The 72,089-nt window shown below is 38.3% G+C and overlaps 4 pseudogenes; all 4 read right to left on the bottom strand.

Moving 5' to 3' along the window:
• Positions 1-29,705: 29,705 nt before the first annotated feature.
• On the bottom strand, positions 29,706-30,385 carry LOC149150141 (BTB/POZ domain-containing protein At1g21780 pseudogene; annotated as a pseudogene).
• LOC149150140 (protein DETOXIFICATION 36 pseudogene) lies at positions 30,321-31,116 on the bottom strand (annotated as a pseudogene).
• Positions 31,117-33,619: 2,503 nt separating this feature from the next.
• Positions 33,620-34,608, bottom strand: LOC149150139 (BTB/POZ domain-containing protein At1g21780 pseudogene; annotated as a pseudogene).
• Positions 34,553-46,710, bottom strand: LOC149150138 (protein DETOXIFICATION 36-like; annotated as a pseudogene).
• Between the last annotated feature and the right edge of the window lie 25,379 nt (positions 46,711-72,089).

Genomic DNA, 72,089 nt, shown 5'->3' with positions numbered 1-72,089 from the left:
TTTTAAAGGGTTTGATTCTAATAAAAACTTGGCTTCCCTCTTCAAAGTTTCTATCAATTCTCTTTGCATCAGCATAACTTTTCTAGCGATCCCTGGCTTCTTTTAGTCTCTGTTTAATTGTGGCCATTTGTTCTTCCATTTCTTGGAGCATTTTAGGTCCCAACATGACTCGATCCTCTAATCGATCCCAACTTAATGGAGTACGACATGGTATTCCATACAAGATTTTGAAGGGAGTTGCCTGTATTGAACTGTGGTAACCATTGTTGTATGCAAACTCCACTAAGGGAAGGTATTTCTCCCATTGGTTTTGTTGATCCATGACATACATTCTTAGCATGTCCTCCAACACTTGGTTTACTCTTTCTATTTGACCATCTGTCTCTAGGTGATATGTTGTATTGAAATTTAATTGTGTTCCCATAGATTGTAATAGAATTTTCCAAAATATGGAAGTAAAACGTGCGTCTCTGTCAGATATTATCTTTCGTGGTACTCCATGAAGGCGAATTATTTCTTTTAGGAAAATTTGAGTGATAGCTAATGCTTCAAAGGTGGTCTTGACTGGAATGAAGTGAGAACTCTTAGTTAATTTGTCAACCACAACCATAATACAGTCATGTATTTGGGATGTCATAGGTAAGCCTCCAATAAAATCCATCGAAACAACTTCCCACTTAGTTTCTGGTATATCATGGGGTTGCAAAAGCCCTGCCGGGTGACGATGTTCAGCTTTAACCTGTTGACATTCTAGACATTGGGCCACAAACTTTGCTATATCATTTTTCATTCCTACCCAGAAAAATAGTTTTTTAAGTCTACAAACATTTTCTAGACTCCTGGATGTGCAGCATATGGAGCTTGATGATCTTCCTTCATTATTAAATTCTGAAGATCATCATCTTCTGGGATGTAAACCCTACCCTTATATCATAGCAATCCATCATTTTCTAAGGTGTATTCCTCCCACTTGGTCGCCACAGGTACCTCTTCTTGTAAGGCAAATTTTATTTGTTGGTAATGTGGGTCCCCTACTAGATGATTTAGAATCTGGCTCCTCAAGTCTATCTTTAATGAGGATATTGAATGAAGTCTAGGTCTCCTGCTTAGAGCTTCTGCAACTTTATTCTCTTTTCCCTTTATATAGGATATCTTGAAATCATAATCGCTAAATAGCTCACTCCAGCGTCGTTGTCGAGCATTAAGGTCCTTTTGTGTGAAGATGTACTCAAGACTTTTATGATCTGTTCTTAATTCAAATTGACGCCCCATTAGATAATGTCTCCACAATTTCAAGGCCATTACAACCGCTGCTAATTCCAGATCATGAGTTGCGTAATTGATTTCATAGTTCTTGACTTTTCATGAAGCATAAGCGATAACCCCTTCATCTTGCATCAAGACTGCACCTAATCCTTCTTCTGATGCATCCGTGTATACAAGAAAGTTCTTGTCCATGTCAGGTACTTTTAATAGTGGAGCCGTTGTTAGTCTATGTTTTAGCTCATTAAATGATTTCTCACAATCACTTGTCCATTCAAACTTAACCCCTTTCTTTTGGAGGTGGGTGATGGGATTAGATATCTGCAAGAACCTTTCTACAAACCTTCTATAGTAGCCTGCCAATCCCATAAAGCTGCATACTTCTTTGACATTCCGAGGAGTGGGCCAAGTCATTATAGTTTCAATCTTACTGTAATCAACTGCAATGCCTTTCCCACTAATGGTATGGCCTAGATATTGAATTTCTTTCTCAAAGAAGGAACATTTAGAAAGTTTTCCATATAGCTTATGTTCTCTAAGGCATTGTAGTACCAATCTCAAGTGTTCTAGATGCTCTTTCTCATTACGGGAATAAATGAGGATGTCATCCAAGAACACTTGGACAAAGCGGTCCAGATATTTTCGGAAGACACTGTTCATCAAGTTCATGAAGGCTGTTGGGACATTAGTCAAACCAAATTTCATAACCATAAACTCATAGTGTCCATATCGCGTTCTGAATGTCGTCTTAGGTATGTCTTCCTCCTTGATTCTTAGTTGATGATAACCTGACCATAAGTCTATCTTGGAGAATATTGAAGCTCCTTTTAGTTGGTCAAAGAGGTCATCTATTCAAGGCATGGGGTACCTATTCCGAATGGTGGCCTTGTTTAGATCTCGGTAATCAATACATAACCTAAGAGTTCCATCCTTCTTCTTAACAAAGATCACTAGTGCACCCCAAGGTGACACATTGGGTCATATAAAACCTTGATCAAGAAGTTCTTTGAGCTATATACTTAATTCATTAAGCTCTGGAACAGTCATTCGATAAGTTGTTTTGGATATGGGTTCTACTTCTGGTTTCAAAGTTATGGAGAAATCAATTTCTCGAACCGGAGGCAAACCTAGTATCTCTAGAGGGAATACATCTGAAAATTCAGAAAGTAATGGGTGCAACTTATCCGGGACTTCTTGTTGGTAAGAACCATTTCTACCGCATAAATCTTGCACCCTTTCCTCATACACTTATTAACTTTCTTGGCTGATATGAGGCACAACGTAACATCACATATAATCCCTTTTATTACCTTGGTTTCTCCTTGGTCATTTTTTATGAGAACTGTCTTATTATAGCAATCCAGTATAGTTTGATGGGATTCAAGCCAATCCATTCCCACAATTAAGTCATACATCCCTCTTCAAAGTTTCTATCAATTCTCTTTGCATTAGCATACTTTTCTGGCGATCCCTGGCTTCTTTTAGTCTCTGTTTAATTGTGGCCATTTATTCTTCCATTTCTTGGAGCATTTCAGGTCCCAACATGACTCGATCCTCTAATTGATCCCAACTTAATGGAGTACGACATGGTCTTCCATACAATATTTCGAAGGGAGCTGCCTGTATTGAACTGTGGTAACTGTTGTTGTATGCAAACTCCACAAAGGGAAGGTATTTCTCCCATTGGTTTTGTTGATCCATGACATACATTCTTAGCATGTCCTCCAACACTTGGTTTACTCTTTCTATTTGACCATCTGTCTCTGGTTGATATGTTGTACTGAAATTTAGTTGTGTTCCCATAGATTGTAATACACTTTTCCAAAATCTAGAAGTAAAATGTGCGTCTTTGTCAGATATTATCTTTCGTGGTACTCTATGAAGGCGAATTATTTCTTTTAGGAAAATTTGGGCGATAGCTGATGCTTCAAAGGTGGTATTGACTGGAATGAAGTGAGAACTCTTAGTTAATTTGTCAACCACAACCATAATACAATCATGTCTTTGGGATGTCATAGGTAAGCCTGCAACAAAATCCATCGAAACAACTTCCCACTTAGTTTCCGGTATATCATGGGGTTGCAAAAGCCCTGTCGGGTGACGATGTTCAGCTTTAACCTGTTGACATTCTAGGCATCGAGCCACAAACTTTGCTATATCCTTTTTCATTCCTGCCCAGAAAGATAGTTGTTTTAAGTCTGCAAACATTTTCTGGACTCCTGGATGTGCAGCATATGGAGCTTGATGAGCTTCCTTCATTATTAAATTTCGAAGATCATCATCTTCTGGGATGTAAACCCTACCCTTATATCGTAGGAATCCACCATTTTCAAAGGTGTATTCCTCCCACTTGGTCACCACAAGTACCTCTTCTTGTAAGGAAAATTTTATTTGCCAGTAATGTGGGTCCCCTACTAGATGATTTAGAATCTGGCTCCTCAAGTCTATCTTTAATGAGGATATTGAATGAAGTCTAGGTCTCCTGCTTAAAGCATCTGCAACTTTATTCTATTTTCCCTTTATATAGGATATCTTGAAATCATAATCGCTAAATAGCTCACTTCAGCGTCGTTGTCAAGCATTAAGGTCCTTTTGTGTGAAGATGTACTCAAGACTTTTATGATCTGTTCTTAAATCAAATTGACTTAATAAATAGAATGATTGGAAAAGATAAGTTGTGTGTATAACAACATCTATAACAAAGGGAGAGCCACATTGTAAAGCAATCAAATGGTATTGAGATAGCAACTTGACGAAATAAGAAATATTTTTGGTGGATAAAAATGATAATTGTTAAGTGATATAAGTATAAGTCAACATGAATCAACAAACCCTCATACCAGTAAATTAAGCATGATAAAACAATGGAATCATGATGACCTAGTGTCTGCATATAGCGATATTGGAATTGGTAAGCCAAAGGGTAAATTGATGCAAAACCAAGGGATTTTAATTTTGAGATAATGATGGTATAAGTAGTAATATCTTAAACAATGAATTTCACCAGAATGTCCTTGAGAGATTAAGACTCAAGATGATGAGGCTCATGCGAAATTTAACGATGTACTTAGATAATTATACGATGGTGTAAATGATCAACTTCCTAGTTGAAAGAAGTGATTATTGAAAAGTAATTGACAACTTGATGAAACCATATTGACGATGTTTCATGATATGATGATTCTTATAGTGATAATGTATCCACATGATGATAGCAATATGAATAGGTATTATGACATTATGTCAAGGTATATCGACATATTCATTTACTATGTGATGATAGGTATTTAATGTTCAATACTCATGATGGATATGATATGCATAACATGGCATAGGAATTATGATGCTATAATATGAGGTTTATTGACATGTGGTTCATTTATTATGTGAAGTCATGATATATCTTGATGCAATATGTTCATGTTATAACCTATGATGGTATTTCATGAGGTGAAGCATGTAATAGTTGCATACAAATTTATGACATGCATGAGCATGTAGTTCACAATGATGAATGTTCTCATAATGACATGACAGCCTTTTCTATGTGACTCAGTCGTCTTTCATTTTGATTCTCCAGATCTTGGTTTTGGTTTATTTCTCTGATCTAGGCAGGAGGCCTCTGATCTTGTCTAATCTTCGTTGCTTTTTTTACATGAATAATTATCACAACAATAGTGATGGAATGAAGATGATCACATCATATGTGTGTGTTAGATTGTCATATGAATATATGTTTCAAATTTAAGATATATTTCAAATTCCTTATGAAAAATGAATATTACTTTAAAATTTTAGTTGTACGAGATGTTTTTATTTTTTTTTGTACCAAATCATATTAGCGTTCATATCCATACTCAAAAACTTACTATGGGGGAGCTGGAATTTCCAGTAAGCTACTTGGAATCCATCGAATTTGGGTCGAATGGGCCTAGTTTTAAATTGGGTTTGCGACTTTTATAAAGGGGCAAGGCCTGGATTCTTAAATTGGTTTCTTGTTGAATTTGGGTCGTCCAGGCTTTGGTTTTAAATTGGGTTCTTGTGTTCTGTTACACAGCGTCGAGACCTGAATTCGTAAAAATGGTTTCTCGGTATGTTGCAGAAATCATTAGTAGGGCGTTGAATTGACGGATTTGATTCACTGTATGCGTTTGCTTATAATAAGTTTGGTGTTTGGGAGTCATTCCATTGCTGAGATTGAGGTTCCATTGCTGAGAGTTTGAATCATTCTTTGCTTATTGTTAACACAACAGAGTTTGATTCATTCTTTACACTGTTTGACTTTTCGATGTTAATAGAGTTGTAGCGTGCAGTATGTATTTGGCATTGTAGCTTTTGGTGCACAAAATTGTCAAGACCATCAATACCTCTCTTCCAAAATATTTTAACCACTCTTTTGTCCGATGTTCCTATCCAGAATATTTAGAGAACCAATGCAATTGCAATTCCAGGAGCTTTAACATTACTACCTATTTCATTTTTTTTTTTCGTTGTTTTGTCTTAGCTCCTGCAAATTAGTGCCTCTGCAGCTTTCAGTACCGAAAAAAACAACCAGCGTGTTTCATTGACCTCTAGTCACTTTTTTCCCTCTGGAAGCAATCTGATCTTGACTAAACGAGTATAAACAAATATCAGTTCTTTATAATTTGCTGAAGGAACAATTACCTACCTTGGATGAGGAAATGGCACAATTGATTGTGTAAATGGTACTTGTTGGCATTATGATACATATGTTGTACTTGATGGCAACCCACTCATCTTAGATAATAAATTATAGTGTAGAGAAAAGTTCACGCACTTATATGCAGAGAAAAGTTTATTTCATGTAGAGAAAAGTTCACGCACTTTTATGCAGAGAAAAGTTTATTTCATGTAGAGAAAAAGTTCACGCACTTTTATGCAGAGAAAAGTTTATTTCATGTAGAGAAAAAGTTCACGCACTTTCATGCAAGGAAAAGCGCGTATATGTTGGAGAACTTACCTTTGGTCCATGGTATTTAGTCCTTGGTATTTGAACCTATGAGGAAAAGCGCGTATATGTTGGAGAACTTACCTTTGGTCCATGGTAGTTAGTCCTTGGTATTTGAACCTATGGTTTTGGACCTTGGTACGTACTTTCATGCAAGGAAAAGCGCGTATATGTTGGAGAACTTACCTTTGGTCCATGGTAGTTAGTCCTTGGTATTTGAACCTATGGTTTTGAACCTATGGTTTTGGACCATGGTACCTCGTCAAAAGTGTTGATCTCACGCAATTTCATGGTTGGTTCATGGTATTAGTCCAACAGTTTTTTGATCCTATGGTTTTGGCCCGTGGTATTGTGAAAGGCCTAAGACTATAAAAGAGGAAGGAGATCATTTGGCAAAGCATCTTCTGAATTATCGAATATCTGATAAAGTGCTAGATCTGGAATATTGTGATTGGGTTTTGGTGCAGATCTGGATCTGAATGAAGAAGGAACCTGAGCGTAAGGAGAAGGATAAGTTCTATTGATGGGTCAAAATCTTAAGGCTAGAATAGTGGTATCTCTATATGATTTTGATCTGTGATATGTGGCATACGCTTGATCTATAAATCTAATAATCTGGGTCTGAATTATTGATGCATGTTTTATTTTACACATGTTATGGTCTGGGTATGTCTGATGTAACAACTGCAAAGTTATAAGGAAATATTTGCAGATCTGTATGCGGGTTGGCTTTGGTGAAATCAGAGATTGATGATGCAAGTGTAGTTGATGGGTTTTTGATGTTCTTGGATCCAGTTTGAAAATTTATGAAAAGTGGTCCTTGAAAGAAAAGAAGTAGGGGGTTGTAGCTCCCCTCCAGGAGAGACTGGAAAATGAGAGAGAGTTGTAGCTCTCTGCAGGTTGCAGCCTGCGTACTGGTAAAGGACTGCACCAGTACAAAACCATTGTAAAAGGAATTTCTAATTTGAAAGAAGATAGAGACATATTGCAGCAGGTGGTTTTCACCCACATTGGGTTTCCACCTTACATCTTGTGTTCTTTGGTGTGACTATCTATTTTCTTTGTTCATGCTCATTATTTTATGGTACTGACATGCAAAAATAATTCAAAGAATAAATAAGGAAGATTTATTAAAAGAACTTGATAATATTGATTCACCCCCCCTCTCAGTATTATTTCCAACAATTGGTATCAGAGCCAGGTTCTTTAGAGAAGCTTGATCGCTTGAATGAAGATCATTCATCATGAGCAACTACGAGAGGGAAGCATCAATCAGGCCACCAATTTTTGATGGGACAAACTTCAATTATTGGAAGGTAAGAGTTACTGCCTATCTTCAATCTCTTGGTACAGAAGTTTGGGATATCATAGATACAGGCTACACTTTTCCTTCAGCTACTCCTACAGATACGGCCGAAAAGAAGAAATATGAAACAAATGCTAAAGCAGTCAATACTCTGCTGGGATGCTTATCTCAAACAGAATTCGTGAAGGTTATGCAATATAAATCCGCAAAAGAAATATGGGACAAGATTGTCTTGAGCTACGAAGGAGATGAACAGGTAAAGCGTGCTAAACTTCAAACCCTCGGGATTCAGTATGAGAATCTCAGAATGTATAATGATGAAAGTGTGGCTAACTATTTCCTTCGGGTAGATGAGATTGTTAATTGCATGAAAAACTTGGGTGAAGAAATAAAAGAGGCTATTGTGGTTGAAAAAATTCTAAGATCATTGTCCCCCAAGTTTGAATCTAAAGTGTCTGCAATAGAAGAAAAGGAAAATATACGAATTCTTACTATGTCTCAGCTACACGGAATTCTAACTGCTTATGAAATGAGAAAGGGAGGTCCATCAGACAGAAGAGAAGCTGCTTTCAAGGCTTCAGGCAAAGGAGACTATTATGAAGCAAGTCACGTGCCAGAAGAAGAAGAAGAAGAATCAAATTTTGTCAGAAATCTTCAAAGGGGAACTGGAAGGTTCAGAGGTAAGTTACCTTTTAAATGCTTTGCTTGTGGAAGAGTAGGTCATTATGCTGCAAAATGTCCTCATAAGGATAAAGGAAAGGAACCTGCTAGATGGAACAAGAAACAGATTGCAAATAAGAAAAGCTACTACACTCATGAAGATAGTGATGGCCTATCAAATAGTGACGAAGATGAACAAGGTAATGACTATAAACTCTTAATGGCATTTGAAGATGATGATTACATGGATGCTATAGATGTGGATAGCTTTTGTGAAGAAATTTCTAGACTCAAGACATGTATAGAAGAAAAGAATAGGATCATTGATACTCTACAACTTCAAATTGATGAAAAAGAAAAATATCTTGAAAAGTTAGAAGGCGAAATTGTTGGTCTTAGAAAAGAGATTGAGAAAACAAAGGCTATTAATCTTAAGTTTGTCAAAGGATCTGAAACTCTAGATGAGATCATCAATGTACAGCGCTCTCCTCTAAACAAGACAGGTCTGGGCTATAATGGAGAAACTTCTCAAGCATCCACCTCAAAGAGTTATCTTGATGCAGCAAGAAGGAATGAGCAAAAGCACAATGGAGATCACCAAGTAAAGCAGGGACCAATTACAAACAAAGACTATCAGGCAAATCAGGGGCAATCTATCTTAAGGATGAACAAAAGTTACAACCAGCCACAGGTAAAATCCTCTCAATTTGCTTCAAGAATGAATGACAATAGAAATTACAATCTTTTGGCTAGAAGATTTGATAACCGCAGAAATTTCTTCAATGGACAATGCTTTTCTTGCCATAACTTTGGTCACAAAGCAGCTCAATGTGTTGCATATAAAACGATCATGACTAGAGAAGCTCAAAAACAAAGAAGTATGACCGGGATTACAAAAAGGACCTATAACAACTTTTCGGTTCTTGAAAATGAAGTTGAATGTTCTATTTGCAATAACTTTGGTCATGAAGATTCTGAATGCAGGAGCAGGTTTCAGCAGACAAAGGAACAAGCCTCAAGCACCAAAACATGGAGAATAAAGGAACCACAAACAGAAAGATGTGGGATAGCATTTTATGCAGAGGGATAGGAAAATCTATGGTACATTGACAGTGGATGTTCGAAGCATATGACAGGTGATAAAGAAAAACTTGAATCATATTCTGCTCTAGAAAAAGGAAAGAAAGTTTCTTTTGGAAATGATACTCCTGCAACTATAAAAGGAAAAGGCACTGCTCAGTTAAAAGAAAAGGTCAAAGCTGGAAATGTTTTGTATGTTGATGGATTGAAACATAATCTTCTAAGTGTCAGCCAGATGTGTGATCAAAGAACCGAGGTGATATTCAGATCAAATGGATGTCTTGTTCGTGATCTTGATACAGGTAAAACAGTGATCAAAGGTAAAAGAACTCCAAATAATCTATACATATTTGAAGAAGGACAACAACAATGCTATCTGAGCAAGGATGATGAGCACTGGTTATGGCACCGGAGGTTGGGGCATCTAAGCTTTTCACAAATAAGGAAAGCATGCAAATATCAGGCAGTTCGTGGTCTTCCAGATATCAAAGTTCCAGACAACACCATATGCAAATCATGTCAGTTTGGAAAGCAAACCAGAACTACCTTTCCGGAAAAGGAAGGATCAGCTAGCATGCCTCTTGAGCTAGTACATACAGATACATGTGGTCCATTCAGGAAAAGGACACCTCGAGGAGAAGAATACTTGATATTATTCATTGACGATTTCTCCAGGTTTGTCTGGTTAGGACTTATGAAGCACAAAGATGAAGCATTCGAAAAATTCAAATCCTTTAAAGCCTTGGTTGAAAATGAATCATGATACAAAATTAAGTGTCTTAGATCCGACAGAGGTGGGGAGTTTACCTCAAATGAATTTTTCGATTTCTGTGAGGAACATGGGATAAGAAGAGAATTCTCTACAGCTAGAACTCCTCAGCAAAATGGAGTGGTGGAAAGAATGAACAGAACTGTCCAAAAAATGGCTCGTGCTATGCTTGATGAATCTAGAACTCCCGCAACTTTCTGGGGTGAAGCAGCACATGCTGCGGTTATTATTCTCAACAAAACAAATGTCCGAGTGAACAGCACTCAAACCCCTCATGAGCTCTGGTATGGTGAGACTCCTTCGGTAAAGCACTTCAAAATCTTTGGGAGCAAATGATATATTAAAAATACTGATGAGCAACTTCGCAAACTTGAACCTAGAGCAGATGAAGGCATCCTTCTTGGTTATTCTCCACACAGCAAAGCATACAAGTGCTATAATAAAATACTTGGAAGAATTGTTGACAGCATTGATGTAGTGGTTGATGAGAAGGGATACATTCCTAGGCAAGTAAATCATGAAGATATCGAAGAAGATGAAGGCCATCCTCAAAGACAGAATGATGAAGAAGAAGAACCTCAAGAAGAACCAGAGGAGCAGATAAGGATAGAAGAGAAGACTCCATCCAGATATGTTCAGAAGAATCATCCAGAATCTCAGATTTTGGGACAGAAAGAAGCAGGTGTACAAACAAGAAGAACAATTGCAGAAGCTTCAAGCTATTTGGCATTACTCTCTTCCACTGAACCACAAAATGTGAAAGAGGCATGCAAAGATGAATGTTGGGTCAAAGCAATGGATGAAGAACTTGAGCAGATCGAAAAGAAAAACACTTGGGAGATGGTTCCTAGACCAAAGGATAAGAATGTTATAGGAACAAAATGGGTCTTCAAAAATAAATTGAATGAAAATGGAGAAGTAATTAGAAACAAGGCCAGACTTGTTTGTAAAGGGTATGCACAGCAAGAAGGAATAGATTTTGAAGAAACTTTTGCTCCTGTTGCAAGACTTGAGGCCATCCGAATGTTCCTTGCTCTCTCAAGCTTTCAAAACTTCAAAGTATTTCAAATGGACGTGAAATCAGCCTTTCTGAATGGAGACTTGGAAGAAGAAGTATACATTGAGCAGCCAGATGGTTTCATTCTTGGAAATGATCCAAATCTTGTATGCAGATTGAAAAAGGCTCTCTATGGCCTCAAACAAGCTCCAAGGGCTTGGTACTATCGTTTGGACAAATATCTTCATCAACAAGGTTTTTCAAAAGGATCAGCAGACAGCAATCTTTATATAAAAGTTGAAAATGACAAATTGCTGATACTTGTTGTGTATGTAGATGACATTATCTTTGGCAGCAATGAAGAAGCTATGAGTCAAAGCTTTGCCTTGGTGATGCAGAAAAAATTCGAAATGTCCTTGCTGAGAACTGACATATTTTCTTGGTTTGCAAATCCAACAAAATGAAGGAGGGATCTTCTTGTCTCAAACCAAGTATCTCAAGCAGATTTTGAAGAAATATGGTATGGAAGAAGCAAAACCAGTATGTACACCCATGGTCACAGGATGTAACCTCAGTGCAAATGATGAATCAGCAGCAGTGCATCAACCAACTTACAGATCTATGATTGGAAGTCTACTTTATTTGACAGGTACCCGACCAGACATCATGCATGTAGTGGGAATAGTTGGAAGATTTCAGGCAAATCCAAAGGAAACTCATCTTTAGGCAGTAAAGAGAATCTTCAAATATCTTCAAGGGACTCAAAACTATGGCTTATGGTATCCTAGAGATACAGATCTCACACTTCATGCTTATATAGATGCAGATTGGGCCGGAAGCGTGGATGACAGGAAAAGCACAAGTGGTGGTGCATTCTTTATGGGTTCCAGATTAGTATCTTGGTTCAGCAAGAAACAGAGTTCGATTGCCTTGTCTACAGCTGAAGCAGAATATGTTGCTGCTGCATCTTGCTGCACTCAACTCCTTTGGATGATGCAGACCTTGCAGGATTTTCAAATCACTTGTACACCACCCATCTCCATCTTATGTGATAATACAAGTGCAATCAGCATTTCAAAGAACCCAGTCATGCATTCAAAAACCAAGCACATACCAATCAAGTATCACTTTCTCCGGGAACAAGTGCTTGAACAAAAGGTCAAGTTGGAGTATGTTCCTTCTAAGGAACAGGTTGCTGATATACTCACCAAACCATTGCCTAGGGAGACCTTTGAATACCTCAGGCAAAAGCTGGGGGTTGTTGATGCATCATCTTGTTGTTGAATCTCTTCTGATTGTTGGTTGTATGTAAGGTTCATTTGAAGTATATGCGTACATGTGTTGGGTTGCGGATTGGTCAAAGATCGAATGGCACAGGTTCAGGGGGAGCATATCATGCATTGTTGGCATTATGGAGGAAGTACAGAAGGAGATCATGGATGCTGGTCTGAATATTGCTGCAATACGTCTCTATCTCTTTCATGGTCATGGATTATGGTTCTTCTTTGCAGATCTGGTTTATAGCCAGGGGGAGCATGTTCTTAGGGGGAGCATAACCCTTTGCCCTTGATGTCAAAGGGGGAGAGTGATTGGTTGTTGTTGCCATCAAGTCCAAAGGGGGAGATTGTTGGCATTATGATACATATGTTGTACTTGATGGCAACCCACTCATCTCAGATAACAAATTATAGTGTAGAGAAAAGTTCACGCACTTATATGCAGAGAAAAGTTTATTTCATGTAGAGAAAAGTTCACGCACTTTTATGCAGAGAAAAATTTATTTCATGTAGAGAAAAGTTCACGCACTTTTATGCAGAGAAAAGTTTATTTCATGTAGAGAAAAAGTTCGCGCACTTTCATGCAAGGAAAAGCGCGTATATGTTGGAGAACTTACCTTTGGTCCATGGTAGTTAGTCCTTGGTATTTGAACCTATGAGGAAAAGCGCGTATATGTTGGAGAACTTACCTTTGGTCCATGGTAGTTAGTCCTTGGTATTTGAACCTATGGTTTTGGACCTTGGTACGCACTTTCATGCAAGGAAAAGCGCGTATATGTTGGAGAACTTACCTTTGGTCCATGGTAGTTAGTCCTTGGTATTTGAACCTATGGTTTTGGACCATGGTACCTCGTCAAAAGTGTTGATCTCATGCAATTTCATGGTTGGTTCATGGTATTAGTCCAACAGTTTTTTGATCCTATGGTTTTGGCCCGTGGTATTGTGAAAGGCCTAAGACTATAAAAGAGGAAGGAGATCATTTGGCAAAGAATCTTCTGAATTATCGAATATCTGATAAAGTGCTAGATCTGGAATATTGTGATTGGGTTTTGGTGCAGATCTGGATCTGAATGAAGAAGGAACCTGAGCGTAAGGAGAAGGATAAGTTCTATTGATGGGTCAAAATCTTAAGGCTGGAATAGTGGTATCTCTATATGATTTTGATCTGTGATATGTGGCATACGCTTGATCTATAAATCCAATAATCTGGGTCTGAATTATTGATGCATGTTTTATTTTACACATGTTATGGTCTGGGTATGTCTGATGTAACAACTTCAAAGTTATAAGGAAATATTTGCAGATCTGTATGCAGGTTGGCTTTGGTGAAATCAGAGATTGATGATGCAAGTGTAGTTGATGGGCTTTTGATGTTCTTGGATCCAGTTTGAAAATTTATGAAAAGTGGTCCTTGAAAGAAAAGAAGTAGGGGGTTGTAGCTCCCCTCCAGGAGAGACTGGAAAACGAGAGAGAGTTGTAGCTCTCTGCAGGTTGCAGCCTGCGTACTGGTAAAGGACTGCACCAGTACAAAACCATTGTAAAAGGAATTTCTAATTTGAAAGAAGATAGAGACATATTGCAGCAGGTGGTTTTCACCCACATTGGGTTTCCACCTTACATCTTGTGTTCTTTGGTGTGACTATCTGTTTTCTTTGTTCATGCTCATTATTTTATGGTACTGACATGCAAAAATAATTCAAAGAATAAATAAGGAAGATTTATTAAAAGAACTTGATAATATTGATTCACCCCCCCTCTCAGTATTATTTCCAACAGTACTGTCTCTCAACAAATGTTTCAAACCACAATGTGAGGTTGATCTTATAGTGCGTGCAGATTGTCGAAAGGAACAATGGAATTTGCAGGAACACGCATAGCCATGGCCGCAAGCTTACAATCTTATGTCTTATGTCTTATGCAGGCAATTTTATGTCTTATCCGGGCAATTAATATGGCTAAATGTATTGTAATTTAAGGGATTCGATATGGTGTTGCCTTCACGGGTGCACTTGCAGGCAGGCCATATAATTAATAAAATGATATTATTTTGTGTTGGGGAGGAATAACCTTCCCAGTCATCCGATCCGGTTCCGGGTCGGGTGGCAGTGTCTCTTCTTTATGGTGTGGAATATTTCTTGATGGTTTGATTTCATAAATTTTCTTAGAATAGTCATAAGGATCTCAAGATACACTTGTTTAACAATTTATTTTAAAACAGTCCATTTATTTTTTACATAAGTAATGATTGCATAAACAGATACTTAAAGTCATGAATCTGCAGAATTAATATTATTGTGACATATAATGCTTCTTTCCAAAATTCAATACCTTCTTAACACAATAATGTCACCAATATTCTTAAGCTTTACTCATTCGAATTTTTGTTTTATTTTACATTGATCCAATTCTCTAAGTTTTATGGTTTTATACTACAAAATTGTGATTGTTGATAATTTATGGTTTAATTATTGAAAAAATATGGTTTAAGTATTGTGATTATTGGTAATTTATGGAACTCATAAACTCCATGTTTCTATACTACGAAATTTGTGATAATTTATGGTTTAAGTATTGTAATTCAATTGAGTAACTAAATGTATATTTTAAATTTGAACATATTCTAAATTTTTTGTAGCTTTTGGCATAAAAGTAATGTATAATTTAACCGAATATTACAGGGTAGATCATGGCTCCTAAACGTTGAAGACAAACCTAAAACAACCCTAGGGTAGAAACACCACCTCCTGCCACTTAAGAGATAGGAACCCCAGCTGAGCAAGCTATATTACATTCCCTTGGGGAAATGACCAATATCTTTAAGGATTGGGTGTCAAGCCAAGGACGAGATCAAGGAAATGTGCACAGAGACAAGACCTAAATTCTCAATTCAATGCCAAAGATGGACAAGCAACACTTGATATTATGAAAGAAGTCCAAAAATCCAAATTACCAAAGTTTACGGGTCTAGAAGGGGGTTCAAAAGCGAAAGCATGGGTAATGACTGTCAAAAGATCACTTAGTTTTAAGGCATACACTTCTAGGGAAAAGGCCCAGATATCAATGAGTCTACTAAAAGGAGATGCCTTATTATGGTGGGTAAATGAAGAAACGAAGATGTAATTCACCCTAGTGCAACTTACTTGGGAAATGTTTGAGGAAGCATTCTGAACTTGGTACCTATCAGAAGAGTACAAACACCAACAAGTAGGTGCTTTCCATGAAGTACGACAGAATGGTAGATCTATCGAGGACTATGAAGCTGAATTTTATTCGTTGGTCCATCACGTGGACTATATGGCTGATGATAAACGTCAAGCTGAAAGATTCTTGCATGGACTCGACCCCTTAGTCCGAGCAGAAGTCACCATGTGGAAACCCACCACTATGGCAACAACCACTAGTTTAGCCAAACAAGTCCTGAGGAAAATCAATATGAAGAAACAAATGGTGGTTGATGAAAATTCAGGAAAGGAGCATTCCACAATGAGGCTAAATAAACCTGGGGGGCAGCCATATAGATTCCAGGGAAGACAAAACACTATTTCTCGGATCGCTAGCGCAACTTCTCGACCGCCTCCAGGAGGACGTAAGGGTCAGCCTTACTTGAATAGTGGGTGGCGTAGAAGATTTGGTGACCAAGGACAAGTACAACGTAAGAAGCAGGCACCAGTAGAATGTTGGCAATGTAAAGGTCCACATTATAGAAAAGATTGTCCAAGCTATCAAACAGGGATTAAACAACAAGAATACAAAGCAAAAGGAGGAAGATCACAAAACCCACATCGAATTCATGCAGCCACAAACCATCGCCAGGCTGAGCACCAAGCCACTGTAGTAGAGTCTACAGGTTTCCGAGGAAGGAGTCCTTCAGGTCGAACCATTCTGTATACTGGACCACCGGGTTCGTCAACTCAGGAACCGTGAATTTGAGCAAGTCAAGGTCCAATGGGACCAATATAGCCTAGGGTCAGCTACCTGGGAAGATGCAGCTGTTATTTTTCAAGACTTTCCTTATTTACTTGATTAAAATGTGTGGAAATGCTTCTTAGTTAACACAGGTACTTGACTAATATGATATAATGATGCACATATGGTTCTTATAGTGATACTGTATCCTTATGATTTGCATAGGATTTATGATGCTACAATATGAGGTTTATTTACACATGGTTCATCTATTATGTAAAGTCATGATATATCTCTGATGCAATATGTGCATATCATAATTTAAAATGGTGAAGCATGTAATAGTTGCATACAAATGACATGCATGAGCACGCAGTTTGTTATTAACAATGATGAATATTCTCATGATGACATAAAAGACTTGGCATGTGGATTATTTTCTATGATACTATGATGGTATAGCAAATGCATTGTTGCATGTTGAGCTGTAATGATCGACAGGACTACACATTGGGCCATGAGGGCCAGTTTATTTGATGATCTCGTGCGAGCCCATACGCATGAGGGAGAATAAGTAATACCATATGGGCTGGGGACAAAACTCAATCAACACTACATATGCCAGTGGTTCCTTTGTCTTGTGTATAGCTCTTGATGGATAGCTCTTGAAGAGTAAATAATAAAAACTTAACTTCGGGACGAAGTTCCTTAAAGTGGGAGAGTATGTAATATCCCTCCCCTTAATAATAAATAATAAATAATAATATAATAATATAATAATAAATAATAAATAATACAAAATAATAATTAATAATATAAATAATAAATAATAATAAATATATCACTTAATAATAAATAATAAAAATAATAAATCATAAATGTTAAATGTTAAATAATAAATGATATTAAAAATATACACAAGAAAATAAATAAAAATAATAAAAATAAAAATAGTAATAACCATACTAAAGCTCTAAATAAGTATAAATATAAATAAAACAAGAAAACTATCAAAAAGGAAAGTAAAGAAATAAAACAAGAAAGCTAAAAATCAAAATAAAGTTGCATGTAGACACATGGAGTGTGCATGTGGTTCCCCTTCCAATGTTTGTTCTATTTAATAGATGGTGAGGAAGATGAGAGGCATTCCTGCATTCTATCATTCTGAGATTCTATCTTTCATTCTCTTGGGAGAATGGTGTTCTAAGACTTAGGAGTCACTCGCAGTAGTATGTTGATTGAGGGCTCGGGGGTGGCCAGTTGTAGCAAATCGTTGCGCAATTGAGCCTACTGTTGGGTGGAGAGTCGTCCCTAAAACCTTGTTGTGGTAAGCCTACTTCTACCACAGGTAAGGACCCAATATTCAATTAAGGCTAACCCTTACGTCCTCCTAGAGAGGGTTGAGAAGTTGCACTAGCGATCCAAGAAATAGTGTTTTGTCTTCCCTGGAATCTATATGGCTACCCCCAGGTTTATTTAGCCTCATTGTGGAATGTTCCTTTCCTGAATTTTCATCAACCACTATTTGTTTCTTCATATTTATCTTCCTCAGGACTTGTTTGGCTAAACTAGTGGTTGTTGCCATAGTGGTGGGTTTCCACATGGCGACTTCTGCTCGGACTAAGGGGTCAAGTCCATGCAAGAATCTTTCAGCTTGACGTTTATCATCAGCCATATAGTCCACGTGATGGACCAACGAATAAAATTCAGCTTCATAGTCCTCAATAGATCTACCATTTTGTCGTACTTCATGGAAAGCACCTACTTGTTGGTGTTTGTACTCTTCTGATAAGTACCTAGTTCGGAAGGCTTCCTCAAACATTTCCCAAGTAACTTGCATTGGGGTGACTTGCATCTTCGTTTCTTCATTTACCCACCATAATAAGGCATCTCCTTTTAGTAGACTCATTGATATCTGGGCCTTTTCCCTAGAAGTGTATGCCTTAAAACTAAGTGCTCTTTTGACACCCATTACCCATGCTTCTGCTTTTGAACCCCCTTCTAGACCCATAAACTCTGGTAATTTAGATTTTTGGACTTCTTTCATAATATCAAGTGTTGCCTGTCCATCTTTGGCATTGAATTGAGAATTTATATCTTGTCTTTGTTTTTGTTCCAATTCCTTTTGCACATTTCCTTGATCTCGTCCTTGGCTTGAGACCCAATCCTTAAAGATATTGGTCATTTCCCCAAGGGAATGTAATATAGCTTGCTTAGTTGGGGTTCCTATCTCTGAAGTGGTGGGAGGTGGTGTTTGTACCTCAGGGTTGTTTCGCGTTTGTCTTCGACGTTTAGGAGCCATGATCTCTGATCGAAGTCTGCCAGATGACAACAAGGTTTTGGGGACGACTCTCCACCCAACCATAGGCTCAATTGTGCAAGGATCTGCTACAACTAGCCACCCCCGAGCCCTCAATCAACGTACTACTGCCAGTGACTCCTAAGTCTTAGAACACTATTCTCCAAGAGAATGAAGGATAGAAACTCGGAGAGATGGAATGCCTCCCATCCTCCTCACCATCTAATAAATAGAACAAACATTGGATGGGGAACCACATGCACACACTCCATGTGTCTACATGCGACTTTGATTTTTAGCTTTCTACTTTGATTTTTTTAGTTTTCTTGTTTTATTTCTTTTCTTTTCTTTAGCTTTCTTGTTTTATTTTCTTCTTTTTCCTATTTTTCTTGTTTTATTTCTATTTATTCTTATTTAGAGGATAACCATTATTTTTATTTATTTTCTTGTATATATTTTAAATTTAATTTATTTATGATTTATTATTATTATTATTATTATTATTATTAAGTGATTTATTATTTATTATTTATTATTTGTATTATATTTATTTTATTATTTATTATTCATTATTATATTATTATTTATTATTTTTTTATTATTTATTATCTATCATTAAGGGAAGGGATATTACACAAAGTCAACATAGGAAAAGGAGAGTTAGATTGTACTAGTGCAAGAATTGTTCAGGACGAACAAGCATTGTATTTTCTTCTCAAATCTTCTGGTTCATGCAAAATACAGATAGTCAGGGTTTTTAACAGTTTCTTTCCTCAGAGAAAGATTGTGGTATGTGTGATTGATATTATTCCTCTTTCTTCTTATTGGTTTCATCGACCATTTTTTGTTTCTGCTACAAAGAGTAGAGTGGATTATTGTCTTGTGTTTTAGTATGTCACATGAGTTGTTGAATCTATAGTAAAAATCTACAGATTCGTCTGGTGGTTGGATGAGTCATCTTCCTTAATAGCAAGAGCCATTTGAGGGGGGGGATCCACTGCAGCTTGGCATTTCTCCCAGTCCCTGTAAATTTTATGGAATTGCTCCAACTAATCTTGAGGGATATCCACTGATCCATATTTATCCAAATTTCATAAATAAGTGACCATCACCCTTTCTTTAGTGTTGAGTTGATCCATCTTCACATCATGTTCTAAAGCATGGAATACATGAGGACTTGTTGGATTTCTTCGTTGTTAGACTGGGCCTCAGGGGATTTGCGTTTGCTCGACTATTTATTCTTAGGGTTTTCCACCCCCAAATTGACCTCCATTGCAACTTGAGATTGAGCCACGATCACAAGACCCACAAGTTGGCTAGGTTCATTATGATCTACTATGAGGGAAAAGTGATTCCATGAAGGGCGACTTAGGGATGCTTGAGAGTTACTAGAGGGGAGACTAAGGGCTGCTTGAGAGGGCCCTGGAAACTAGCTGGAATTTGTTTGAGAAGTGATTGCCAGAGCTTGGGATGATGGAGTTTTACATAGAGGAGGGTGCCGCATCTAAACTTCCCAAAAGGTGTTCGAGGAGGGAGCTGCCATCGGAGTTGAGGCTTGTTTAGGGAAATCACCCTGGTATTCTATTTCCACCGATTCCGGTAGATGCTGATATATGTTCATGTACACACAAATTCACACATACGAAGAAAAACACTTATGCCTTGTGATCTCCGAGACCTGGACAAAGCCTCCTATGGAATTTTCAATGGATTCCAGGATATCCATCTCCCAAAAGTCCTCCGGAATGGAGTGCAATCGAAGCCAAATGGGGGAAGCTAAGAATTGTTCCTTTTATGGGTTATAGCAAGGTTCCCAGTGTCTCATGAATAAACTAGCACTATTCATGAAATAAGGGCCATTGTCCAAGATTCGCTTGTGATCTTCCATGTCTTCAGAGATTACTATGGAAAAACACTTGGCTCGTAGGCGAAGATCAAAAGGGGCTTACGACTGCCATTTAATCTAGATCCAACACAGGATATCTACTTCTCTGGGCTAAATACCCATGAATTTACAAATTATTGCATGATCTTGCATAAACTAGCGAGATTGCTCGAGGCGATTGTTGGGAATCGCCACTCAGGGATTCTTGGTTTCTTTTGGAAGGCAGCGTCCTCACATGCGCAACTGCCATTGAGCACCTAAGTCCAATGAATTAGATAAGTTTTCCCTGGTGCTAGCCGGAATTGGATAAAGGATCCAGGGGAGGATGGTGTATGCCAGAGAGGATAGATTTGGAGGGGGTGGATCCCCCTCCTTCGGGAAACCCCATCATGAACCCACTCAACTTGTAGGAGACATAAAGAAAATCAGCGAAGGTGAAAGCATGGAGATATGTTTTCAGCGCATGCTACAATGATTCGAAACCCTAGTAGAGCTCCAACCCATAACAATTTAATATATAGAAATTTAAAAGATAATTTTATTTGTAAATAGAAAAATAAAAAATTTAAAATATATTTTTATCAGAAAATAGAGAAACCAAAAGTCACCACCAAAACATTAAAAATAATAATAATATATGATATTTATGTTCTGTTTTGATTGACTTGGTGAGCCTAGTGTACAATAACAACTAGAGGCTCAACCAAAATGTTCTGAGGAACCTTCTATCTCTATTTTATATAATGGTCTATGGAATCCCAAAATGAACCCACAGTCATTCAAAGAAGAGTTTCACAGTGTTTTTTGTTGTGATGCTCTTGTTGTGGGCCATTAATATAGCCATCTCAGAAAACTTATTGACTACCAAAAATACACAGTCATTACCATGCTTGCTACAAGGGAGGCTAGACATATAGTCCATGGAGATGGATTCCCAAGATTGGCTAGGAGTAGGCAGAGGATTGCACAAGCCTTGCTTCTTAATGGTTGGCTTGGCGATGGCATAAGAAGTGCAAGATATGATATATTTTCCAACATCATGTTGGAGTTTTGGCCAATAAAAATATTTATGCAGTAATGTCACTTTCTTCTCGACGCCAAAGTCTCCTACGACCTTGTTGTAATGTACCTCCTAAATCAACCTGGCATGTTCGCTTGAAGGAACATAAAGATGTCCCAAATAACACAATAATCCATCCTAAAGGTAGAATTCTAGAATTGGCTTTACATCCATCAACATCTTGTAGGTGGCAGCAAACTCTGAGTCACTTTCATATAATTTTTGCCATCCATAGGTCTCGTGCCCACAAGAGTTGAGAATTGTACTCAGTTCCACAATCAGGGGTCGACTAAGGCAGTCTGCGACATGGTTGGTGCTTCCCTTCTTGTACTTTATGTTCAAATGGAATTGTTGCAGGTATGTGGACCATTTCTGATGGTGATCATTCTGCAACTTCCCCTATGTCTACATAAATTGATGAGGTTAGTGATCTATGTGGATGATCATCTCCTTCCCCAAAATTTAATGCTTTCGTTGTTGGAAAGCCTACATAATAGAGTATATCTCCTTATCATAGGTGAGGTACCTATCATAGAGTGTCTCACTGTGATAGGCCACCGGGTGCCTTTGTTGAGTGAGGATTGTACCAATAACATAATCTGAGGCATATGCCTCAATCTCAAATGGTTATTGTACGTCTAGCACGGTGACGAATAATGCAGAGAAAAGGCAGTGTTTCAGTTGAACAAATGCCTTCTATTGTGCCTCAAACCAAAAGAAATTAACTTTTTCTACACCCTTGGTAACTTGACTCAAGGGCTAAGAAATATGAGGGAACAAACACGGGAATATCAAGTAGAAATTAGCAATGTCCAAGAAGTTTTGAAGCTCTATCATAGTCATCAAGGCTAGACAATCCTGAATGACCTACATCTTAGCTAGATCCACATGCATACCTTGCTCGTCAATTATGTAGCCCAAATATTGGACCTGGTCCATGCCAAAGGAGAAATTCTCTCGGTTGGCACATAATTTGTGCTATCGTAGGGTTTGAAGGAACTGCAAAATATGTCGCAAGTTCTCTACCCAACTCTTGCTAAAGATGAGGATTTCATCCAAATATACTACCACAAACGAGTTGGTGAAAGGTCGCAATATGTCATCCATCAGCCTCATAAAAGTTGCAGGAGCATTTGCCAATCCAAAGGGCATGACCAACCACTCAAAAAGACCCTCCCTGGATTTGAAGGCGGTCTTCCATACATCTGTGGGCTCTATTGGAACTTGGTTATATCCAAACTTTAAATCAATATTGTTGAAGTACTTGGGCCCCTTGAGATGGTCAAGAAATCATAAATCCATGGGATTAGGTACCTGTTCCTAATAGTGATTTTATTTAGTTCCTAATAGTCAATGTAGATTTTTTAGGTCCCATACTTCTTTTTTACAAGTACAATTGGGCTCCCACAAGGTGAGGAGCTTGGTTGGATGTCCCATTTTTGTAGCAGCTCCTAGATCTGTCGATTGATTTCCTTATTCTCCATAAGAGAGCATGGTATATTGACCCATTGGGTAATGGAGCTTCAGGATTCGGATTGATCAAGTGCTTGACCTAACAATGATAGGGTACTCCTATGGGTGAGAAGATGTCTCTGTATTCTTCCACGACCTTATCAACTTTATTTTTTCGTGCGGAGGGACCCTTTCGAGGGGCCATGGATGTGGCCACAATCTCCCCCTTACTCTAAGAATGAATCAGAAAGAAAACAAATTTCCCAGTCTAGGATATGATCTTATTGCATTTCTTAGCAGAGATCAAAGAGATGGTAGGCAGGGATACCTCCGGTATCCTCTATAGTTTCCATCCCAAAGTAATAATAACAGTGTGAGGCTTGGAATAATACATAACATGATGCTTCCAAAAATATGGTTGGCCTAATAAAACATCACAAACTTCAAGAGTAGCAACATCACATAGTACCTCGTCCGTGAAGCGCTTGATGTTGTAGGGAAGATGACACTCAGTAGAGAAATTTTAAGGTCTAAAATGGAGCTCAAAACAAAAACGTACAACCAAAATAAACTTTATAAGAACCAATAAGGTTTAAGATAATTATGTCAACCATGGGGGGAGATTCACCATTTTTGTAGTATGAGAGTAAAAAGATTAAAAAAAAAAATACTTTTTCAACTCATATTTTCAACTTATCTCCCTATTGTTTAACTCAAATTTCAAGTGGGATCATTCATTGGATGCAAAATTTAATTCCCCATCCAAGGAGTACCCATGTTGCAAACCTTTGATGGACTATGTTACATAAAAAATGAGAAATGTAGAAATTATGGTGTAGAATTGTAACTGCTTATGAAATTTTAATATAAATCACAAGACATAATCCTACTCTATTTCTATACGGAATTCAATTCACAATTTATATCATAAATCACAAACATGCAATGAGAAACAACACACATGCACACAGTATTTTTCCAAGGGAAAGTAATCTGCCAAAAACCCCTTTGTCTTCTTGCATTAATCTCATTAATAGAGATTTATTATAATTGCTAGCTCAATCTGAGCTCAACTTGCACGTGAATAAACTATCTCTCTACTTACTGAGAAGCTCTGACCCAAACTTTGTCAATTTCTACCTCTGCTTTAGCCCCTCTTTCTTTGCACAATTCCCAAGGAAATTAGGCCTCTATTAGGAAATTAGACATTTTTAAACACTCCCTCTTAGCAAGAAAGGGATTATCAACCACCCCTATCCTGCACCTATGGAACTCAAACTTCCTTCTTGACAAATCTTTTGTCAAAATGTTAGCACCTTGTTCCTATGTCAGAATGTATTGTAGCAACATTATCTTCCTCTACACATAGTCCCATAAATGATGATACCAAATATCTATATGCTTGGATCGATCATGAAATACAGGATTCTCAGAGAGCTTAATGCAACTCTAATTATCACAATAGATCAAATTTGGATCCATCATCTGACCAAACTATCCCATAAGTATCTTTCTCATCCAGGTCGCCTCACATGTTGCTTGACTTGCAGCCATGTATTCTTCTTCTGTAGAACTAAGCATCGCAAATATTTTCTTCCTCTTGTACCAGGAAATTGTTGTGGACCCAACATTGGAAATTCCACCTGATGTACTCTTTAGGTTGGATGGACTCCTTGCCCAATTTACATTTGTTGAAGGGGAGGAATTATGGTCCTATCTAGAGACCAAACCACTTATAGTTCTCAATGAATAATTTAAATGATATGTGTTTCTGTCACCTATCAGTAATATGTGCTCTCCATCCAGGGAAATTAATCTTGAAGTGCTAATGAATTGTTATTTACGGCAGCATAAACAAGGTATATTGTACTTGGGCAGAGACATAGAGGGTGAGGTCTAGGCGAATAATATATTGGACTACTTTCCAGAATAGGAAAACATGGCTTGATTGGGTTCTTACTCATGCAACAGTATGGGGCATAGAGGTGGAAGATGGGGCCTTGGAAGAGGATGTGGTGGGGGCCATGACCAGCATCGTGAGGGCGAAATGAGATATCAAGCGACCACTTCGTCTGAGGTAATAAATGTATTGGAACACTTGGAGATCAATGTAGGAAGAGAAATAAAACCACATATATGATGCGGACATATTAAGAGAATTTAGGGACTTAGTGAAGGACCCAGGACACAACAAAGGCTAAAGGACATTGTTTAGACAGACACTACATATTTACTAGAAGAATAAGACTTTGTTAGAAAGAATTTTGGCTTAGAATTCACCTGATATCCAAGGCGTTTCTACTAATCTGACTGAGATCAGGCATGAGATGCAACTCCTGAGGCTCCAAATGTTTCGATTGGACAACAGAATGGCTCAGACAGAGAAACATATTCTAGCACCAAGGACCTTTCCCCGCTTGACTCCTCAGATGAATAGTCAGTTTATTGTTTGGTTTGTAGGCCTAGTTTATAGGTGTAGTAATGATAGATGGATGAATGTGCATGTTTTTTCTCTGGTCATTTTGATACTTTTGAAAACTCTTAAATTTTGGAGAGGTTACTCAGTTAATAGGTGGTCAACAGACCTGGTTTCATAATGGATAGGTTGAGACCACCTAAATTAGTAAATGTCGCCCACTTATAAGTTTGTTTTTATTAATGGTAGGAAACACCAACCAATTATATATATATATATATATATATATATAAGATAATTTTATTTGTAAATAGAAAATCAAAAAATTAAAATATATTTTTATTAGTAAATAGAGAAACCAAAATTAACCACCAAAACATTAATATTAATAATAATAATAATATATTTTATTTATGTATTATATCTTATTATGTATTTTTTATCTTTTTAAAACAATTTTGTGTGTATATATTTAAAAGATAATTGTTATAATAGGTATTTTTATTTCAAAATAAGTTTTCCAAAATTTTAATTAAATTATTAGTAATTATTAAATGGATGGTAAAGATTTAACCTCCATAAAAAATGCCAAAATATTCATAGTACTATTCACATATCAAGGATTAATATTTATCTCTAAGTTAATTACACTTTTTTTAAATAATTTATCTCAAATTAATTAATTAAAAAATATTATATCAACACATGTCATATCAGACATGTAGTCTTGATAAGCCATGGTATTGGTCCATGATATTGTACCAAAAGCTATTTACAAGACATTATAAAAATCCAAAATGTAAAATATGATTTTATTGGTAAATAGAGAAACAATGAGTGAGTAAAAACCCAAAACGTAAAATATGATTTTATTCCTAAATACAGAAACAATGAGTAAGATTATATATATATATATATAGAGAGAGAGAGAGAGAGAGAGAGAGAGAGAGAGAGAGAGAGAGAGAGAGATAAACTTTGGGTTTATAAGATGAGATAAACTTTGGGTTTATAAGATGTCAAAGGAACTTATCTCAAGTGGTATGGTTCACAATTTATGTCCCAAGCAGTGTGGGTTCATGTATCTAGTATGAAGTTAACGATTGTGCCCAGTGGAATGTACTCATTATTGTTGAAAAAAAAACTTTGGGCTAATCAAGTTTTCTACTTCTTAATAATTTGATTTTGTTAAGAGGCACTTTGCAACCCAATATGGGGGAGATGTTGCAATGTTTGTAAAATATAAAATTATATCAAACAATAATAATAATAATAAAGTTATATCAATAAAGTGAACTATAATGGATTTTCCTGGCTCCATGCTCTCCCCTCTACAACCTTGCACATACCCATGATTGTCGCTTTACGCACCCTATTAGAACTCTCTCCCTTATTCTCACAACCCTCTAGCATTCTTGCCTAAGCATGCCCCTTGGAATGGCATCCTCGCAAGGACAACCTCTAGGCCCCTCCAACCAATTCGTAACCCAAACCCCGTCTACAATCTAGGACCCATGCAAAAACAAGAATGTTGGCAACATTTTTTCTGACGTAATAGATGTTATAGGCAAAGAATCACTAGGCTTCCACAGCTCAAAAGGATATCAGTACATGCATAGCCAAATCTACTGAAATTCCAAGGATTCACACCCCCCTGCTAGATTAAATGGCAACATCCAATTCATGAAGGACCAAGCCCTAATATGCAAGTTCATTGGAATTTAGCCGATGAAAAAAATCCCTTCTCAACTCAATATCACAATGGTAGAAACCCAATGCTCAATATGAAGTGAAATTAGGAACCAAGGGTTTCTTCACGATTATCTTTTCTCGTCTGAAATACCAAAAGGCGATCATGGATGGAGGACCTTACTTGTTCAACTCTGTTGGATTTTATATGCGATAATGAGTGGAGTGCTTTAACCCAAATAAGGAATAACTCTTCTAGGCCCATGTATGGATATGCATGTACTCCCTGTCGTACGAATATTGGGATATGGAAACCTTGCTAGACATTGGAGTCAAGCTTGGACATTTCGTATGCCCCTCAGAACAAACGAAGCATGACTTATATATAGCATATGCAAGGATTTGTGTCTACATAAACATATCAGGTTCGCTCCCGAAACTCATTGCTTTGAAATTGGAAGACAGACTCTGGTATCAAACTTTGGACTACGATCACATCCCATTATAAATGTCACAAGAATGGAAATATCTACCATGACTAGCCCCTCCATGAACCAAAGAAGGATCCAAAATATTTAGAAACAATGGATGGAGATGGATTCACAAAAATCACCTCCAAGAAGCACCACAACAAGAATTCTACAATCATAGCCACTCCCAAAAGACAGGCAACTGAGAATAGCTTCGAAGTGCTAGGGAATCTATCAAAAGAACCCAATAATCCATAGCAGGAGAACATCTTAGAAAACCCCCTAAACATGTTGGAAAAGAAAGATGTGTAAGAGCATAGGCATGGAAAAGTTGAAACCACCCCATGTGAGGCTACAACACAACCAAATCCAAACAACTAAAGGACACCCACATGGTAGAGGAGGATGAGTTCACTAACATAGAAGTGTTAGATCTAATGACCATTGAGGATTCATGTCAACATAATGAACGGGATACCATCCCCCCAAGAAAATCAATCTCCTAGATGCAATGATACAAAAATCAAAAGCCTCATAATAACTAGATGTTCAGTCCATCTTCATGAAAGAATGGAAAAAAGGTGGCAAAGAATTCAAGAAAATAGGCATAAAATCATCCCTCCAATGCATATACACTGTTGGTCAATTAAGGATAATACAAGTTGATATTGGATATCTACACTAACCAAAAAAACATCTCGTTATGAAGGTAATTTCCTAGAATACAAGGGGTCTAAACAACCCCTCTAAACATCATATTCTTTATCAAAAGATCTAATAAGATCTTCCAAAAATAGTTCTTATTCAAGAAACCAAATGCTCTAGCTTTGTTTTTGAATATATCATGTCTCGATAATGGAAGAATGAGACAACCATAGTAGTAGATGTAGAAGGAGCATTGAGATGCCTAGGTATTTCCTGGGATCCATCTCATATCAACATAGAAATCATGTGTTAGGAAACTTCAGTTCTTACTATTTCTTTTCACTTGCTAGGAATGAACCTGCATGTCTATCTCTCTAATGTGTATGGGTCTAAAAAAATTTCAAGGGAAAAAGAAATGCTCAAGCACATCCATTCCCTCCTGTTAGCGCTCGAATTTGCCCCAGGCTGAGGAAGGCAAAACTCAAGGCAACATCAAACCACGCTCAGCCTCGTAGCTAGCCCTACGAAGACAGGAGAGGGCTCTCTCCGGGTCTATCTTGGCAGACAAGTTTTCAAAGGGGCTGAGATGACCAATAAGGAATACTGATTTTAGGCTAGTAAATTGATAGAAATGAGGTTTTAAATAAATGTTTGGGTTTTCTGGGCTGCATGGGCAAAGAACAGTTTGAAAACAGAGAAATATAATCAAAAACACAGATTATCTCCTGAGGCAAGATAGGCAAGAAATTTAACATCAAATTTGAAGCATTGTGGAGTGGGTGAACTGTTGAGGAGTTGACAAGGGCATAGAAGATGAATCCTTGTCAAAAAGAAGAAAACATTAAATATGAACACTTCCTCAAGACAGAGCAAATAAATTGAATTCTGCCTTTCTCACTTAAAAGTATTCATTTAGAAACGATTATGAAATGAAATGAGAACATGACAGACTACATATGAAACAAAGGATGACACAAATGTTAGATCTCATACCACAAAAATCTCAGGGGTCAGAGCTGCATTTTTATTTAAATCCCTGTCAAAAACTGTGCAATGAAACTCTGTATTTCTCCTCCACCAGCTCTCAGAAATCTCCTTCCCCACTAAAAACTTTACAAGTGATTTTTTTAATGCATTAAATAAACTATTCTAGGAGAAAACAGATCGACCCAAAAAAAAGGGCGTTGTTTCATCTGAAGTTACAAAAATAGAGATAGAATTATCCCTTTATTCTAAAAATAGAAGACTGTTCCCCTTAAAATCCTCTGATGGCCACTTTAAAGATACAACCTGGAGCGTAGATCCACTTGGAGATTTAACTGAAGCCCTTAATAGGAGATCGAATCCTATTGCTTTGCTGGGATAGTTATCTGTGCCTCAATTTGGCTTTGACTGCCACGTTACATTTACTATTTGAAACAAAACCAATTTTAAATGAAAACCTCTTCGATCAAAAACCTTGCCTTGAAAATCGATCGCATTTCTTTTGAATATAGTGCCATCCAGCGACGTGCAAAAGGAGATATCCTAAGTATAGCCTTTCACCTTCTCCTTTGTCGTTTAAACTAATTTTTGTAATTAGCGACAGATCCATCAAATTTAGTATATCTGGAACCTTGGATTCCTTCATGGCCTCTGTCGAATTTATCAGCAGCCTTCAATAAAGCTATTCTATGGTTCCAAAAGTCCTCATGTTTGATACCTCCATAGATGTAGCTTAGAAGAGCCATACAAGCTTCCACAGATATGTCTTCAATATTAATTATCGATGATTCTATCTCTTTGAGATCATGCAAGAACATACTCTCAAAAACAGGGGATCGCGCTGCTAAAACAGCCCGATGTGCTCTAACACTACCATTAGCAGTATTAATAATTACATCCGTGTGAAGACCATCATCCAACATACGAGAAAAGCATTTTAATGCACCCTTAGTTGCTTGACACTGCATTATTCCTTCATTGGGCCATATTGAACAAGTTTCTCCACCATTCATGGTAGTAATTTTCAGGTCCAGGAACTCCACATCAATTATAGAACGTCCATGAAAGCTAGAATCTATAGGCCATACAAAATCCTCACTGCTGCGGAGCAACTTATCATAGACTGGTGATGTCCAAGGTCGTCGACTTACTCCTGTTCTTCTGCTGTGATGGATATCTTCATTTCAAATTTAGCTTTGAAGATAGGTGTTATACACAGGTACAAAGTATGCTTCGATCCTCCCAGTTTTCTTATTTCCATCACGGAGAGACTATATGGTCTGATCTCCAAGCCCGTAGACAGTCTGCAGCTTGCCTGGCCTGTTCATTCCAATTTGTATTCCATGTAGCATATAACAGAATTAGACTTTGTAGTGAAGTCCCAGCTATCATCCCAGACCAGATGCCAGTTATCCCTAATCCGAACTTGTAACATATGAGTATGCCTAGCGGCAATCCTCACCATATAACAGGAAATTAAGTTCTCATTAGCAACATAGTACTGTGAACCAGATCCTATAGCCACACCTGACAGCACTGCCTGTATTCCATTAAGAAGGATAGATGCAGTAAGAAATGGAACCAACTCTGAGACTGTTTCTGTGACAGTCGAGCTGCTTGTGAAGAGATAACCTAAGACATTTTTGCAAAGAAGAAAAACTATTGCAAAGAATATGTTGATGACTGAAGATGTAGCGACCGAAACAAAAACTGAAAAGCATGCAGCCTCAGCATTCCCAACACCAATTTCATTGGAGACCCTTACGCTACAAAGAGAATATTATGAACAGGAGGGAACATCTTATGGCAATGTCGAAGCCAAGTGGTATCATCATCTCCAGAAGTATCATACTAATGCTTTGATAACCAATGTCGTGGAGCATCAGGATTAACTACCTTATGGAAAGTGGCATCTATATCAACTGCTGGATCATTCAATGTCCCAGCAAGAAAAACAAGGATCTGATAGTACCATATCTGCAGGAATACCATTATGGCTGAAAATATAGATAGTCTTAAGAATGATGGAAGTTGGTGGAATGCAATTAATTTGAAGCCCGTCCATGAAGCTTTGCATGAAGCAGAATGCATTATGTAAAGAAACTCAAGGATGGTCATAAGCCAGCACGATACATTGTGTGTCATGACAATACCAATGAGGCCTAGTTTTAGTTTGAAGGCAGTTATCCAACAGAATATAAGGTGCAAGATTAATACTCCTCCCGAGATCCAAACTATAGGTAAGACTAAACTCTGTGCATGTAAAAACTTCTGAACAGATACATTTACTGCAAATGCAAACAGTTGGGGAAGCATCCATTTCAAGAGAAGTCCTGACTTAGCAGCAATGGCAGTTGTTTGGCCAAACAGTTTGAATATAGGTTCTGCAAAAAGGCATGGAATGGACAATAAAAACTCCTGGATCTCCAATACAACAGCTACAGCTTCCTTGATAAAATGTGTCTCATCCAATATTATTCGATTCCATTTGACTGAATATAGAATAGAGGAGCTGTCCTCAAGCGGTGCGAATTGACTGCTGGCATTTGAAGAGCTGGAGAATTTGAAACATTTTGACAAATTACATATTCTAAAAAACACATTTAACAATCTCACATTGACTGACAAGACGGAGTCTAACATCGGCTCCAATGGCGACGGCAGCTCCTTGGAGATGCCAAGAACCGCAGATCTCTGCAAGAGCTAGACAGTGCCTCCATCCATTGGGCTATGGAGTCATTATTTCAACAGACAACACGAGACTTCCGACTCATTTATGGACTGAAACTTGACTGAAATGCTTAAAAACGGACTCGGCAAACTTCAAACTAAAACTGTAATGGAACTCAGAACGAAATGCTGCCTTTTGGCTGCTTATTTATTTACAAAATCTACCCTACTTTGTTGTAAAAACAGTAGATCAGGTAATACTGAAATGCCAGATTAACCATTCAAGTAAACTTGAGAAGAATGCTGCTTGAGAATGCTTCCACCAGGACACAGATGTAATTGCTGGCAGCCCTTCATGCACGTAATGAATCTGGCTATGTATTAGACAGCTTGATTTGTCAGTCAAACTGAAAAACATTTCCATGTACATCGCAATTGGATCGCGAAAGCCAGACTCCGTTTGCTGCCCCAACTCCACAATACATACCTCCAGCTGCACACTGTCAATGCAAACATCTGTAGGCACCTCTATTATCTCTTGCTTTCATGGAGGAAGAGTTTCCAAGAACTTTTTAGGATCTCAGAAATCATATGACTGGATCTGCTCATTCAAATACTGAATCTCCTTCTCAAGTTTTTCAAAAATTAACTCGTAGAAACCAGTTTTAGCTTCAAGAGGGAACTTTGGAGATTTCAAACATTGAAGCAAGGCACTGAAAAATTCTTCATTAATTTCAAAATCTGCTAACTGATTTCGTACTTCTTTTACAGCTTCACAAAGTGCAGGGTTTGCCACATACCCTACCATTGCATAAATGGATCAGCGAGCACTAGAATGTCTGGATCGAGTTGGAGTCGCCAGGTGAATGTCTCAGCCTTCATATGTGTCTGACTGTTGTCCACCATCAGCATCATATCTGCAACTTGATTTCATGTACTGGAGCAAGACAATCTACAAGTCGAATGTCACATCAACAACAAACCATCTTCCCCAGTATGGTCGCCACTATGTTAGCGCTAGAATTTGCCCCAGGCTGAGGAAGGAAAAACTCAAGGCAACATCAAACTACGCTCAGCCTCATAGCTAGCCCTATGAGGACAGGAGAGGGCTCTCTCCGAGTCTATCTCGGCAGACAAGTTTTCAAAGGGGCTGAGATGACCAATAAGGAATACTGATTTTAGGCTAGTAAATTGATAGAAATGAGGTTTTAAATAAATGTTTGGGTTTTCTGGGCTGCATGGGCAAAGAACAGTTTGAAAACAGAGAAATATAATCAAAAACACAGATTATCTCCTGAGGCAAGATAGGCAAGAAATTTAACATCAAATTTGAAGCATTGTGGAGTGGGTGAACTATTGAGGAGTTGACAAGGGCATAGAAGATGAATCCTTGTCAAACAGAAGAAAACATTAAATATGAACACTTCCTCAAGACAGAGCAAATAAATTGAATTATGCCTTTCTCACTTAAAAGTATTCATTTAGAAACAATTATGAAATGAAATGAGAACATGACAGGCTACATATGAAACAAAGGATGACACAAATGTTAGATCTCATACCACAAGAATCTCAGGGGTCAGAGCTGCATTTTTATTTAAATCCCTGTCAAAAAATGTGCAATGAAACTCTGTATTTCTCCTCCACCAGCTCTCAGAAATCTCCTTCCCCACTAAAAAACTTTACAAGTGATTTTTTTAATGCATTAAATAAACTATTCTAGGAGAAAACAGATCGACCCAAAAAAAAGGGCGTTGTTTCACCTGAAGTTACAAAAATAGAGATAGAATTATCCCTTTATTCTAAAAACAGAAGACCGTTCCCCTTAAAATCCTCTGATGGCCACTTTAAAGATACAACTGGAGCGTAGATCCACTTGGAGATTTAACTGAAGCCCTTAATAGGAGATCGAATCCTATTGCTTTGCTGGGATAGTTATCTGTGCCTCAATTTGGCTTTGACTGCCACGTTACATTTACTATTTGAAACAAAACCAATTTTAAATGAAAACCTCTTCAATCGAAAACCTTGCTTTGAAGATCGATCACATTTCTTTTGAATATAGTGCCATCCAGCGACGTGCAAAAGGAGATATCCTAAGTATAGCCTTTCACCTTCTCCTTTGCCGTTTAAACTAATTTTTGTAATTAGCGATAGATCCATCAAATTTAGTATATCTGGAACCTTGGATTCCTTCATGGCCTCTGTCGAATTTATCAACAACCTTCAATAAAGCTATTCTATGGTTCCAAAAGTCCTCATGTTTGATACCTCCATAGATGTAGCTTAGAAGAGCCATACAAGCTTCCACAGATATGTCTTCAATATTAATTATCGATGATTCTATCTCTTTGAGATCATGCATTAACATACTCTCAAAAACAGGGGATCGTGCTGCTAAAACAACCCGATGTGCTCTAACATTACCTTTAGCAGTATTAATAATTACATCCGTGTGAAGACCATCATCCAACATACGAGAAAAGCATTTTAATGCACCCTTAGTTGCTTGACACTGCATTATTCCTTCATTGGGCCATATTGAACAAGTTTCTCCACCATTCATGGTAGTAATTTTCAGGTCCAGGAACTCCACATCAATTATAGAATGTCCATGAAAGCTAGAATCTATAGGCCATACAAAATCCTCACTGCTGCGGAGCAACTTATCATAGACTGGTGATGTCCAAGGTCGTCGACTTACTCCTGTTCTTCTGCTGTGATGGATATCTTTGTTTCAAATTTAGCTTTGAAGATAGGTGTTATACACAGGTACAAAATACGCTTCGATCCTCCCAATTTTCTTATTTCCATCACGGAGAGACTATATGGTCTGATCTCCAAGCCCGTAGATAGTCTGCAGCTTGCCTGGCCTGTTCATTCCAATTTGTATTCCATGTAGCATATAACAAAATTAGACTTTGTAGTGAAGTCCCAGCTATCATCCCAGACCAGATGCCAGTTATCCCTAATCCGAACTTGTAACATATGAGTATGCCTAGCGGCAACCCTCACCATATAACAGGAAATTAATTTCTCATTAACAACATAGTACTGTGAACCAGATCCTATAGCCACACCTGACAGCACTGCCTGTATTCCATTAAGAAGGATAGATGCAGTAAGAAATGGAACCAACTCTGAGACTCTTTCTGTGACAGTCGAGCTGCTTGTGAAGAGATAACCCAAGACATTTTTGCAAAGAAGAAAAACTATTGCAAAGAATATGCTGATGACTGAAGATGTAGCGACCGAAACAAAAACTGAAAAGCATGCAGCCTCAGCATTCCCAACACCAAGTTCATTGGAGACCCTTACGCTGCAAAGAGAATATTATGAACAGGAGGGAACATCTTATGGCAACGTCGAAGCCAAGTGGTATCATCATCTCCAGAAGTATCATACTAATGCTTTGATAACCAATGTCGTGGAGCATCAGGATTAACTACCTTATGGAAAGTGGCATCTATATCAACTGCTGGATCATTCAATGTCCCAGCAAGAAAAACGAGGATCTGATAGTACCATATCTGTAGGAATACCATTAGGGCTGAAAATATAGATAGTCTTAAGAATTATGGAATTTGGTGGAATGCAATTAATTTGAAGCCCGTCCATGAAGCTTTTCATGAAGCAGAATGCATTATGTAAAGAAACTCAAGGATGGTCATCAGCCAGCACGATACATTGTGTGTCATGAAAATACCAATGAGGCCTAGTTTTAGTTTGAAGGCAGTTATCCAACAGAATATAAGGTGTAAGATTAATACTCCTCCCGATATCCAAACTATAGGTAAGACTAAACTTTGTGCATGTAAAAACTTCTGAACAGATACATTTACTGCAAATGCAAACAATTGGGGAAGCATCCATTTCAAGAGAATTCCTGACTTAGCAGCAATGGCAGTTGTTTGGCCAAACAGTTTGAATATAGGTTTTGCAAAAAGGCATGGAATGGACAATAAAAACTCCTAGATCTCCAATACAACAGCCACAGCTTCCTTGATAAAATGTGTCTCATCCAATATTATTCGATTCCATTTGACTGAATATAGAATAGAGGAGCTGTCCTCAAGCAGTGTGAATTGACTGCTGGCATTTGAAGAGCTGGAGAATTTGAAACATTTTGACAAATTACATATTCTAAAAAACACATTTAACAATCTCACATTGACTGACAAGACGGAGTCTAACACCTCCAATAATAGGTGGATTCCCACAAATGGATAATTGGAGGGGACTTTAATATGATCACTTCTTTGAGTGAAAAGAAAGGTGGAGGATAACACTTGGAACCTGAAACTGAGGATCTACAAAATTTCATCGAGGAAGCATTCATGGTGGACATGAGGAAAACCAATGGTATCTTAACATGGAACAATATATGGTGTGGGATGGCGCAAATCTCCTCTAGGTTGTATCGTTTATTAGTGTTGAATCAATTTCTCACCTATGGCAATGAATTATTTATGCAAATCCTTCTGTTATGCAACAAACTCAAAAATATATAGACCAACGACTTAAAAATTATCCTCTTCAAGGGGGAAGCATCCTTTACATTACATAAATGAATAATTCTTAGATGATTCAAATGACAATACCTCCTTTTTATATATAGGAGTCTAAGGGGTCACAATATAATCAGATCCTACATAAAAATAATAATGTAAGGGCACAACAATAACAATAAGGGGGCTACAGTAGTATTATAGGTACCTAACATGACCCTCTCCTTCAAAAAAATGTTATCCTCAATGCTTGAGTAGTTTTGGGTGCTTCTGTATAAAATTATCATCCTCCCATGTGCAATATTCAACAGGTAAGTTTTTCCACTTAATGAGCTACTCTGAAATTGATCGATTTCGTAGCTGTCGGGTTCTTGTTTCCATGACTGCTTCAGGCTCAAATATGATTTTCCCTTCTTCGTCAAGTTTTGGAAACACTTTTTGAACTGGAAGCTTGTCACTGATAACCTTATTTAAGCATGAAACATGGAAAACTAGGTATACTGAGGATTTAGGCAGCTCCAATTTGTAAGCCATAGTATCAATCTTTTGAAACACCTTGTGAGGACCATAGTACTTGGGTGATAATTTATTACCCTTCTTATATTTCTTGAGAGACATTTGTTTGTATGGTTTTAGCCGTAAAAATACCCATTCACCTACATCAAAACTTATTTCATTGCGATGTTGATCTACCTTTTGTTTCATTTGATTTTGCGACAGAGTGAGGTTATCCTTTAAGAGTTGGAGAACTTGTTGTTGATGCTCAATGTGATCTTCCACTTCTTAAACCTTATAGTTTTCTCTTAAATATTATGTGATGAATGGTGGATGATATCCATAAAGTGCCACAAAAATGGGGTCATTTTTGCTGCAGTATGGAAGGAAGTGTTATACCACCATTCAACTAGAGATAACCACTTGACCCATTGTGTTTGTTTATCAGATACAAAGAAATGAAAATATCCTTCCAAATATTTGTTCACTATCTCAGTTTGGCCATGATATTGAGGATGATAAGATGATCTATGAGCTAACTGAGTACCAATACAAGAAAATAATTTCGTACAAAAATTTCTAGTGAAAATAGGATGTTTGTCACTTACTATAATATTTGGGTTTCCAAGAAGATTTTGAATTGTTTCCATAAATGTAGTAGCACGTGTACTAGCTTTAAAAGGATGAGATAATTCACAAAAGTGTGCATACTTGGTAAATCTATCAACTACCACCATAGTGAAACTCTTTCCTTTAGACTTGGGTAAACTCGTGATAAAATCCATTGAGACCTCCTCCCAATGCTAACTTGGAATGGATAAAGGTTGTAACAAACCCTAGGTCTTAATTGTCTCAACTTTATTTTGTTGGCAAACCAAACATTCTACCACAAACTTCTGAATATTAGATTTAAGGCCATCCCAAAAAATTCCCTTCTTGACCCTATGGTCAGTTTATAAAAATCCCGAGTTCCCGCCTAAGGGAGAAGTGTGCAATTCCAAAATAACCTTTTGTTTGAGTTGGGAATTATTTCAAAGATGTAAGTGATCTTTGTACCACAATGAATAATTTTTCTAGCTAAATGTATCAGACACACTGGGATCTTTCCGCAACTTTTGAACGAGTGACCACACCTCTTCAATAATTCTTTTATTCATCCCTTGCTTCACTTATCCACTCAGGTTGGATAATAGAAATGGCACAAAGCAATGCTTCCACATCCTCATCCTTTCTTGAGAGTGCATCTGCAACAACATTTTGCTTCCCTTTTTTGTATAGGATTTCAAAGTCATAACCCAATATCTTTGTCACCCATTTTTGCTTCTCTTCTGAAGATAATATTTTTTCCCAAAAGTATTTAAGACTATCATGATTTGTTTTTACCTTTAAGTGTCTTCCCATTAGGTAAGGTCGCCATTGCTTTAGTGCATGTAGTATTTCCAACATTTCCTTCTCATAAATAGGCCTGTGTAAATGCTTTTCTTTGATTGGATTAATTTCAAAAGAATTGGGTCTTCCTTCTTGCATTAAAACAACACCAATTCCATTTCCTAAGGCATCACATTCCACAATAAAAGTTTTTGTGAAGTTTGGCATAGCTAAGACTGGTGCTTGGCACATTGCCTCTTTAAGATGTTCAAAGGTCTTCATTTCTTCTAAAGTCCAAGAAAATAAATCTTTCTTTAGCAACGATGTTAGGGGTGCCACTATTATCTGATAATTATTAACAAACTTGCGATAATACCCTTTCAACCTAAGAAATCCTCGAATATGATTTATGGTTGTGTGGATTTTCCATTCCTTAATGGCTTTAATTTTGTTAGGGTCTACCTTAACACCCTCATGAGATACAATATGACCCAAATATTCCACCTCCTCTACTCCAAAGAAACATTTGGAGATTTTTTGCATATAATTGTTTCTCCTCCAATGGCTTGAGCACCCTGTCAACATGTTGAACATGATCCTTCCAAGGCTTGTTTTATATTTGTATATCATCAAAAAATACTAACACATATTTTATAAGGGTGGGTTTGAAAATGGAATTCATCAAACCTTGAAATGTGTAAGGTGCATTAGTGAGGCCAAAAGGCATGACCAAAAATTCATAATGACCCTCATGAATTTTGAATTTTGTTTTCAGAATGTCTTTAGTCTTCATTCTAATCTGATGATATCCTGAATGAAGATCCAACTTGGTGAAGTAAATTGCTCCATGTAATCCATCCAACAATTCATCAATGATAGGAATGGGAAATTTATCTTTAATAGTGAGCTTGTTGAGCTCCCTATAATCCAAACACATACCCCATGATCCATGATCCATCCTTCTTGTGCACCAATACTACTGGAGCAAAGAAAGAAATTTGACTAGGTTGAATTATACTAGCCTCTAGCATTTCTACAACCATAAGTTCAATTTCACTCTTTTGGGCATAAGGATATTTGTAAGGCCTGATGTTTGGAGGAACACTTCCTGGAATCAAATGAATAGAATGATCATGATAAAAAATAAGTGGGAGGCCTTTGGGAGTATCAAACACCTTGGAATTATTGTCCAAGACTTTTGGAGATCTAGAGAAATAGATTATTTCAATGGTTGAACTTCTAGTGAGCATAATTATGCAATTACACCCCATTGTTCTTTCTTCGAAAGCTTTGTAGTGCCATTAGATATGATTATGTTTCTCGGTTTCCTTGCGATACCCCTTAATTCAACTTCCTTTCCTTCCCAAAAAAAATCAAGAAAAGTTCTTGAAAATTGAAAGCTATCATCCCCAAAGATTGTAACCATTCGACTCCTAGTACAACAACAACACCATCCATTGGAATGGAAAGCATTGGAATATTCAATACATATTCCCCCATGGATAGATTGATCCAGGTGGATATTGGTGGCCACCCGCCTATTCCACGTGGACCCCCACCATTGTTTCTTTCAGTTTTTCAATTTCCTTAATTGTAGCATAGTTTACTATTTTTGGCAGTTTTTCAAGTCCTAAACTTCCAAAGCTGTTTTGAGGCCCTAAACGATGTTTTTTTGGAAATATTCCCTCAAGTGATTTCTAAGAAATCACATTTTCAGTTGTATTCCTTGGAGATATCTTTCCAATGAGGTATCATGCGCGTCAAACAGAGATAATATGACCAAGTTACGACCCTGGGAAGTTGGCTGCCCAACTAACCCCAACAGGGCCCATAAACTCTTGGTGTTACATCTCCTCGAGTTAGGGTTTTTGTTGTTTAGGGTTTTCTCTTATTTTTTAGTAATAAAAAGGCCCTTGAGCCTCATTATAACACAGTTCAGAGGCATGTAGCCGCCACATCTCTTCTCAGAGATAAGCTACCATCGCTCGAGCTAGTCTCATTTCCATTATGTTTGTAAGCATATTTCATTATTTGATATTAATGAAAGATAGTGTTATTTCTATTGCATCTCTGTATTTATGGTTATATCTGTAATTTGTTGTGTTCCTGTTTAAATTTGGATTAGTGGTATCAAAGCGGTCTGCTCTCTCTTTTTTTTTGCATGTCCCCAACTAGGTCGAGATATAAGGAGTTAGGGCTCGAACTAGTCAAAACTTTGCAAGAGCAGCCTCAGAATTCCCAACGGCCTCCCATGGGAGAAGAAAAGAAAGACAAGGGAGCAAGAGATTCTATCAAAATATTGCTTGAGGAGGCCCTCGAGAAACAAAGGAACATGATGATGGATAAATTTTCCCATATCCTTCATTGGTTGCCCATCGGCGATGCATGCACATCCAACAGCCACTCTAGAGGATCCACACCTTTTAAGGTACAAGTAAACTTTGACATTCCCATATTTGAGGGCCAAATAGATGCAGACACAGTAGATAAATGGTTGAATCTACTAGAAGGATATTTTTATGTTCATGATTTTTCCAGCCGAGAAAATATTACTTTTGCTCTTCTCAAAGCCACCCCCCATGTCAAGGACTGGTGGGAAACCTATTGTGAGCAGAAGGATGAAAGTACGATCTCACTGTTTTTAGCCGCTCCCACTTAGAATTCATTCTGGGACACCATCAAGGAGCAGTACTGCCCTGTCGGAAGCTACGAGGACAAATACATAAGTGGACTGTGCTGTGGCAGGGAAGGGACCAAGATGTGCCGGAGTTTACCAATGCTTTTCATACCCTTTGCGCGAAGTTGGGTATCAAGGATTCTAAGAAACATTTGGTACTCAAGTATTGTGGTTACCTACATAGATACATCCAGGATGAGATGGAGTTCCTGGACATCTCCTCGTTGGGCACGGTGTATCGATATGCCATCAGGATCGAGCAGAAGTTTAAACTGAAGAAGCGAGATTTTGGATCTCCAAATCCAAAGCAAGGGAAAGGTGCCCCCAAACCGTATAACAAAGGACAAAGCCAAGGTGGGATGGCCCAAGACAACTTGCCAAGGCCACAAGCAAAGGACAACACTGCAAAGCCAAAGAAGGACATGGGAAAGTGGTGTGAGTTCCATAAGAGCTCCACCAACAACACAAGTGAGTGTCGGGCCAAGCAATCACTAGTGGCTGAACTGAAGGCTTCAAAATCAGATGCATGTTCCGACTCTAAGTTAGAACCTGACAAGGGGAATGACAAAGAGAAGCAGATTATTGATGCGGAGCCCAACGCCACCGTCGGCACCACAAATATCCAGAAGGAGGAACCTGAAGATCTAGAGGAGGAGAAGTGTCTCTTCCACTCCCAGATGTGGTTAAAGGGTTCCCCATTACAGTTCATTGTCGACAACGAGAGCCAAAAGAATCTCATTGAAGCATAGGTCGTGAAGCGGCTTGGATTACCGACCATAGTACACCCACAACCGTACACCATCGAGTGGCTTCACCAAGGATGGGATCTGCACATGAGCCAACAATGTCACCTTCCATACAACATCAATCCCTTCACGGATGAGGTATTATGTGATGTTTCTCCCCTTGATGTTTGTGATGTATTATTAGGGCAACCATACTTGTGGAAGCGACATGTTTTTTATGAGTTAAGGCCTCACGTTGTTATTATTACATTGGGTAGTAAGTTGTACAGGATACCGGAGGTAGCACCGCCTACTGCCATCTCTTTGGTTACTACAAAATAATGCAGTAAGCTCATTTCAAAAAACGGGAATTTTTCCTGATGATACGACCTGAAGGAAAGAAGAAGACACTACCACGACCTCCAGACAGATCCCCTCTGCATGACAAAAATAGATGGACATGGTCATGTAGGAGTACGAGGACATCTTCACCTCCCCCACAAGGGTACCTCCGCACTGTTAGGTCAAGCACTCCATCGATCTGACCCCAGGTGTGTCGTTACCCAATGGACCAATCTATCGGCGCTCCATTCTTGAGAACGATGAAATCAAGAGGAAAATTCAGGATCTATTGCAGAAAGGTCACATTCAGTCAAGTTCATCACCCTGTGGGACCCGATCATGTTGGTACAGAAGAAGGATGGGACTTGGAGACTCTGTATTGACTATCGAGCGCTGAACAATATCATTGTCTAGAATAGGTACCCGATCCCACGAATTGATGACCTTATGGACCAACTCAAGGGAGGAAAATATTTTAGCAATATTGACTTGAAGTCCAGATATTACCAGGTACCAATAAAACCCTCCAATGTGTGGAAGACTACCTTCAAAGCCAAGGAGGGCCTTTTCTAATGGTTGGTTATGCCTTTTAAGTTGACGTATTCTCCTACAACCTTCATGAGGCTTATGGATGACATCTTGCGGCCATTCACCAACTCATTTGTCATGGTATACTTGGATGACATCCTGATCTTCAACTAGAGTTGGGAAGAGAACCTCCACCACATGCAACAGGTTCTCCAAACACTGAGGCAACACAAGCTATGTGTCAATTTGGAGAAATTCACTTTTGGCATTGACCCAGGTTCAGTATCTGTGATACATTATTGATGAATGGGGGGTGCATGTGGATCCATCCAAGATCCAAGGCATTCGGAATTGGCCAGTCCCAACCACTCTAACGAAGCTCCACAGCTTTCTTAGTCTTTCCAATTTCTACTTCAGGTTCATCTTGTGGTTCTCTCATATCACTTGGCCCATGAGTCAAGTCACCAAAGGAGGAGCGAAAGAAAAAATCTTTTGGTCTGAATCTCAACAGAAGGCATTCGCAGAGTTGAAACATCGCCTCTGCTCTACACCAGTGCTCACATTACTAGACTTGCAACAAAAATTTGAGATTGAGACAGATGCCTCTGACTATGCTATTGGAGCATTCCTTACTCAACAGGGTCATCCAGTGGCATATCACAGTGAGACATTTTTAGATACCGTCTGGAAGTATCCCACTTAGGACAAAGAGATGTATTCCATTGTGCAGGGTTGCCAACAATGGAAGCATTACATTTTGGGGAAGGAAATGATCATCCACACAGACCACCAACCCCTACAATTCATACAGACGCAAGAGAAGTTGCAAAATTATCGCCATCCACATACTTGCAATAGTTCCATTTTAATATGAAGTATAAGAAGGGTAGCACAAATAATGTTGCAGAATGCCTCAGCCGACCATCAATCATGGCGCTAACGTTTGTGCTCAACTCTTGTGGGCACAAGACTTTTGATTGACCACTTCTCTACAAAAGCGACCTAGAATTTGGCCACACATACCATACACTCTTGGAGGGTCAGCAAGTTCCAAATTTTCACCTCCAAGATGCTTTGTTATTCCTGACCTGGGACACCTTTGTGTTCCTTCAAGAGAGCATGCGAAGATGATTTTGGAAGCGCACTACATTTGGGTTGTTGGGCATTTCGGGGTCGAAAAAAATGGTGGTAGTACTACATAAGTATTTCTATTGGCCGAATCTTCGACGGGATGTCGAGAAGTACATCAGATCCTGCACTACCTGCACCATTGCAAAACCAACCATCAAGAACCAAGTTCTCTATACTCCGTTGCCTACCCCTAGTCAACCTTGGGAATCCATCTCCATGGATTACATGTCAACCCTTCCTTCTACTAAGCATGACAACGACTGTGTTTTTTTGGTCGTCAACAGATTCTCAAAGATGCCCATTATGGCAGCCTGCATGAAGAGTATCACAACAGAAGCCACTGCTAAAATCTTCTTTGAACGAGTGTGGGTACACTTTGGCATCCCACAGTCTATCATCTCAGATCGAGACAGCAGGTTCCTTAGTAAATTTTTTCCCAGTCTTTGGTCGATGCTAGACACCAAGCTCACTAAGTCCACAACTTTCCATCCCCAAGCTAATGGCTAGACAAAGGTCATTAACAGGATGATCATACATATTTTGTGCATGTACAAATCAAAGAATCCACGCACATGGGATGGTATCATCCCCTATGTCCAACTCAGCTACAACTGGGCTCTCCACAACTCGACTAGCAACAACCCTTTTCAGGTGGGCTTGGGATCCCAGCCACTATGTCCCATTGATGTGGCCATACTATTTGCAACGACTTAAGAAGATTAGCTCATGTCCATTCTAAAGTCGACAAGGAAAATAGCTTCATTGAGCACATTCAACACATACGCAAACAGGTCCACGACATATTGGACAAAGCCAATGCTAAGTACAAATAACGGCATTATCAGCATCGAGTGCGACACAAGTTCCAGGTGGGCAACAAATTTTGGCTACATTTGCAAAAGGAGCGCCTCACTAGGCCCCACCGCAAGATTCGCCTGCTTCGATATGGGCCATACACCATCCCCAAGGCTATGGGATATAATTCTTTTGAGCTCAGCATTCCCCCATTCCTTGGCCTACACCGAGTGTTCAATGTGGATTACCTTCAGACCTACTTTCCACCATTACTAGACACATCCGACATTGCATAACAACTCACACCAACATAGTTAAATCCAGACTACATGGAACAAGCTACAACTGAACAGATCATGGACACATAGATCAAGAACACTTGCCAGTAGAAGGTCCAACTGTATCGAGTTGTCAAAGCTGGCCAACTCCTACACCAAGGAAAATGGCTCACTAGGGACCAAGTTCAGCAGATGCTTCCTCATCTCATGGAGGAGCTCAATGCAATGGAGACCATTGCCTCCTAAGGGGGGAGGAATGATCCAGGTGGATATTAGTGTCACGTGGACCCCCACCAATGTTTCTTTCAATTTTTCAGTTTCCTTAGTTGTAGCACAGTTTACTATTTTTGGCAGTTTTTCGGGTCTTGAACCTCTGAAGCCGTTTTGAGGCCTTAAACGACGTGCTTTTGGTAATATTCCTCAATGATATTTCTTTGAAATCACATTTTCATTTGGATTCCTCAGAGAGATATTTTCAACAAGGTATCATGCACGTCAAACGGAGATAATATGACCAAGTTACAACCCGGGAAGTTGGCTTCCCAACTAACCCCAACGGGGCCCATAAACTCTTGGTGTTACATCTCCTTGGGTTAGGGTTTTGGTTGTTTAGGGTTTCTCTTATTGTTCAATAATAAAAAGGCCCTTGAGCCTCATTATAACATAGTTCAGAGGCATGTAGATGCCACATCTCTTCTCAGAGATAAGCTACCATCGCCCGAGCTAGTCTCATTTCCATTCTGTTTGTAAGCATATTTCATTATTTGATATTAATGAAATATAGTGTTATTTCTACTGCATCGTTGAATTTATGGTTATATCTGTAATGTGTTGCATTCCTATTTATATTTGGATCATAGATTGATGTTATGGCACTTTCCATAGAAATTTATAATTCCTCCATTTGCAACCATCACTTGACACTCTGATGTTGGATATATGAAGAAATTCAATTCCTTGACTATCTTACAATGAATAAAATTATGGGTACTACCTGCATCAATTAGCATTATTACCTTTTTCTTTTTGATATATCCTTCTATCTTGAGAGTTTGAGGAGTGGTAATTCATGCCAATGCATTACAAGATATCGACAAATTCATTTCTTCTTTCTCTGGGGTTGGTTCTTGGTTTATATCCTCCTCTTTTGATGTTTCTTGTTTCTTTTATTCCTCCTCTTCAGAATCTATGTAGAATAATTTATTATCGGCACACTTATGATCTTTAGTGTATTTTCTATCACAACTGTAACAAATCCATTTTTCTCTTCTTTCCTCCAATTGTTGTGGTGTCAACCTTGTAAGTTTTGGAAGACAAGGAGAAACAACACTTACATCTTTATAGTTGTGAGTGGTAGACTTCCTTGTTGCCATAATTTTGCTTTCAACTTTTCTTGCCACCCTGAATTCCTTCTCCAATGAATCAGGTTCTTGAATGAGAACCTCATGTTGGATGTTATATTTTAAAGTTCCTATGAAGACATCAATCATAAGCTCCTCTAGAATATAGGTTACCCTAATATTCAATTTTTGGAAGTCTTCAATTTGCTCCACCATTGAACCCTTTTGTTTGAGATTTATCAATTAGCTAAAGAAGGTGTTTCTCTTTATATATGCATAATGTGTTATCATTTCCTCCGTAAAAATTGACCAGGTGACAAGTAGTTTATGGGAACAAATCCATCTATACCGTACAAACTGATTGGGTTCTAAATATAAAGATTCAATACGTACCTTTTGTGACGGTTGCACATATTATAGATCAAAATATTGCTCCATCTGTAGTATCCATGTTACTGGATCCTTTCCATAAAACTTCCTCATATCTATATTTGGAATGTGGTGGTTCTTAAACCCCACATTGGAATCTCTAAAATCATAATTCCCGCTCCTTTTGTCCTCATCATGATTTTCATGGATTACCTTGTCACCACCTGGAAGCATTTCTTGCAACAACTTTTTCAACCCTTCCAACTTGACATTCATCACATCCATTTCTACTTTAAAAACCTCCACGTTTCCTTTTATAACATCCATGTCACTTTTTATTTCTTCTTTTAAACCATCCATGTCCCCTTTTAGTTCATATTTGGTTGCTCTTAATGAGAGCGAAATTTGTTACACCTGGTCCTGTAATTTTGATATATCATGCTGCAATTCTTCCTCTTCATGCGTCATAGTACATATTTCAGAGGGCTTAATGGGTGTATAATTTTTTTGTTTATGGGGCATTTTAGAACCCAGTAATGATATATATTCTTCAATATTCCCTTGTAATCACTTCAAACTAATTTTTCAAACAAATGTTATGTCAATTAAAAAAAAATACACACATTTTTATTGCTTGTAGGAGCTCGATCTTTAAATTATTGTAACTCTGTAGTTTTGGATATCCAAGATCTAAAATTACTTCCTGTAGTAACCCTCTGAGTCTTCCTTCCAACACCATAATTCAGAACAAAATTGGATTCTTCAATATAATGTTATGTCAAATATCGCACAATGACTTGATTATGGACTGGTTCAGTAGAGAAAACTTGTACGTAATACCATGTGTTATTGTTTGGGAATTTGACCCTGAAATTGATACACAAAAAACTAAAGTTTTTTCTCTTTCTATCACTTTTTATGGAATTCCAATCCGATGCTTGAAGAGAAAGTTATGACAATTTTCCCTCGATCACTTGTTTGAGACTTGATTCTGGAGCATGAAAAAACCCTAACTTATTCAGATCATATATCTGAAACTATAGCGAACCAAGATCTGAAATTATAGAACAAAGTTCAACAAGATTTTGGATCCATTTCATCATAATTTCAGCTTCTGAGGTTTTTTAGAAAAAGCGTTATAGCGAAAATTCCACGATGGCTTCTTTGAAGGAGTGAAACCCTAGAATCCAAAACTCTAAACCCAAATGTTATGCAACTAGCTCAAAAATAGATAGATCAACGACTTAAAAATTATCCTCTTCGAGGTCGAAACCTACTTTACATTACATAAATAAAAAATTCTTAGATGATACAAATGACAAGACCTCCTTTGTATATATAGGAGTTTAAGGGGTTACAATATAATCAGAGCCTACATAACAATAATAATGTAAGGGAACAAAAATAACAATAGTGGGATTCTATGGGGCACAACAATAACAATATAGGGGCTACAAGGGCCCAAAAATAATAATAAGGGGGCTACATTAGTATTATAGTGACTTGACACCTTCCCTCTGTGGGCTATAACCATTGGCCTATCTACTTCTTAGGGAGAAAATTTGGAAACCCCCTCAAATGCTAGTTCATATTTGAGTAATTATGTCTTATGAATCCCAATCTCATCGAAATATTTAGGATTGGTGGCAAGGTGTGACCCACGTAAAAGGATAAAAAGTGTACATTTTTCAACAAAATCTCAAACAAATGAAAATCCTCCTTAAACAATGGAACAAGGAAGAATTTGGTAACATATTATAGGGGAAACACACTCTGGAAAAAGAAATGGCCTCTCTCCAATAGGAAATCATATCCAACAATCAAATAGAGGAAATCAAGAATAGAGAAGCTTCTCTCACTAGGAAACTGGAGCATATATATAAGAACAAGGAGATAAATTGGAAACAAAAATCAAGGATTGGTTGGCTTAAGGAGGGGAAGCACAACACCTCATTTTTCCACCACTCTACTATATAAAATTTCTCATACAATAATATCACATCACTACGCACTGAGAATGGGAAAGTTTTAGAGAAACAAGAGGATTTGGAGGCCACTTTAGTAAGCTACTACTCAGGTCTACTCTCCAACCCTCAACCTCTCCATATGGAAGCCATCAATAAGATCAGAACTCACATTCCCAAGATCGTCACTAAAAGTCACAACTCATCTCTTATCAAACCCATCTGTATCAATGAGGTTAATGAAGCAATCAATTAAATGATTTCTGGTAAATACCCAAGACCTGATGGATTCATGGTCTCCTTATTCAAGAATTGTTGGTAATTACTCCACGTTGAGATCCTTGAAATCATAGAAGACTTAAGAGAAAATTGATGCATCCTCCTATATTTTAATTCCACTTTCTTTTCTTTGGTTCCAAAGGAGGAAAATTTGGCTCCCCTAGGTAAGTTCCAACCTATTTTAGTTTTCAATGTCATTTGGAAACTTATTTCCAAAGTGACTGTCAATCATCTTAAATCCATTCTCCCCATCCTCATATCCCCAGATAAAAGTAGTTATATGGAAGGAAGGCAGATCCTAGATGGAATCATCCTATCTCATGAAGAAATACTCTCCCTCGAAACCCTAAAGAGACCTAGCATAGTGCTCAAGCTTGATCTCTCCAAAGCCTTTAACAAACTAAATTGGGACTACATGGAAAGTATCCTATTATCCTTTGGTTTTAGGACCCACTAGACTCAATGGGTCATGTCTCTTGTATCCATGAGCTTCTTCTATATTGTTTTAAATGGATCCCCTTCTAACACTTTCAAACCCTCTCGAGGAACTAGGCAAGGTGATCCCCTCCTTTTCTTTTCATCCTCTTGGCAGAATGATTGGGAAAATCTGTCAAGGTATCTCTTCAACATGGAACTTTACAAGCTCTTTCTCTTTATGATGACATAACCATCATGCACTAGAAATTTGTAGATGAAACCCTTCATTTGAACTACCCATCATTCAAGGAAACCAAAAAGGTCAAGGAAATCCTAGACCTTTTATTAGAAGCTTCTGGAACCTCCATAAACTTTGAAAAGTCAAAAATATTATTCTTCAACACCCCTCCTATTACCCAAATAAACATTGCGAGAATTATTGGCTTCTCCTATGCCCCCTCCCCTCCAAATACTTGGGAGCTCCCCTAATCGACTCTTCCATCAAGAATTCTTCTTGGAGAGATCTCCTTAACAAAATCTGAAGCAAACTTGACAATTGGACATTTTTCTCTTTGAACAAAGTTAGTTGCCTTATTATCCTAAAGTATGACTTCTAATCAATGATCTCTTATCTCTTATCTATTCTATCAACCCCTAAGTGGGTCATAAAAAATACAAGGTATATCCAAAGAAAGTTCATGTGGGGAGGTTCTCATCTCAAGCAAAAATGGCCTCTCGTCAAATGGGACACCCTGTTTCTCTCAAAAGTAGATGGAATACTAGGACTACATGATACAAACAAGGCCAACAAGGTGTTCGGAATGAAAATTTGGTGGAAATGCGTTAACTATACATCGGATCCTTGGGTACACCTCTAGCATAAAAAATATTCCAAAGAAACCAACAGGAAAGATCTAATTTTCCTATCCCCACAGGTTCAAGGATCCCTCATCTAGAACCTAGCAAGCCTCATTAAATAATTGGTTCAGATGCACAACTTTTGGGAGGTTATAGATGGGAAATCAGTAATGCTATGGGATGAATCTTAGCAACAATTGTGTAGCCTTAGAAACACCTTCGAATTTTCTCAAAGTTAAGACCTTGCTCAAAAATCTAGACATATTCATGTATATCAATACTAGATAGAGCATGAAAACACATACATATATAAATGAAAACCACCTCTTCTCTGTAAGGAGGAAGACTCAGAGGAAAATAGGCTAGCCCTAGAGAAAGAACTCAACAAGTGTATTATAAGGAAGAAAAATGGCCCTGATATCCTGTGATGAGGCTGCAAAAGAATTGGAACCTTTACAATCAAAGAAGCATTTTATCTCTTATTTTCAGCCCCTCTAACCACCCCAGATCAATATAAACAACTTTGGACTCTTAATCTCTAGCCAAAAGTATCCATGTTAACTTTCCTTCTTGTCAAGCGTTGCATTCTCACATGGGAGAACTTGCACAAAAGGGGGTTTTATGGACCCTCCTCGTGTTGCATGTGTAAAAATCAGAAAAAATCCATTAATCACTTGAGAGATTCTTGTGATGTAGATAATATTCTCTAGAACAAGCTAGCTCAAGGATTCCAGTGCATAGATGGTTGAAGGAAACATTGTCCAAACAATCAAAACCCGGGAAAAAAATCCCTTCCAAAGTTCAATCCTTAATCGACTCTAGACTATGGCACCAAGCTTCCTTTTTTGGTAAATATGGAAGGAAAGAAATCAAAGAATTTTCAATGATAAATACAAAACCACAGATAGCATCTAGGTTCTCCTTCACAAATATCTACAGGAAACCATATTCCTCTCTAGATGGGAGGATAAGGACTTTCAGGGTCACCCTAATTAAAAAGTTATCCTAGCTTTGTGGCAACTTAATGCCCCCCACCCCCAAGGGAACACCACCCATTCTCAGGCTAAATATCCAATTCAGTACACCTAGACTCCCTCATCAGAGCTGCATTATAAGATGAATTTTGATGGAGCCTCCAAAGGAAGTAGGAATAGGTGGAGTCGTCAAGAAATCACAAAGGGGAAATGATTATAATATACATGGGATACATCCAACATGAAAGAAGCAATTCTTTTGAACTTAAAGCCTTAATTCAAGGTATCCTCATTGTCAGAAAGAATTCTCTCCACTGGATCATAGTCGAGGACAATTCCCAAATTATAATTTAAGCTACTAAAAACTCCTTAATGGATCACTGCCCTCAAAATTTTCCACAAGATAAAGACTGGATCATAACACGCAACAATTGGCTCACATTCTCAAGTAGAAAGAAGTAATAATATTCTCCCATGCCTAGCCACAGGGCCAATTCACTGGCATATTTCATTTCCAACAAGGGGGTAGAAGATCGAGCTTAATGCGAGGACATGACCTTGGCATATCCAAAAATTGAAGCCTGGGCTTCCCTTTATCAAGACATAACAATGAAATATGATCCGGATTTATGAATGGATGAAATGAAATACAGATTTAAACAGAACATAAAGATACATCGAACGAACATAACTTTAATTAGTTAATAACAAGTATTGAAAATTTTTTACATGCAAAATGGAACAAACTAGCTCGAGCAATGTTAGCTAATCTTTGAGAAGAGATGTGATGGCTACATACCTTTTGAACTGTGTTACAATGAGGCTCAGAGGCCTTTTTATTATAAAGAAGAAGTGTGAAACCCTAACCCTAGGAGATGAAGTACCAATGGTTTTGGGCCCCATTGGGGTAAGTTGGACCGTTAACTTCCCTGGGTCGTAACTTTGGCTTACAATCTACCTTTGGTTGTCATAATACCTCATTTTGAAGATCTCCATAAGAAGGTGAAAAGAAAATTTGTGAAATAAATTGTAGCACTTTTCTATTCTCTTTGTTTTCCCATAAAACGTATTTTAGGACCTCAAAATGAATCTCAAAGTTTAGGACTCAAAAATTTGCCAAAAATAGAAAGTTGTGCTAGAATTAAGGAAACTGAAAGGAAACAATGTTGGGGTTACAAGTGGAATAGGTGGGTGGCCACCAATATCCACCTGGAACAATCCTCCCTCCTTAAAAATCAATGGTCCCCATTGCATTGAGTACCTCCATGAGATGGGAAAACTTCTGCTGAACTTGGTCCCTAGTGAGCCACTTTCCTTGGTGCAGGAGCTGGTCGGATTTGACAACCTAAAATATTTTGATCCTCTATTGGCTAGTGTTCTTAATCTATATGTCCATTATCTGGTCAATTGTGGCATGTTCAATGCAATCTAGGTTGAACTATGCTGGTGTCAACTACTCAAGAATGTTTGATGTGTCCAACAATGGTGGAAAGTATGGCCAAAGGAAATTCACATTGAACACTAGGTGTAGGTCAAGGAATGGGGGAATGTTGAGCTGGAAAGAATTTACACCCACATCCTTGGTGATGGTGTAATGCCCATATCGGAGTGGTCAAAGCTTTCGATGGGCTCCAATAAGGCATTCCTTCTACAAATGTAACCAAAAATTGTCACCCACTTGAAACTTATGTGGCACCCGATGTTGATCATGATGTTGTTTGTACTTGGCATTGGGTTTATCCAACATATCATGGACCTACTAGCAGATGTGTTGTATGCGTTCAATAATCTGGTGGCTTTATCAACGTCAAATTAAACATGTGAATATTTTGCTTGTGTAGTCACAAGAGGCATTATGACATTAAGGAGACACAATGGTTGAAATCCCATGCCCACTTGAAAGGGGATGTGACCAGTTGAGATATGGAGATCCCTTTTATAGTTTTGTTTCACTCAGGGGATACTCTTATCCCATGTTCATGGATGCTTGGAGTTGTACATGGGAAGTAAGTGCACTATCGTCCTCTTGACAACCTATGTTCGACCACCAGTTTGTGGATGGAATGCAGTTAACTTGGTGAGATTAGTGTCCAATAACAACCATAGGCTTGACCAAAATGTGCTCAGGAACCTTCTATCTCTATTTGATATAATGGTTTGTGAAATCCCAAAATGAACCCACACTCACTCGAAGAAGAGTTTCACAGTCTCTTCTGTTGTGATGCTCTTGTTGCAGGCAATTAATATAGCCATCTTAAAAAATCTATTAGCTACCAAAAATACACAATCATTACCATGCTTGGTAAAAGGGAGGCGAGACATATAGTCCATGGAGATGGATTCCCAAAGTCGGCTCGGAGTAGGCAAAGGATTGTACAGGCCTTTCTTCTTAATGGTTGACTTGGCGATGGCACAAGAAGTGCAAGATCTGATATATTTTCCAACATCATGTTGGATTTTTGGCCAATAAAAATATTTTTGCAGTACTGCGACTTTCTTCTCGACACCAAAGTGTCCTGCGACCCTGTTGTAACGCACCTCCTAAATCAGATTGGCATGCTCACTTGAAGGAACATAAAAATGTCTGAAATAACACAACAATCCATCCTAAAGGTGGAATTATGGAATTGGCTTTCCATCCATCAACTTCTTGTAGGTGGCAGCAATCTCTCAGTCACTTTCATATAGTTGTGGCCATCCATAGGTCTCATGACCACAAGATTTAAGAACTGTACTTAGTGCCACAATTGAGGGTTGAATAAGGTAGTTTGCGACACAATTGGTGCTTCCCTTTTTGTACTTTATGTTCAGATGGAATTGTTGTAGGTATATGGACCATTTCTGATGGTGATCATTCTGTAGCTTCCCATGTGTCTACTTAAATTGATGACGCTGGTGATTTTTGTGGATGATCATCTCTTTCCCTAAAATATAATACTTTCATTGTTGGCAGGGCTTCACAATAGAGTTTATCTCCTTATCATAGGTGGGGTACCTACAAATAGTATTAGAAAGTGTCTCACTATGATAGGCCACTAGGTTCCCTTGTTGAGTGAGGACTGCACCTATAGCATAATTTGAAGCATATGTCTCAATCTCAAATGGTTGTTGTATGTCTGGCAAGGTGAGGACTAGTGCAGAGCAAAGGAGATGTTATAGTTAAACAAGTTCCTTCTACTATGCCTCTAACAAAAAAAAAATCACTTTTTCTCTGCACTTGGTAACTTGAATCAAGGGCCAAGAAATATGAGAGAACCCACACACAAATCTCTAGTAGAAATAAGAAAGGTCCAAGAAGTTTTGAAGCTCTATGATAGTCGTCAGGGCTAGCCAATCCTGAATGAGCTGGATCTTAGCTAAACCACATGCACACCTTGCTTGTCAATTATGTAGCCCAAATATTAGACCTTGTCCATGCCAAAGGATCACTTCTCTAGGTTGGCACATAGCTTGTGCTAACATAGGGTTTAAAGTAATTGTTGAATATGTCACAAGTTCTCTACCCAACTCTTACTAAATATGACAATGTAATCCAAATATACAACCACAAACGAGTTGGTGAATGGCCGCAATATGTCATCCATCATCCTCACAAAATTTGCAGGAGCATTTGTCAACCCAAAGGGCATGATTAACCACTCAAAAAGACCCTCCTTGGATTTGAAGGTGGTCTTCAATACATCTATGGGCTATATTAGAACTTGGTGATATTCAAACTTCAAATCAATATTTTTGAAGTACTTGGCACCCTTGAGATGGTCAAGAAAATCATCAATCCATGGGATCGGGTACCTATTCCTAAAAGTGATTTTATTTAGTGCCCAATAATCAATGTAGAGTTTTCAGGTCCCACCCTTCTTCTGTACAAGTACAATTGGTCTCCCACAAGGTGAGGAGATTGGTTGGATGTCCCCTTTTTGTAACAGCTCCTAGATCTGCCACTTGATTTCCTTATTTTGCAGAAGAGAGCATGGTATATTGGCCCATTGGGTATAGGAGCTTCAAGATTCAGATCGATCGAGTGCTTGACATAACAGTGGAAGGGTAATCATGTGGGTGAGGAGAAGATGTCCCTGTATTCTTCTAAGATCTTATCAACTTGCTTCTATCGTGCAAAGGGACCCTTTCAAGGGGAAATGGATGTGGCCATAATCTTTCACTCACTCTGAGAACGAATCAGAAAGAAAACAAATTTCACGATCTAGGAGGTCAAAGAGGTGGCGATAGGCGGGGCTACCTCCGGTATCCTCTATAGTTTCCTTCCCAAGGTAATAATAACAATGCGAGGCTTGGACTAATACACAACATGACAATTCCACAAATATCGTTGGCCTTATAAAACATCACAAACTTCAAGAGGAGCAACATCACATAGTACCTCGTCTATGAGGATCACTAGCTCCAGTAATGGGAAATTAAAGCCACTCCTTGCTCCTCAAAGAACTTATTAAAACTCTTTATGCTTTGCGGGAGGAGCCACAATGAAAAGTCCTTTTCTCATACAATGAGAGGGTATATATAACCAAGGGGTGATACTTGACAGTTGTGACGCTTTGACTACCCTCATGACTATTCAAATTCCTATGACTTTGCAATTGACATGACTCTTCATATTCATGTGTGTCAATTGGACTTCCACTTTACATTACATTTGATTTACAATATACATGGCTCATAATAGTGATGTGGCCTTTGATATCTCATGACACAACTTGACATGACACTACTGACATGGACTGGCTTGTTGAGGTGGCAATGGCAAGTCGTTGTTGCTGGTGAGTGATAGATGTATTTTTGGATGTGCTTTCTCTTCTCCTCCGCATAGCTTGATGATGTGGGGTCTTCAATGATCTTTGGTTTTGAGAGGGTGTTGGATACATGTTCTCCTTTTTCTTTCTCTTAATAGGTTTCTTTGTCCTTCCAACTATAATTGAGTCTTCAAGCATGTTTCCTCCTTCTTCTCCTTCTTCATAATATCGCCATGATCTAACAATGTACCTGTTCCTGCATTTCACTCATGAAGGGACCACATCAATCCAAAAACACCCTATTCTAAGATGATGCATTGTTATCCATGGACTGATCCCGAGATAGGTGACAAGATGAAAGAGGACCCAGTAATTGCACATTGCGTACTTCTAGATGACAGGGAGAGAGGTTGGTCACTGATACTACGCAAAGAGCAGCTCAGGCTTGGCTGAGGAGCTTCTGAGTAGAGTCCTTACTGAGGGGAAAATTTGAACATGGTCCACTGGGAGACATGATTACGTAGTTTAGACAGTCATTGGTTGATGTAGGATGGGACCCTGGGAGACAGATCTACGCAGTTTTAGAGGCAAGGAGGATTAGACAGCAGAGAGACCTGGCGGATAGATATGCACAATTCATGAAGTCAGTGAGCTCCGGCTAAGGGAGGACTCTAGGGGGAAATTCTGTGCAGTTTTGGGAGGCAAGGAAAGTTGAGTTCTCTATGCATTATGGGGTTGTGGTATGCAAGGGAAGAAGCTTGAGGACTGAGATTGAAAAGTGTGCAGTTCAAGTCAAGCTAGGAGGAGTTACTGCGCAATTCTGGGGATGAAGGGAGGGCTCTTCGCTCTGGAATTTCATAGTGAAACTGCCCTGGGGGAGAGTGATTGTGCATTGTGCACTTCCAAGCATTGAGGTTGCATCACTGAGGGCTGAGACTATGCAGTGCGCAGTTTAGACAGCGTCCAGTGAAACTGAGTTGCCCAATCAGGAAGATTTTCAGAGAAATGGCTAAGGGCGGGAGGAAAGTGAACTTGTGAAGAACTTGAAATTGTGGTCACACACTTAGAATACTTTGACGACACAACAACATAGACCATCGGAACAAAAAGACAAAGCAAGATAAGAAGTGACAAGTGCGACACTTGAGTTAGACTTTAGGACAATCGTGGCAACACTTATGTGAGAGTGCTTAAAACTTTGTGTATGAGTGCGACGGGTGTTTGCATAGCTATGAAAACTCGAATACACAAATACAAACCTTAAAAACCACTAGAAAAGGTCCTCAAGAATGGTAAAATAGTTAAACATGCCAAAAGATGACAGTTGATCAAACAAGCAAAAGGGGTGAAAAGACTCTAAGAAAGCTCATGAAATAAGCTCAAGTGTTTTCAACAATAAATGGAAAGACCAAGGAAGGATTTAAAATTTGAGTAAAAGCCAAAATTTTGGAGGGTGTTTTAGCTACTACAACAGGTTTATTTGGCTGATAAACTCATAGGAGAGAAGGGTTCCTGGTTCGAGTGGGAGCAATGGCGGAAAATGGTAGGTTCAGGGTCGAGAAATTTAACGGCCAAAACTACCAGTTGTGGAAGATGCAAATGGAATATTATTTGTATCAGAAATATTTGTACCTACAATTGAGTGGAAATTCAAAGAATCTGATGAGTATGATGGACACAAAATGGGAGATTATTGAGAGAAAGGCACTAGGAACAATACCATTGTGTCTGGAAACATCGATGGCATTCAACATTTCAAAGGAAGCAACAACAGAAGGTTTAATGATGACATTGGCCAAACTATATGAAAAACCCTCAGCATCAAATAAGGTATTCCTTATGAATCGTCTATTTAATATGAAGATGTCAGAATGTGGATCTCTTGTTGATCATTTAAATGAATTTAATACAGTTACCAGTCAGTTAAGTTTTGTAGGGGTAAATTTTGATGATGAAGTTAGGGTTATATTGTTTCCGTGCTCATTACCAAAAAGTTGGAATGGTTTAGTTATGTCCATTAGTACCTTTGTCTCTGGATCTAGTATCTTAAAGTTTGATGATGTTTTTGGTGCCATCCTTAGTGATGAAATGCAATGGAAAAGCTCTACTGAGACATCAAGTAATGCTTTAACTATAGAGGTCAGGGGAAGAAAAATGGAAAGAGGAAGGAGCCCAAGAAATCACAGTAAATCAATAAAAGGAATATCTAATCCAGATCAAGGATAGTGTGTTGGAAATGTGGGAAGAAAGGACAACTGAAGAAAGACTATAAATCTCGGAAGGGAAAAGAAGGATATGGACAACGAGAGAACAATCATGAAGCGAATGTGATAGGTGATGTCTTGCAATATGATTTGATTATTTCATTAGAGAATATTATTTATTCTTGGGTGGTAGATTCAGGGGCCTTATTCCATGCCACACTTGATAGGAAAAAAAAATTATGACTATGTTCAAGGATATTTTGAACAGGTTCGTATGGGTGATGTAAACCCTATAAAATTGTTGGAATGGGTAAGTTTTTTATAAAGTAACAAAATGGAAACCAATGGATATTGAAAGAGGTAAGGCATGTTCGAGATCTGAAGGAAAATCTAATTTCGACAGGGGAGTTTGGAGGTGAAGGTTGTGTAACTACATTTACAGACAAAACCTGGAAGGTCATTAAAGGAGCCTTGGTAATAACAAAAGGAGAAAAGGTTGGTACATTTTCTTTATGCAATATTATTTCTAATTATGTTAATGATTTAACCTATAAAGGAGCAGATACAACACTTTGGCATCATAGGCTCAGGCACATGAGTTAGAAGGGGATGTAGATTCTTCACTCAAGAAATTTTTTTCCAAGTCTGAAGCATGTTGATTTGGATTTCTATGAAAATTTTGTTTATGGAACACAAAAGAGAGTCATATTTATCAGAGTTGGGAAGGAAAATAAGAGTGAAAAATTAGATCTGGTGCATACAGATGTATGGGGACCTGCTCAAGTATCATCTCTCGATGGCTATCACTATTATGTTAATTTTATTGATGATGTAACTAGGAATACCTAGATTTATTGTATTCAAAATAAATCTAATGTATTTGATATTTTCAAGAAATGGAAAGCTTTGGTGAGAATGAGACAGGAAATAAGTTGAAGTGTCTCAAATCAGAAAATGGAGGTGAATATTGCAACAAAGAGTTTGATAACTACTGTTCAGAGCATCACATTCGTAGAGAGGAGACAGTTCCAGGAACACCACAAGGAAATGGTGTGTCAAAAAGGATGATCGGGAAAATCATGGAACATGCAAGGTGCATGAGATTGCATGTAAGATTTCCCTTACAATTTTGGGCAGATGTTGGAGATATTGTTGTTTATCTAATAAACAGAGGGCCTTCAAGTTCCTTGGATGCTGGTATTCCAGAGGAGGCATGGACAAGTAAAAAGGTAAACTACTAATTTTTAAAGACTTTCAAATGTGAAGCCTTTGTCCACATCAATAAAGAAAATAGAAAAAATTTTGAGGAAAAATCAAAGAAGTGATGGTGTAAATAATTTTGGTTATCGCTTATATTATTACAAAAATCACAAAATCATTAGGACCAAAGATGTCATATTCAATGACAAGGTCTTGTGTATAGATCAAATGCAGGGAAATAAAAAGGAAAAGAAAACAAAGAATAAACAATGCTTAATGAGATCACATAAAAACTAAAGGTGCTTGAAAACAATAATGATCAGTAGTCACAACAACCACAATAGTAACATGCACCTCAAACACCTAAAAGTGGTGTTAGAAGATCTACCAAGATAAGTAGACCACCTGAACGATACTCTCCTTCATTATATTATGTGTTGTTGACTGATTCTGGTGAACCAGAAAGATATGAAGAAGCAATGCAAGTAGAAACCATGAAGAATTGGGAGCAAGCCATGGAAGAAGAGATGGATTCCTTCATGCATAACCAAACTTGGGACTTAGTCAAGTTTCCTGCAAGTAAAATTACATTTCAGAATAAATGGGTTTATAGGTTGAAGGAAGAAGATGGAGGTAAACAGAGGTAGAAGACTATACTTGTGGTGAATGGGTTTGAACAAAATCAAGGTATATACTTTGATGAAATTTTTTCTCCTGTTGTTAAAATGGCTTCAATCAGAACTATTTTAAGTCTAGTAGTAACAAAAGATTTTCATATTGGGTAGTTAGATGTAAAGACAACCTTTCTCCATGGGGATTTGCAGGAAAAAATATATATGTAGCAGGCATGTGGGTATGAGGTTAAAGGGAAGAAAAATTAGTGTGAAAATTGAAGAAGATATTGTATGGCTTAAAACAAGCTCCAAGTGAGTGGTATCTAAAATTTGTCAGGTTTATGCCTGAACAAGGCTATACTAGATGTCACTCTAACCATTGTGTTTATCTTAAAAAGAAAAATTATGGTAGCTATATTATACTGTTATTGTGTGTAGATGACAAGCTTGTTGTAGGGTATAACATGCAGGAAATAAATGTGCTCAATGGAAAATTCGCAAATTCATTTGAAATGAAGGATTTGGGTGCTGCAAAACAAATCCTTGGTATGAGAATAACTAGAGAGAGGAAAAATCACAAATTAACATTATCTTAGAGTGATTACATAGAAAAGGTGTAGGAAATATTTAATATGCAGAATGCAAAACCAATTAATACACCTTTTGCTAGCCATTTCAAACTAAGTAAGGAGATGTGTCGCAAGACTTAGGAAGAGATGGATTATATGTGTAAAGTTTCATATGCATTAGTAGTTGGAAGCTTAATGTATGCAATGACCTGCACAAGGCCTGATATTGTACATGCAGTGGGATTTGTAAGAAGGTATATGAACAATCCATGGAAAGAGCATTGGATGGTAGTAAAGTGGATTCTCAGGTATTTGAGAGGTACCACAAATCAAGAATTATGCTTTGGTGGTTTTGATATGTTGATGCAGATATGGCAGGTCATAGAGATAATAAGAGGAGTGCCACAGGGTATGTGTTTACTGTAGGTGGAACAACTGTCAATTAGGTTTCAAAATTGAAAAACATTGTTGCACTTTCAACAGTGGAAGTAGAGTATGTTGCTGCTACAAAGGCTAGTAAAGAAATGATTTCGTTATAAAGGTTAATGGATGAATTTGGAAAGAAGAAAGAGATGGGAAGGTTATACAGTGACATCCAAAGTGCCACTCATCTTGCAAAGAACTCAGTATTTCATTCCAAGACTAAACATATACAGCTCAAGTACGATTTCATACGGTCAGTGTTGGAAGATGGACAGTTGAAGCTGGAAAAGATACACACTAGCTAGAATCTTACACATATGGTAAAAAAAGTTGTAACCAGGGAAAAACTAAGATTCTGCTAAGTTTCAATTGGTCTTCAATAATGATGATGAAGATGAGAAACATCCAGGTCTGAAGTAGAAGCATTGTCTAGTAAGTGAAGCAGCGATGGAGTTGATATAATCAGTGTCCACGTGGGAGATTATTGGAAGTGGAGCCTGATTATCTTCCTGATTCAAAGGTCTTGTTTGAACTGCTTTCAGATCCCAATCCCCAATGGGGGGTTTTGGGGGGGATTTCTCCCACACTATTGCTTCCTAGGGGGGGAATCTGCATGTTTAGAGGCCCTCCTGGAGTGGGTTCAAGAGAAGTGCACTCGAAGCTAAAAATAGATGAAAATTTTCCTTGTAAAATATTGTAATTTCGTATTCAATCTAGGTCATGAATTAGGCAGATGATCTGATGGTATAAGTTATGTTAATTTAGGGTTTTTTTCCTTAGAAAAAAACCCTTGGTTTATATGAGGGAATTTTTGTTGCAGATATGCATTATTATTCTAAGTGAGAAAGAGAGAGGAGATTGTGTGAGAGCAAAGAGGAAATTACAGCGGATCTATTGTAGGTTGTATCTCTTCATTTTTTGGGATACTAAAAAAGGAAGGACTAATTGTTTCTCCGTGGATGTAGCCCAAATTGGTTGAACCATGTATATCTGTGTCTCTCTTATTCTATGCATTTTTGTATTTTTGTTTTCACAATATTTTGTATATTTCATTGCTTTGTTAATTAATTTCTAACACCTTCTTGACTATAACTAAACAACCAAATTCTTGTTTCAAAACCTTTCAATATTCAAAGTCATTCAGTTGTATAGTACGCGTGTCAAACTCCTCAAATGCTAATTCAATAGAATGAGACTAGCCTTTACATTTTGTGGCCAAGGAGGAAGAATAACAATACATATTTTTAAGGGTATGAGGCTTAATATTAACCTTCTTTTAAGGATACGATTGTTGTGGGTGAAACAACCACACAATAATTTATATAAACACCACCATTAACATGTGATATATGTAGTTATAATCTCTCACTACAACTTGAGTAATATAATGAGTGAGTTTCCTCTCTAGACTCGGCCCATTAATGTGTCTAATACATTGAAGAGACCAATTCTCCTAGAGGATATTCCATGGATTATCAACTCATGTTTCATAACCACTACCTCATCAAGGAACATGTAGATAAGGCACTTTTCAATGAGATATTGATCTCATCACATGTATAACTTCAATGTGACTATCGTATTGCATGGATCAACAATTATCTCTCAATAGGATGGAAAACATACATTTGAGGGCAACCCTCCCAAAACATGAAACCTGTCAAGTTTAACAAACCCAAAGTCTATTATCCTCGCAGCACCCAAAACAATATAAAGGAGTACATATCCATGGGACACAGATCCCATCATGCATATGGCATAAAAGTCAGTATCATGCAAAATCCAGGGAACATAAAATCAAGCTATCTAAGCTTATGAGATAGTGTCATAAATAGCACATAAAAGCAAACCTTGTTTAAGCCTAAACCTTGATAAAGTGGAAATGTCGACAATAACCTAGACATACATTACTGGGATACTTATGAAGCAACCATATGAAATAATCAGTTCAATAAGGACTAGAGAGGAAGAGATCATCAATATTGCTACTTAGAAACCTGAACAGTGCTAGAAAGAGTTTACAGCGATTCCAGGGCTATGGATTTTTCATGTCGATTACTGTAAGAAAACAATTAACACAACCACACCCTGTTCCAACCATTATTAAACAATTCCAACAACATATTAGTCAGTCATGGAAATAATCAAATTACAAACCATGTCTTATACATCAATGGCACCATTCCAGACCAGAAATGTAAACATATATGTATTTTCATTGTTTCTTAAGATCATTAGAAATACTTGTCTCAAAAAATAATGGGAAACTAAGCTTAGGAAAAAGACGATCCACCCAACCATGGATAAGCTACAACTAGTGCTTACTTGCAGTTGTCACCCCTGAGTGAGATTCCATAGATTGAGGGGTATTTTGCTTGGGGATTAAACTCAATTTCTAATCAAGCCATGCAATCTAGAGATTCTTCCACCTCCACCCACCAACTAGCTTATAGTCAACCAAGTGCACAGGGAGTGTAGAGACCAGTTATCTCCACCCTTCAGATTTCAACACTGTGGTTCCACCCAACTTTGGGAATCCATAACTTGTAATAAAATCAAGCTACAACAAGGAATCCTACAAAAAACCTCTAGGAATTTCCGAGAATAATTCCTCCTCCCCAACCCTCAAGAATTTTTTAGAAACACCATCTCCTCCCTCTGGCCAATGGAGAGGCAATTAATTCCTCACTTTGAAGTGACTTCTTCCTACATCCTCACCAAATAAAACATCTTATTCTCTCTTATTCAATATTATTCTTGGCTTTTTTTCAGGGATATTTTTGAAGACGGGAGTTGGGAAGACTGAGGGTAGCAGGTAGCGAAGGCGACTAGGGTTATAGTCTTCTGCAGAAGGTTTCTCTCCATGGATCGGCGCAGAGGAGGGAGCTCCACTCCCTCCTACAAGGAAGCGGTGGCCAACAAGGGTAAGAAGCCTCCGAAAAAAGGAAGAAGTGATGAGGAGGAAGGAAGAAAAAATAGGAAGGAGGTATCAAATAGTACCGAATAGAAGGAAAAGGATGGCACAAAATACAAGGAAGAAAATGACAAAATACAGGGAAAAAAAGACAAAAATCAGAAGGGTCATTGCAAACCTAGAGCTGAAATTACTCCTATAGTAGTTTTAAATGATCCAGTGCTACAGGAGCATGGAGATCACATGCGAACTTACGCAATCATATGCAAATTTATGGGGCTATGACCCACTGAAAAAGCTTTACTAACATAGATAAGATACCACTAGAAACCCAAAGGAAGCATTGATCTACATCTGGGGTCCAAAGGATTCTTTACTATGGTGTTCACTAACATTGAAGATAAAGACAGAGTGTTTGAAGGAGAGCCCTACTTCTATGCAGCAGCAGGGCTCTATATGAGGCCATGGATGATGAACTTCGTTCCAGAGTGGGAAACTTTTTCTTCAGTTCCAGTTTGGGTAAGACTTTATTCTCTACCTCTTGACTATTGGCAAATTGAATCCCTTGTAGCCATAGGCAATAAATTAGGATGGTTTATCAAAGCCTCTGAAGCCACAAGGAGGGGAAAATACACCTCTTTTGCTAGGATCTGTGTGGAGATGGACCTATCTGGAGCTCTTCCGGATGAAGTCATCTTGGAGGTTTTTGATGAGGAATGGGTGCAAACAATCAACTACGAACATATTCCATTTAGATGTCACAGATGTCATGAACATGGGCACCTTCTAAGAGACTGCCCCCTCAGTAAAGAAAAGCACAAAAGCAAAATAAACACAGTGAAAGACTCAGATAGCTTTCACAAAGTAGTTCATAAAGGGAAAACTGGCAAAAAGGGCCAAAGAAACACCAAGCTGAAGGACAAAAGGTTAGTCAGAACCAGTTCCAAGTTCTTGAAGAGGATGAAGAAATATCAGTAGAATATCAAGCAATGGATGAAGATTACGAGAAGAAGGAAAAGGAAAAAGAAAGAGATCAGACACAGGAAAACGAAAAACAGAAGGGGATCATGCTGAATGAATCAGAGCTAGAAATGGATCAGGAAATGACCTAGAGTGAAATGGATATGGAGGACAATGAGCTACAAGAGATTCTTGATAGAGAAAACCTGGACCTAGAAGGATTCTTGGCTCAGGGAACAACAGGCGGGGTAGAATCACTACCACAAGAAGAGGTCAATTGAATACAGTAATTATTCTTATGGAAGACCCAAGCTAAAGGTTTGGAGGGAGTAAACAACATTGAAATGCAAAGAAATGAAGGGGTGAAAGCAGTAAAAATGACTCCGGGGTTAGCACCGAGAAATCCAGGGGGGGAAGAGGCATGAAAAAACAAAACGAGCTATTGATGAAATGTGGCAAGCTTATGGTCGACTCAGGTAAGATGAAAGACCTAACCAGTTACTCCTTTACCAATCTTTAATTATGAAGTTCACAACTTGGAATATTAGAGGTCTTGGTAACAAGAGAAAATAGAGAATGATGAATAATAGAATGAAACAAGCAGCTTTGAATATAATTTTTGTCCAAGAGACAAAAGCTCCTTTCAGAAATTAAGGCAAATCCATAGTAAATGGCTCAGTAGATTTGAGTTTCTAGAAGTTAAAGCAGAAAATACAGCAGGGGGTATCCTCACTCTCTGGAATCCCCAAAAAATTGGAATAATTGATGCTGAGGCATCAAGGAATTATCTATCAGTTGTTATACAACCAGTAGGATACAGGGACACTTACCAAGTTACGAATGTTTATGGCCCTCAAAGATTAGATGACAAAATCGGGTTCATAGATTCCTTGGTGGATCTACGAGTCAGACAAGCAGGGCTACCTTGGGTCCTAGGAGGTGACTTCAATATGATCAGATCTCTCTCAGAGAAAAAAGGGGGTACAAGAGCTCTAAATAAAGATTCCTTAGCCTTCCAAATCTTTTCAGAAAGCATGAAGCTTGTTGATATTGAGACAAATAATGGCCTCTGTACATGGAACAATAAAAGAGGAGGGGAATCACAGGTAGCCTCCAATTTAGATAGATTCATGATCTCTGAGGATCTCATGCTTCTAGACAAGGAAATAATCGCAGGAATTCTTCCCTTTGGAGGTTCAGATCACTGGCCGGTTCAAATGGAAATCAAGGGCATAGGTACCCCTAGAAATAGACCTTTCAGATTTGAAAATATGTAGCTTTGACACCCAGAATTCTTCAGCAACATTGAAGAATGGTGGGCAAAGGATTTGCAAACTCCAGGATCAACTATGTTCCTGCTTCACAAAAGATTAAAGCACATCAAGTTGAAGCTTAAAGCTTGGAACAAGAATGAATTTGGCAATATTTTTGCAGGAAATAAAGCAGTGGAAAATAAAATTATGGAGCTCAACCAAGATTTGATCAAAGGAAGGATTTGATAAGGACAAAAATGACCAAGTATAGAAACATCACCAAGAATGGGAAAAGTTGTGCAATCAAGAGGAAATTTTTTCGAAACAAAAATCAAGAGTTCAATGGCTAAAAGAAGGAGAGCGTAATACTAAATTTTTCCATAAATCCACTATAGCAAATAGGGATCATTCAAGATCTCTTCGATCAAGGATGCAGATGGGTAGATACATCAATCTCACGAGGAAATAGAAGTAGTGTTAGTTAAGCACTTCTGAGGTATTGCTCAGGAAAACACCTTATACAAGGTTCCCTTCATCAAGGACCTCCTTAAGCATATCCCGAAGTTGGTATCCAGAGAGGATAACTGTAATCTCAACAGACCTGTAACTGAAAAGGAGGTCAGTGAGGTCCTCAAGGAAATGCAAAATGGTAAGGCTCCAGGTTCAGATGGATTCAATGTTGATTTCTTCAAAGCCTGTTGGAATATTGTCAAAGAGGATATTATAAAGGTTGTGGAAGACTCCAGGCTGAACAGAACTATTTTAAGAGCTCTCAATACCTCCTTTATCTCCCTAATTCCAAAGAAAGATAATGCCCAAACACCAGAGAGGTATAGGCCCATCGCTTTATGCAATGTAGTTTATAAGATAATTTCCAAGGTTGTGGCCAATAGACTCAAACCTTTGTTGCCTTCGCTGGTTTCGGGGGAACAATCAGGTTATGTGGAAGGCAAACAAATTCTAGATAACATAATTCAAGCTCACGAGGTGGTCCACTCTTTAAATAGTGAAAGTAAATCGGGCATGATCATGAAATTGGATGTAGCCAAAGCATATGACAAAGTGAATTGGACATATATCAAGAAAGTGCTTGTAGCATTTGGTTTTGATCATAATTGGATCAGATGGGTCATGGCCCTGGTGACTTCCTCCAGCTTTTCTATTTTAATTAATGGCTCTCCCTCTAAAATTTTTCTTCCTTCTAGAGGACTCAAACAGGGCGATCCACTCTCTCCTTTTCTCTTCATCCTCGTGATGGAAGGGCTGGGGCAGTCTATTAAGCATGCTAGAGTGACCGGAAAAATTCAAGGACTCCAACTTTCGGAGAATGGTCAAATTCTGACTCATCAACAATTTGTAGATGATACCATGCTACAGGGAATTCCCATGGTCAAGGAAGCGCTAGCATACAAACATATTTTGAAGGACTTTTCTTTGGCATCAGGTATAGAAGTTAATATTTCCAAATCAAAAATATTTTTCTTTAATACCCATATTGCCATCCAGAGAAATGTCTCCAGAATCCTTGGATTTCAAAGAGGATCTCTCCCCTCTAAGTATTTGGGAGTTCCTCTAACAGCTAAACCTATGCTCAAAAGCATATGGGAACCGCTAAGATTCAAGATAAACTCATGAAATGGGTAATAAGGTCTCTAAATCTGGCGGGTAGACTGGTTCTCACAAAGGCAGTGCTCTGAGCTATCCCTGTCTTCATGTTATCAGCTCTCCTAGCTCCAAAAGGAGTTTTACAGCAATTTAGAAACATTCAAAGAGATTTTCTCTGGGGCAAAGAGGAAACAAGGAAAAAATGGGCTTTAGTCTCATGGGAAAAGATTTGTAAACCCAAGAAACAAGGAGGCCTAGGATTGGATGATACAAAGATTCTAAGTAAGGTTCTAGGGGCCAAAATTTGGTGGAGGTGGGTTAAGGATCCTAAGACACAATGGACAAGCATCTGGAAGGAAAAATATGCCAGTGCCTAGCTTTCTCATGATATCATAAGAATGTCTGGAAACATTAAGGGATCTCCCATGTTGGGTATACGACCAAAGTCCCACATTGACTAGAAGTGGGGAGGATCATGGGTATATAAGGATGGACAAATATCTCCATTGGTAAGAGGCCTTTTGGGGTTAAGCCCAAAAACAAATCCATGAGGGCTTAGGCCCAAAGTGGACAATATCATACTATTGTGGAGACATGTGGTGTCCAGAGTCCTAACAAGTGGTATCAGAGCCAAAGTTCAAAGTTAGCCAAGTGGATGAATCCTCGGAATGCCGAACGAAGGTGGTGAGCCCCGGTAATATCACAATGGGATCCGTGGATGAGCTCGATTAGAGAAAGCTCTCGAGGCAGGTGGTGCTTCCATGGAAGGCGTGTGCTTCCAACACATTGGAGCAGAGAATCCTGGTTGATAGAGAGTGGACGGATGGATAATCGTTCGAGGGAATGCTCGATGGTCCTTTGTTCAAGGGGAGGATTGTTGGGTATACGACCAAAGTCCCACATTGACTAGAAGTGGGGAGGATCATGGGTATATAAGGATGGACAAATATCTCCATTGGTAAGAGGCCTTTTGGGGGTAAGCCCAAAAACAAATCCATGAGGGCTTAGGCCCAAAGTGGACAATATCATACCATTGTGGAGATATGTGGTGTCCAGAGTCTTAACATCCCATATGGAACAAGGCCTGGGAAAACACAGAGGTGGTTCAAAAAAACAGTTTCTGGGAAATCAGAAATGGAGATCTGGCTCTTTTTTGGGAGGACAAATGGAAACAAGAACCAACTCTTTTGAGAGAGGAATTTTTAGGCCTCAAATAGGAGACAGACAACCAAGGATTAGTGAAAGTAAAGGACTTTTGGGAGCAATCTCACAATAAAGAAAAATGGAGATCATGGAAAAAATAGATGGCAGAGAGAACAGGACCCTAAACAATAGAGAAAAAACCCTTAATAGGTTATTGGAGCAAAGGATGATTTTAGTTACAGAAGGGCAGGATCAACTAAGATGGGGTAGCAACAAAGAGGGAAAATTTAACATTAAGGAAGCAAAATGTATTCTCCTTGGGCTAGAATCCCAAGCTACGGATAGATCTTGGTAGAAGCTATGGAGGCACAAGGGCTGGATGAAGATCAAACTCTTTATGTGGCTGGTTCACCACAGGAAAATCTTAACCTGGGATAATATCAAGAAGAGAGGTATGCTGGGACCCTCCAGATGCCAGCTCTGTGAAGTCTAAGAGGAGACCATCAAACATCTACTCAATAGCTGCATTTTCACCTCCAAGTTATGGGATTTTTTTTCCTCCATCTTCAAACAGTCTGATAGAGACAAAGGAAGCATCACTAAAACCCTGAACAATTGGAGGAATAATTTTTCGGATTATGAGGTTCTTAACTCTACATGGGCTTTATTGCCAAGTTTCATCATTTGGAATGTGTGGAAAGAGAGAAACAGAAGAATCTTCAAAGAAGAGAAGAATTCCTCTCTTCGTTTGTTGGAACAAATCTCAAAACAGCTTAAGGAGACAGTCAGCACCACAGTAAGGGATCTCCCCAAGAATCCTCCTTCAGAAGCAGAGTTATCAATTCTCAGGCAGTTAGGAATGCAGGGAATTATTCCACAAGGTATAGACAGGAAAGTAAACTTGAGGGAACCGGTGAAAGATTTCTGGAATCCTCCCCCAGAAGGCTTTTTAAAGTATAATATCGATGGGGCTTCAAAGGGCAACCCGGGCATGGCGGGCTTTGGAGGGGTTCTTAGGAATGAAAATGGAAACATCATCTCCCTCTTCTATGGTCATCTAGGAAAAGCCACCAACAACATGGTGGAATTAATGGCTTTGGAACAAGGTTTGGATTTTCTGAAACAGAACAATTGCCAAAATGTAATAATAGAAGCTGATTCAGAGTTAGTCATCAACGCGGCCAAGAGAATTAGTCATGGAACAGGGCCAAAGAAAGTAACTAAACATTGGAGATTATTACGGGTTCTCCAAAAAATTCAGGAACATCTGCAGGGACTGCGCACACTTAGATTTATCCATGTGCGTCGAAAGGCCAACAAGTTGGCTGATATCCTGGCCAACCAAGGTGTCAGCTGTAAGGACAGCAAAATTTCGATGGATTGGCTCACAATGTTACCAAGCAACCTAAAAGTACTTTGCCAAAACCAGGAGAAAGAGGACAAAGAAGTGTATAAGAACAAAACTAAGGAAGCCAATTCGCAATGAGCAGATTACAGCAAGATTCCCTTTCATGGTCCGACAAGCCTACGGTGGGAGACGGTTTAGGGTCAGCCTCTGCAACTATGAGAATCACTTCCCTGTATATCTCCAGAGTCGGATGCAATGTTATCTTGGTCAGAAGGGGGGTGGAAAGTAAACGACTGACAGCTCCTGTAGTGGCGGCTCCATTTCTCAAATTCTAGTGGTGAGAGACAAAACCACTTCTAGAGTGGTTTTGGTGCGATCGCACCGCTTTCAAGCTGACGGCGGTTTTCTTTTTTGGGCAGTGATTCCATTCATATCGTGATGCATGGATGAGGGTGGGACCTAAAAACCACCCTCATCGCACACTATTGTCCGATCATTTCGGCCGCACGATATGCAGTTTCGTCGTTCGATGGGAGTAGGCAGATCAACGATCGGGATTAAACGTGTGGTTTGGTGGGGTCTGGGGTTATCCTCCGCGCTTCTTCTCAGTGCGATATGGATCTCAGGCGTTGATTTACTTATGAAGTTTGGACGGTGGTGATTTAGAGGCATGTTGGGCTTTGGTTGGCGCGGCTTTTTGCGGGGAGGGTCCCGAACCCAGAGTTTCCCGTGGGTTATCTTTTGTATGTACTCTTTTGGTTTGGGAGAGTATTTTTTGGGGGAAGGCTTAGTTTCTGTCGAGCTCACTCTTAGCAAGCCTTGAACCACACTACTTGGTGGCTTGGTGTACATATTGTATATTTTGCTTGATTTAATGAATTAGAAGGCACAACTCTTGCTTAAGCAAAAAAAAAAATATTATTCTTGGATTTTTGATCTCCTTCTCAATCCTCTTGTTGTGTTTTTTATTTTCCATATTTCTCTTCCCATATATCTTTGAATACTCTCCCCCTGCATTGTCCCTCAGCAAATCAAATTACCCTCATTTCTTTCCTGCTATGATGTCCCTCCCTGTCTCCTATTACTTTCCTTATTGTTTGATTTCTCTCCTCTAGATAGTGACTCTTTCCAACATAATCTTATTAGTCAATGCAAAATGTACCACCTACCTGCATGTTCCCTAGGTTGTTAAATTTTTATTAGTTTGTTACAATGGGTGGCCAGCACGCCTTACCAGCTTGAAACTCAACCTTTTTCCTTTTTAAATCCCTTGTCCCCATTTTCTTGTCCACTACTGTAAAAAGCACATCCGATAAGAAAATTTAATTTTTCCCTTTTGCACAATCATTAGCTTCCATGTACTAGCTCAAATCCCTATTGGAAGGAAACCATAAAAATTATCCATAGCAAGCCACCTCCCCAACCTCTAGAATCTGTGTCCCATTGCTCAACCAATTTTTTTTTATAAAAATATTTAGATTGCATATATGAGTGTAATTGGGGTTGTCATATTACTTGAGGAACATGATAAAAAATTTTCCCTATGATCATTTGGTGATTGCTAACAGGGTGAATGCATGAAACTCGGTTACACTTTTTGGCAAGCACACGGTTTGGGAGGGGGGAAAAGCATCTCGATCGAGCTATTTGAGGGCTTAAATATTGCTCGATCGAGCTCTAAAATAAACCCTTGATTTATCTCCTATGTAACAAATCTCGATCGAGCTATTGAGGGCCTAAAAAATAGAGTTTTAGCTCCCCTCCTACATATTTCTCAGCAACACCATCTTATAGCATGGTGAACTTAAGGCAATATTTGTCCTTAAGTGGCGAAGTTGATCACATTGAATTCATGGAGGAATCCTCTATCCAATGGAATATGAGTGTGACATTTTCAAATTCAAATGATATTTTTCATCTATTTTTTTTTTAACTTTACGCTTGAAATTTTTTTGGACAGTTTCAAAGGGACTAAATAAAAAATTAATAACATAAAATATACAAAATCAAAAAATACCACCATCTTCATTTATGAGTCCTATTCAAAAGGGTACTCTTGTTTTTTGAATTTATTTAAATAGTAGAAAAAAATCATACATGAACGCATGTGTCTAGAAAATGCAATTCAAATATTAATTCATCAACCTCAAAAAATAATAAAAAAAATATAATTTTGCATAAAAAAATAAAGTTTCAATATGCATAACTTATTTCTCTCTTTGTCGATCATGCTCATAATATATATTTTTTTAATTATACATTTTAG

The sequence above is a fragment of the Pinus tabuliformis genome, chromosome 9, assembly GCF_031772625.1.
Source record: "Pinus tabuliformis cultivar Carrire ecotype Pingquan chromosome 9, CPIR1, whole genome shotgun sequence".
Classification (NCBI taxonomy): domain Eukaryota; kingdom Viridiplantae; phylum Streptophyta; class Pinopsida; order Pinales; family Pinaceae; genus Pinus; species Pinus tabuliformis.
The sequence above is the reverse complement of the archived record's forward strand: the minus strand, read 5'-3'. Positions and strand labels throughout refer to the sequence as shown.